Here is a 72089-nt window from a genome sequence, read left to right as displayed (position 1 = left end):
TGTTTGCTTGACTTTTATCCAGACTTGTTCGACCCGACAGCTCAGTTGGTTAGCGCGTGACTTCGTGAACGAAGAAGCTTCAAGATCAAGCGGCGCTGGTTCGACGCTCGCAGTGTGCGCTTGAGCAACGCATTGTCAGAACTGCTCTCCATTCAGCGGCACCTAAGGAATGGAATAGTTCCTCTGCAACAACACTTCAACAATCGGAAACTTCACTAGCTGTTAATCTCGGTAACTGGCCCCGTGTCAAAAGCCTCTCAAGTATGCGAAACTATCAGGAATAACCTATCAAGGCTTTGTCAGTCCGACGATATAGATCATAACCAACCAAACCAGTAACATTCATCTGTGCCTTGCAAATACTGTAATGTTTGTATCGTCACATGTGTATAAATGGAGAACCGACTGATCAAATTAACTCCTCGTAATTGTAGCCTTTACTTTGCAGTGCCCCTGCTTTTACATTCTGTCGCCTCAAGCTCTGAACCAAGTAGCCTCATTTTTAAAAGAAAATGAAAATTCTTCGTTGCAAGAGAAAGATGCTACGGGAAACTTTCTTAAATATTTGTACAAGAGGTGAGATCTCTAAATAATATCGAGTCTGCATTGTGCTAAGCTACTGGACAGCTTTAATTTCTCTTCCAGACTGATGAAGTATTACGTTCCAACAATGTAAAAACTCTTCTCCGTTGGAACCAAAGCAGAATTATTCGCATGACATCATAATTATACAATAATTTATAATGTAATAATAATATTATGTTAATATGATATATATTGCAATATTATTATTATCGTCCGCCCCGATAGCTCAGTTGGTTAGCGCGTGACTTCGTGAACAAAGAAGCTTCAAGATCAAGCGGCGCTGGTTCGACTCTCGGTGTGTGCGCTGGAGCAACGCATTCTAAGGACAGCTCTTCATTCAGCGGCACCTAATGAATGGAATAATTTTCGGCAACGACACTTTAATAGTCGGAAACTTCACTCTGTCAATCTCGGTAATCGGCCCTGTGTCAAAACTACCAGGAATAACCTATCAAGGCTTTGTCAGTGCGAGGATAAAGATTCAAAACCAACCATTATATTAATAATGTTATAATTTATCATGCTGTTAAGGTTTTCTGCTTGGGTCAGTTACCCCAGTTTTTAGGATACTGATGACATTGTAGTACCATTGTAACTTGTCAAACGTAGTGCTATTCTGAATTTCAGACTACCAATCTTCACTTACAAGATCTCTGGCAGATTCGATGTTGGCGGCCTTCGTTCGTATGCCACTTGTCTGGAATATTTTGAAAAGAAAGTCCATTGATGTTTGCTGAGTGCTGATCGGTTTTACAACCATTTTAGATATATCCTCGCCACGTTAATTGATGCTGGTTTCTTTATTTTCAGACTCGCAACAGAACGATCGAAGTTCTGATTAATTTGCCAGACCGTAGTCTACTGTAGTCTTGATGCGTAGTAACTGTAGTTACAACCAGAGGCTCTATCCATCTTTACAATTCAGGGGGGGGGTGATTTTTGGACAGTGGGCTAAAATCGTCATAGTCATTTCAACAACAACTTTCAACTCGTCTTAGTCATTCCAACCACTCCAATGAGTGGGGGGGTGATCACTCCCCCCCCCCCTTGGATAGAGCCCATGGTTACAACCAATCCACTGCAAAGTTATATCAACTGCGGGGTTCCACCTGAAGATGGCGGCTCTAGGCTATTTTGTGCTAATATGTTCTGTTGTAAAGCAGTTTTAGATTTATATTTTCTAGTTTGATATAATTTATACGTGCAATTATTATTTTTATATACAACAGCACTGCCAATAAAATAGTAGTTTGTAAACACAAAAATGTTTCGTTTTTTTTTATTGTTCACATCAATCGTCCTACTGTAGAATGGCTTTGAAATTATCTTAGGCTGTTGGTTTATTTGTAGAAGCTCGCATGTTGCACAATACAGATATAAGTTGAATCTCAGCTCGCAGGCATTGTCGTTCCATCAATGTTCATATGGACTTTATGATATTGTCATCTACCACTGCCTCACCTCATCTTGCACTATGTGAAAAAGAGTTGATTTATAAAAGTTGAAGATTGCGAGTAGAATGTTGCTCAATGCTCATTATGATTAGGGTGTCCCACTTTTAGGTGACTTTTCAGGAAAATTAGATTCGGGTCAAATTCTGAATGGATTTTCGTCACTGATTTCAATAATGACGTTATTTTTTCATTATGACGTCATCTTGATTGCCAGCTAGCGGATTTTTGCTATTTTGGCCTTATTACAAATATGGTAAGAGCTAGAGATTTGGAACCTGTGGCAAAATGACCGGAAGGGACGATTTCCTATTTGTTGTCAATACAATATACAGTAAAACGCTAACTGCAACAGAAAAGGAATTATTTTGAAAAAACATGTTTTTGCTCATTTTTGGACAAAAAAATGAGAAACACGGCAATTTTGCTACAGTGATGCTTTTATTTCGATTGTTAAGTTGCTCCACCTTGTTTAGCAATTAAGTACAGTGGTAGTAGTAGTGGTACACACTCTTGAATGTCTCTTCCATGTAAATGAGATTTATTTTACACACGCAAAAAGCTTTTTGGAAGGCAAAGTGAAAGGCCCTAATGCATACGAAGATGGTGGTTTGATGAACATAATTAAGAAAATATCAAAACTTAAGCCCCAACATCTGAAAATACGACAATATTGTAAAGTTTCATCACAGCTATATAGCCGCAAATCATTTAAAGGGCGGGGAAACCCAAATTAACTTTGCGAGTTTTTTGTTTCAGCGTGATAAAAAAAAAAAATCCAAATTTTGTTGCCCTCGTCTCGCTAGGGCCGTTTTTGTTTGATACCCGTTTGCAAGGTCTCGTTGCGCATCAAGCTGTGATTCTGTTCGCTGTGACGTCACAAGGTACATATAGTTGTGGCCAAAAGTTTAAGACCAGACTTGATTTATGACGATTTTTGCATTACTTCAAAATACTGCATCAGATATAAGATGATGCATAAAGATGATGCAACTGAAACAATATATGATGCAGTATTTTGAAGTAATGCAAAAATCGTCATAAATCAAGTTTGGTCTTAAAGTTTTGGCCACAACTATATGTACCTTGTGACGTCACAGCGAACAGAATCACAGCTTGATGCGCGCGAGACCTCGCAAACGGGTAGCAAACAAAAGCGGCCTTAGCGAGACGAAGGAAACAAAATTTGGATTTTTTTTTTTGCTAAAACGCATGTTGTACACAATGACATCACGCTGAAACAAAAAGCTCGCAAAAAGTGAATTTGGGTTTCCCCGCCCTTTAAAAGCCAAGATCTTATGGTTTTCTGAGCACAAGAAAGAAACTAAAGATTCATCTTTTCGGAGCGACCATATGTGTCTTCATGCTCTGGCAGCTCATTTATTGATGGTTGCTCCAGGAAATTTAAAACCCCTACTTTTTTATCGTCAAGAAAGCGTGTCCTATGCGCGTTGGATAACAACAGCGAGTGGTTACTTAAGATTGCTGATTTTTGGGTATTGTGTTGGGCCTCAGGATATCCCTAAATTTCAACGTATGCAGGGGCGCCGGAACGATTTTTGACTGGGGGGGCAAGATTACGAAAAAAGGGCACTTTTGTTTACTAAAAGGCCAATTTTTTTTCAAGTTTTAAGATAAGATATAGCGATAATGCTAATCTATCAGCTCACTATGTGTTGAGTAATGATAGCATACAAGTATCCGGTATGCAAAGAAGGGCATCATGCTATGTTATAATTAGGGCAACCAAATTTTTGACCTAAAAACTTAAAATTTTGACTTTATAATTTACAAATTTTGACCTAATTTTGACCAATAACTTTCTGCGTTTGCAACCCAAATGCGAAATACAAAGCATGTTAGAAATCAAACCGTAAGGTAAGAATATCTTCTTTTTCTAATAAAATAAAAGAAAAATGTGGAAGACTCAATGACACCACAGCTAACGAACATGTAGGCCTAACGAAAATCACTCGAAAAACTGCAAAAGATAAATATGGAGTGTCTTTAAATATCCCGAAATTACTGAGGGGATTCTGCAGTATTATACTTCAACATCAAGTAATGTTTCACATTATCGCCTTTGAAATTCCTGTCTCTCGTCAAATTTTTTTCTAAAATGGACAAACTTCTCACTACTGATACAGAAGTTGCTTGGGAGTTCCTCAGCAGGCTTCTTCTCAGAGTTCTCTTCTCAGAGTTCCTCAGCAGCAGGCAGGAGTTCCTCAGCGTGGTGAAATATCATCTCGTCCCATTTTCCAATTTGGCAAGGCGAAACAAGACTATTACCACAGAAATTGCAACAAATGGATTATTACGTCAGAATAGCAACATAAATTGCAACAAAAAATCAGTATCTGTGTAGCTTTAATAAAATATCAATAGAGAGAAGAAAAACTACGTTAAAAGAAAATTTTGACCTAACCAAAAAATTTGACTTTTTTTTGACTTAATAACTTTGAAACCTCTCTTCATGTCAGCCTGAAATTTAGTTTCTGGACGTTTTATAAACTTTGAACAAGGCAGAAAAATTTTGACTTTATTGACTTTTGGTTGCCCTAGTTATAATAGGCTTGCCATACGTCCCGGTTTAGCCGGGACAGTCCCGATTTTAAGACCTTGCCCGTTGTCTCGCCCTGTTAACCAATTTGTTCCGGAGTTTTCAATTTGAGATTTGCAAAAAAAAATTCTTGAGCTAGTCATCACAATTCTTTCTCAAGTAGGTCTGCGGAAAATATCAACAAAATGTTTCAGAAGCAAATGATCAACATCGACTTCTTTTTCGATGAGCACGTTTTGGTAAAGAAATAGATGTCTAAGAGTGAGAGGAAAGAATCATGGCAAAATGCAACGACATCTCTTGAACAAAAGTAAACTTTTAACAAAAACATAACCATTCCAAACTTTCAAAACCTTGTCGAGTTTGCATTTTGTTTGCCTGGGACATCAGCAGCAGTTGAACAATTTTTTTCAATTATGAACAATATGTGGTCTGATGACAGAGACCAAATGGTAGAACAGAATGTCAAAGCTCTCCTCACTTGCAAAATTAATGTTGATTTGACATGTAGTGAATTTTATGAAAAGATAAAATCTAACACTGTAGCTTACTTTCGAAAAAGGTACTTAGCACAGAAAAATATTATTAGGCCTGATTCATGTGCTCATAAATATTGTTAAGTTCCCTTGCTTTCGTTGGAGAAATAGGCTTAAATATATTGGTAATTTTCCCATATTAAATAGTTATAGTTGCATTAAATTATTTTGTATTAGGCCTACATTAAGATTATTTGCAGTTTTATATGCGTCCCGGATTCGCATTTCTAAAAAACGACAAGCCTATGTTATAATGATATAACCTACTGTCAAGCCTTAAAGCAGCCTGCGGCCATGGCCGCTAAGTAGTGCTTGAATGACCGCCGGTGCTACCTCCTCAATCGGCCAAGTTTGGCCGCCAGTCTCTTCTAGCCAATTATTTAATTTCGCAATAGAATGATCGTGGATTAACTGTCGAAAATATATAGTGTCAAAGAGTGACGCAAAATTAGATCAGCGCGTCATAATCGCCACTGTTGCATTGTGCGGGAATATTTGTTATTGTTGGAATATATCCATCTGCAATCAGCCGATCAACAGCGCTGTAAGTTTTGTTTGTAATTCCCGATGTATATTTGAATAAAGTCTTAATCGAAAGTGCTAATTTACATCGGCTGGCAATATTGTCGTTTTTATGTCGAATCGATGTTGTCGGACATTGAATCGTTGTTAAAAAGGAAAACTAGGTTAGTTGACATCCGAGGGGAAAACATTTTATCATCCTATTTTGCAAAAATTATACTTCTTTTAGTAATGTCCTTCACATCATTGAAATACTTATTTTATTACCTTGCCGTCATCGTCAACACATGTCGAACGTTGCTTCTCGTTGCTAAAAAGAATTCTAGATGAGTGGCGAACTTCTTTAAAATCAGTCACATTGGAGACACTCGTGCGAGTGTCGTTAGATGGTCCCGCAGTACTGGATTACAATCCCGATGAAGCAGTTATTGCGTGGTGCAACGATTCTATTGTAGGACGTCGCCCAGGCCCAGACTTCAACAACGCTAAGTGATGATTTTAGCATTGTTGCAAGTTTAATTCTATTTACTTGTGCTATCGTTATTTTGTATTTTGGCCTCCAAGCACGCAGATTTGGCCGGCGAAAAGGAGCTCCCGGTAGGCCACGATGGCTGCCGAAAAAACAACGAATTTTAAGGCGAAAAGCAGAAATTGTTATATTGCAGAATGTGCAGTAGCTTACCAGGCCTGGAAAAAATGTGGAATCCGGGAATGACATTCCCGGGAAATTTGTCGGTTCGCGGGAAATTTTTACCGTAAGAATCACGTTACTAACGTCTTTCATTCACCGTCAACCGTCATCGTAATTTGCTGACACATTGCAGTTCCGACACTGATTCGTATCACTGCGTAGTGCGTATTTACGATTTCCAAATTGTACCTCAGAGCTGAACAAGTTCTTAGCAAAATTGCACAAATATATTGCAGTAGTCCGCCCGAAAGCGTCGTAAAAAGCACGGGAAGTGTAACTGAAAAAATTCGAAATGTTTGCGGAGGTACAAAAACATCCACAAATAAAAAATAAAGACATTAGCAAATGAGCTGCTCATTCACTGGAATGGGCCTCACATAAGCAAGTGTAATAGCATCGTGAAACAAGCTGTTAACCTACATTTCAAAGGAAAACTATGGCATTTTAGTACTAATGACGTTCGCTCGAAAATGTACAAAGTGTCTGCTGTGGTAGATAGACCAAACAACAAGGAATCGTCACCATTTTTTATGTCCTGGTAATGTATTTGTAGTAATTTCGCATGGGCAAAACTTGCTTGCGGTTTCTTTGATTTACACAAACAGCTGTTTTAGCGTCGTAATTTTTGATTTCGTTGTCAAATTAATTAATGCGTTTCGTTATTCTTCGTGTAACCGACTGGTTGTTTTGTAGGTTACAGAAGTAATTTTCCCAACGTCTTGCAGGCCTCGAAATATCCGGCGGTCATGGCGGACATGACCTCCGGAATGACCTCGAATGTCTGCCGAAGCCGACTCATTGGTCGGTCATAAATGACCGACCAATGAGTCAAAATTCTTGACAAAAATAGAGCTAATGCAGCAAATATATATTTTAAATTTAAATTGTTACAATTGTTTGTTTAACCCGAACAAATACGGAGCTGAAACAATAATAGTAGGCTACAGGCAATTGCTTTAAAGATCACATTAGAGTGGCGTGGTTAACGAGCTGATGGCAAAAGTAGCCATTTTTACATCATTTCAACGCCTTGCAATGTTGCCTTGAAATAAAGTTGTCTGAACTTTTCAGCAGGATATGTATTCTAATTTTAACAATGAGGATTATTGCGTTACATTGATCGTTTGTTAAAAAGAAACGTCACAGAAAAGCAAGTCTCAGCTGGGTTCCGCACGTGCTAAGGCGAATGTGGCGACCTTATTTACGCTGATACTGATAGAAATAGAATTTCTGCACAGAAGGGAGGGTGTTAGACACATTTGTCTGCTGTAGAAAATCTTCTTCTACAAACACGACTACACAATACTGTAGTGTGATTTTGTGCAAAATCTACATGCAAAAATTATGTCCGGTTGAGATATTAAATGTCCGCTGAAAGGGCCAGTCCAGTAGGAACTGCTTGACCGTCGGAAAAAAATACAAATTTTGAGGCCTGTCTTGTGTTCTCACTCAGCGAAACTTGTTGTGCATTCAGCCGTCTGGCCGTTTTTTGTGCTATATGCCTATATCGCTTAATAATTAGTTATGCTATTCATGCACATTGCACATACTATCAACCCGTTCGAGCATGAAGCATATTGTCAACTTGTCAAGTACGTAACAAGCGGCTCGTGATGTCGTATTGTTTCATGACATTCACACGGTGGTCGGTGAGTCAGTGGATCTAATTTGTAAGCATGCGACGTCTAATTTATTAAGCTATTGTTGGCCAATGTATTTCGATCAAAGCGGGCACATCAGGCACAAACAGTGTGCCATGCCTGCTTACGAATACGATACCAAGATTCTTTATTGGAACTATGAAGCTACAGATGGCCGTCTATATTTTTTGCGTGAGGCTTTTCGCCGGAAAACTGTAAACGGTGTAATATGACGTCATTGTCGTGATTGTAAGCCGCGGGAAATTTTTTCACTAAAAAACAGATTCCCGGGAAGGTAAACATTTTTTCCAGCCCTGGTAGCTTACATGACTTTAAAACGGCACCATTGCACCCCCTGCCCCCCCATCTGCAGAAAAATTGAGGGCAGGGGGGGCATTCGCCCCCCCTGCCCCCCCGCTTCCGGCGCCCCTGAACGTATGGTTTCTTTTATTGTTTGTGGAAGTTATCCACGCTGAAGCCCCGCCTTTTGCTGCTGATGCGGCAAGACAGAAAAGTTGATATCGAGCAGACGCTTTTGAAGCGTGACAATTTAAGTGATTTTTTTCACCGAAGAAAGTAAGATGGCTCCACGCATTTAGGGATTGTAGATCATAGGGATGCGAAACTTCATCCGCTTTTGGCTTATCCGCAACACTAGAAGGGTTACGTTTTTTTCTAATTTACAAAATATTTTACTTTTTATGGGTTAAATAAGAAGAGTTAAGTTGGTTTTAAAGTAATTTAAGGTTTTTAGTTGAAAGCAAGCCTGCAGTAAAGCGTAAAAAAATGTCAAATTGGCAATTGACCCTTTTAATGTTGAAGGAACAACGGAGTTGCGCGTCCCGTAATGTATCGTCCCTACACGCATTGCATGTTTTTCATCTTCATCAGTGTTTTTGCGTATGATCAACAACAACAATCGAGGAACAGAGCGCTTTATTGGCGGACTGAAACGCGTTGTGAACGGCTTGATTCGAGATGACCAAAATGATTTGGCCAAAACAGACTTGCTTATTTGTGCTGCTTTGCACAGTATGGTGTGATAAATAATCCCATTGAACTGTGTTGCGTTGTTGAATGGTGATTTTGTTTGATAGATTTTTGAACGAAATGATCAAGGGTTTAAAGTTAGCTAGTATTAGTAATTGCAATATGCATGTAAAAGTCAATGCTGAGGTATATAATCAATTGTAAATACAATATGCTAGACTAACTATCACTGTACTTAATTGTTAAACAAGGTGGCGCAGCACAGCAACTTAACAACCGAAATAAAAGCGTCACAGTAGCAAAATTGCCGTGTTTCTCATATTTTTGTCCAAAATGAGCAAAAACATGTTTTTTTCAAAATAACTTCTTTTCTGTTGCAGTTAGCGTTTCATATTGTATTGACAACAAATAGGAAATCGTCCCTTCCAGTCATTTTGCCACAAGTTCCAACTCTCTTGTTTGCAAAAACTTTTAGGCTTATTAGGTTCTGACGATAGCTCCTGAAAAGAGTCAGACGAAAACCTGCAGCTTCGAGCTACCATGAGCAACATTCGACTATGTGTATGCTTCAAACCAAACGTGAAGCGATCATTGAAGTAGTTGCGGTTGTTGGAGATAATACATCAAGGTTTGTGGACCACGAGGTTGGGATTTGACGTAAATAAGGCTTCACGAAAACTTAAATGTGTTTATACGGAATATGATAGAACTCCGAGTCAAATGCTTAAGTGACGGATCTCATCATTCAAGAGAATATAGGAATATACAAAATAGGTTGAGGGCAACACAACAAACTAATTAGGCTATACTTTCTCCGAGTTAGTAGGGGGAGACCGGGGCGTGTTGTAACAATTTTGACATATTATCTAATGGTTTGTTTAACTTTCCAATGAATGAAATAAAACTTTCGACATACAAAAATACAATCTTTTAGCAATAAGTTGCCGCAGGTTCTATAAAAATATCTTGTCCACAGCTAAAGCTATGACCTTTCAAAAAAGATGAAAAATGTGTTACAACTCGCCCCGTGCATGGGTCGGTTGTAACACTTGAAGGGGCGAATTGTAACAAATGAAAACAGCCGCATAAACACATTGGAAATGCATTTTTATTGTTATACTTCAACGAAATGTCAAACTCAAATGTAAATGTAATAGAAAGTATTAGCCTACGATGACGGTAGACCAATTGGGCTACTAGGCTATAAGGCTGTAGGTCTCAGAGCGGGTGTAACCAGGAGGTGCAAAAGGACAGGATTACTACTATTAACCCTTACGAGGTTGGGCTCTCTGGAGTCTTGCTCAGTTTGGGGGGGGGCTGTCGATTCTTCTTATGCTTTAGGAGTGATATCTCTGTTATTTTTTAAGGTACGGCTTCAAACTTTGGGATTCACTTTGTAAAATTATTCACGCTGAGCATATCCGAAAATTAAACCTATGTGAATTTTAGAACTGCTCATAGACGTTGAAATGTTGAGGTGACTTATGACTTTTGGATTATTTTGCGATTAAAGCAATTGTAGCGTGAGTTTACACATTATTTTTTGGTAGAGTAATGAAGAACATGCATTGCCATGTTGTGATTAAATTTTTTTTACATAATCTCAATTTGAATCTATATTTTTCATGCAAAATAATAACTTTTCCCACGCTCAAAATAAAGCTCGCTTCTTGACTAAAAGAACAATGCTTCATCAATTACATGCAGTAATGAGATTTCTGAACGCGTGTCACACCAATTTGGATTATGATCTTGTGACCTCGGTTCCAAGAACAGCAACTCCTACGCTTTATTAACAAATGTAGACCAGCTGAAGAAGCAGGGTGGCGTTTATCAAATACTATTATGTAATCCACAAAACGAATGGAAGATCATGCACCAAAAATGCGGTTTAAATGCAATGTATTGTAGTTGCAACAGCGTCTCTCAGTGTAAGTTCAATGTGAACTCGGCTACATACAAGGCTAGTACTAGGAGTAAGATTACCCGATAAAGTCGATGATGCTTTACATAAACAGAAGTCAGAAAGAAATTCAAAATAAAACAGTTACGGTTCATTAATTAACAGAACGTCACAACGCTTTTCATCAAAAGGAAAATCTGTAATGCCTCGGGTCATTTTCTTGTGGATTCAATAAGCTCTCTAAGATTCATATGCCACACACTAAAATCCAAACAATATTTAGATTTATTCAAAGTAGTATTTATTATGCGTCAAATCATTGTGAACCTGGAGAAATACTTTACAAAGAATTAGCTGCCTTTTTTTTTTGCCTAATGGGCGTTTATGCGATAAAAATGTCAGTTTGGCAGCAAAATATTGATAAGTATTTTGATTTGGTTACAGCAATACCGGACTGCAGCAATTGGCACAAGGCTCTTGCAGCAACGTTTTTCAACTTGATTAATGGTAAAGCAACCTGTGTTCTGTCAGGTTATGTACACACAAATTCAGAAATATTTAAGAATATACAATGAGGCACATTGAAATTACAAGTGGCTGCACATTTACAGTTCGATAATACGAGAAATTGAATACAACGCTAATACAATCATTTCGACGTGGATTCAACATTGCAAGACGATGTAAACATGCGCGGGTTTGCAATTAGATTACTTCTCTTTTGTCCTTGTTTGTATAAAATTCATAAAATCAGTCGTTGTATCCGTGCTAAAATTCAGCTATGCTCAAACCGCATTATATTGATATTTTCTAAATAGAAAATGGATTTATAAAATATGAATACAATACTGTTTCAGCATATAAAAATGCTGAATTTTACATCGAGTATTACGATTAGTTTTATGACCCACTTTTTATACAAAAAAGGATAGATGATTTTGATAAGCAATCTAATTGCAAAACCGCACATGTTTACAAGTATTCAACGTCTTGATATGTTGAATCAACGTAAAAATAGCTATCTGTCTAATAAAAGGAAAAAAGGAAAATCTCTCATTGAGCTCCGCGTTTTATTTAGGCTGTGGTTGAAGCCAAAGTTTATAAAACCGCAATCATTCAAATAGTTTATTCTGCGCAAAAGCAAACTTGACATACTCGTATGGAATGTGCAGGGCATAAAGGCTTTTCACAGCATTGACATTGGCCACGGTTTTTTGGTAGTTTATTTTTTGTGGCTTTGGCACCTTCTCAATAAGCAAACGCAGTAGTTGTCCACCGTGGGGACTTCGCTTTGCACGTGAATGAACCAACCCATCCTTTGGTCGATGATATCGGTGCCACCCTTTGTGAAGTCGTAAAGCTTATACAAGCCTGGCTTCTTTTTGCCGTCATCCTTGGTAATACCCAATAGAGGTTGCATGGTCGTCAACATCAACACATTCCGCATGCCAGAGTTCTTCGTTTTTACTACATAAGAATGTAGGCTGAGATCAGCCTCACTCGTCTGCCAATAAATTTCGTACGAAGATTTCTCCCTACCACTCACTTGCTTCACTTCCAGGGGTATTCCTCTACGTATAGCGTTGAGGGTTCCAGCTGACGTTATACCCCTGTCAAGCAACCACTGCGCGAGTGGTATGGAGGTGTAAAAGCGGTCATACAAAATATTCTGACCTTGAAGGTCACCGTGTTGTTCCAGGCTCATCACCATTCCTTTTACCAGTTCTTCTGTTCCACAAACGTAAAAATTAAATGGCTCTTCCTTCGGTTTACCTGAATAGACCGATGCCGCAAATGTGTATGGGAATCTGCTGGCGTTTACCGACTTGAACAGAAGGCCATATTTCGCAGGCTTGTTTGGATTATATTGCTTGAAGGCAATTTGTGTCCTCATGGGGTATAGCGTTTTGTCCAACGACAAGTAGTCACCTGGAATGACATGTTTGCCGCAGTTTTCGTTAAACATTTCGAAAACGACTCGAAATGCGGCCAACCGGTCATTCTTCCAACGATGCGGCCTAGTATTTTGGTCGTCGAACGAAATGTTCGAAAATAAAAATTTAAAGCGGTTCTTGCTCATTGTTGCACTAAACACGGGATGTCCTTGCAGTTGATTGAACAATACATCCGTGGAATGACCAGCCTGTCCTAAAAGCCCCCGAAAATACTCCAATTCAACAAAGGCCAGCATCTCCTCGTTGTTGGTTGGGCCAAAATAGCAGTACCTGCTGTCATCTAAAATTCTCTCTGGCAATTGAGAAATGAGTGTGGCAATTTTTCTATTTGTTTCTTGAACAATAATGTTCAAAATGTTTAAAGAAAAAAATAGTTCCCATGCTTGCCGAGGGGTCTTGGCTTCTTTGGCTTCTCCTCTAACACCAATCGGGCCAGATATAATGTTAGCCCGGCCCCTTCTCCCATTGTGCACCGGTCTCGCATTAGACCAAGTAATGCTGACGCCGCCCTCTTGTCTGTTCTTTGGCTTTTCTACAAAAGTTGTATAAGACTTCAGTGTGTCAGGAAAACTCAACAGCATCGTAGTTGTTCATGTCGAGATAGGAATCTATGCTGTTCACCAGTCTTTTCGATGTTATAATCCGTCCTGATGGCGCAAACTCCGGTTGAACATCGCCCATGGAAGGTAACTGGTCGTCAATCTCGATCGGAATCGCTGTTGCGGAAGTTGACGGAGAAGAATCCGCTTCTTCATCTGAATCGGAGTGCCATAAATCCTCCAAATCATCCACCTGGCTTTCGTCGTCAGAATCCAGTAAAACATGTTGCAATATTTCTTCAGCACTGAATCCTTGCCTTGCCATGTTTTATTTAAAAGTGAAAAGGACGTAATTTTTTTAATAATGGCGTTGAAATACTAAAGAAAATGTATAATGAAACAAATTGTTAGTCCCATAGAAACTAGTTAGAAAAAAACTGTTACACAGAATTATAAAAATCGAGAATAAATCAAAACTTTGCAATATAATAAATTGTCAGACCGTTGTTAAAAATTGTGAAGTGCACTTTACATATTTACTGATGATGAAACTATATGAATGCTATGGTTATCTATGGTGATTCAGATTAGCTTTTTGAGCAATGCTTCACGTTTATGATAAACTACACGTAGAAGGGAAATCCAACAGGCGTTTGCACAATATCGTCGTTTAGCGACGTAGATTCGACGAAAGCGGCGTAATAATTAGTAGGCCTACCTGGTATCAATATTGGCTGTTTCTGCAATGTTGCGTTATGACCATGAACGCCACGTGGCTTGAAAAACAACATTATAACGCTGAATGAAACCATGTGCATGAAACTGATAATCTATCTAATAAAATTATCTCTGATGTAAATTCAACGATTGGGCAATGGTATGTCTCAACAAAATTACCAAATATTCCATCATTTTGACGGCTAGAATGCATTGTTGAACCTAAACCGAAAAATATAGATGCGCTGTTCATTCATAATTTTTGATATTTGTTTATATGTTTAGTGAAAATAAGCTGTCATTCTTGTTATTATATTGAAAACGAAAAGAGCAGTTTGCAAAACGTCTATATTACCATGAATGCGGTTTCATCTATTTTGATTGTCCCTTGCTGTAGGCCTACTCAGGCAAGTTGTAATTATCACTTCACATGAGACAACTTGACAAGTAAATACACAAGTTTTCACAATTTATGACGAGTTATAGCACATGGAAATGTTACGCTACAATTGCTTTGCGAGGTACTGCATCGCGGTTTAGTTTATCAGTGACAGTGAACCTGGTACAAGAAGCCTCGAATATATTGATTCAACTAAGCTGCATCACGTATAAACGTGGTGAAACGATCGTCCTTTTCACAAAAGCGTGATGTTCTGGTTTATCCTACACAAATGAGAAGCGTATTGCATTTCAAATCTTTACATGTCGACTTGGAAATAAATGTTTACAAGTATATGTGAGAAGCTTTGGGAACATCGACGCCTTTTCTGCTTTTGATAGTGTGTCGGACAAAAGGAAAGATTTGAAACCAAAATCATAATATGTTACAGAGCAGCTTCTATAGTAGGCAATAACGTTGTAGCCTATGCTTTGTTTGATTGAAAGGACATAATTGTCTGCGAAAAACTATTCTCGCTCTAGATGCATTGGCACCAAGTCTTATGTTTAATTTTACGCAATTTCAACCGCAAGCGACGGTAACTCATCGTATCAAAGTTGAAGCTTTTCTTGTATCGACGTCGCTTATAAGCCGTGGTGAGAACAAAAGGTCCACGCATACTGTCAATTTCCTTCACGCTGTGAAGCAGTTAGGATTAACGAGACATGGGCCAAATTAATTACTTTCATCCAGCTGGTGGGAAAATTTTGAACAATAGAATATGAAATATTTCAGAGGATGTGCTGAGAAATGCCTTATATCTCTCAATTTATAACCTTTATTCGCTCAAAATTTCAGCTCAATAGAGGTGAATGAAAGTTAGGAAAAGTCAAGAAATCTCATAGTCGCAGCCTCAGTGGTTTTAGAGATACAACTGTTGATGCAAAAAAGTTGAATTGACAGCCCCCCCCCAACCTTCAAACAGTTAAACAAATTTCGATTACTGTTAAGTTCAATTAGCCTACAGCTGAAACTGCAGGCTTGGATGGGCATGAATCATTAAACTAGCCTAAACGAAATTGGTGGTTTTTAGTACGGTAGGCTACTGACAACAACTTGAGCAACTCGAAGGTAAACCAAAAAAGCAGCAAAAATAATATCTTCTTTATGCACATGAGACAACATCGCAAGGTACGGTTACCATAGTTATCCAGCAAATTAGTTTTCATTATCCGAGTCGCAGTTATGACATAAATACGAATAATTCATGTCGGGGGTGCACGCTTTGTAGGCCCACAAGTGACATACGACAAATTGAATCCAAAACTCGTTTGAAATGTTCCACACACACCAAACAGTAATTTCCTTCGTCGTCCGAAGAATCAGTTAGCGTGGTTCGCTTTTTCTTGGGGTGTTTAGATTTATTTTGTTTTCTTTTTGTCGACTTTCTGGGCAGCATTAGCCTATTTTTCTTTTAGCTTTAGCAGGCTTCTGTCTCTCCGCTTCTTCCATTGCTTTCTTCACTGGCGTATCCGTTAAAATTTTTGCTTGCATCTATTTTCGTTTGGATCCAACTATTTTTCTTGGTGGTGCTTTTGGTAATGGACGAAGTTCTTCAGGATTAAAGTTAGAATTAGGCTGGCATGAAACATTTATAAATTTAATACATTATAGGCCTACTGTTTCGCTCGGGGTCAGATGTAACACATTTCAAATGTTACAACCAACCCCAGTCAATTTTTTACAACCGACCCAGGCCCATGGCAGCCAATAATTACCTTCGTTCACCACTTGCCCAGTCAACTGACTAGTTCATAAAGTATGCACCAATAAACTATAATTAATGCTTAATCAGATTGTATGCTTTTCAAATTTCTAAGTTAAATGGTTAAACAACACTAACAAAAAACTAAACAAGTAAAAAAAGTTACTTTCTTAACTGAAATATATGTTTTTGTCCACAACTTCGTTTGTACTTCAGGAAGCCTGCTCAAACTTTCAATGGCGAAAATGAACAGAAGGGCGCATGCGCTATGTTAATCACGTGATTCCAGTTCGTCTGTGGGTGGCACATTTTAGAGCAGTGGTCCCAACCTTTTTTGGTGTCGGGGCCGAATTTCAAACTTCAGAGTACGTATGGAGCCGCATGAAAACACTCAAGTAATTATAACAAAAATTTTAAAGCATGAAAGCATGCATCAACGAATAGCAACATCAACAAGAAAAATAACACAAATCAATTTAATGTCCAACTTGGCATTGGCTTTGAGCTTTAACAAGTTTGTCAAAGCTAGGCGCAATTGCAGAGAATGCAGTAGCTGCTTGCAGTGCAGGATTAAGGTGGATGCTATTGATGCTGCAGCATTAGGCCCATTCCTGAAATAGGCCCAGACAAAAACAGACGTGAATTTTCCGGACGCTGAACAGTTTTCCTTTGCTTAATTAACCCACAAATAATTCTTATTATGAAATTTGTAGTCCGACTTTTGCACGCCTAGGCACAGTGTTACGCCTAGGCACGTAAGATAAAGCAAGATTTTGGCATAGACTACTTATTTAAGATGAAAAATTATAACACTTTTCGAGCTGTTTCAGGGCCCTTCATTACTTCAGCCGCAGATAAGATGCACGGCTTTATTAACTCTTCCCCAATCGTGTATGCTTTTTTTGGTTTTAACTATTCGTAGAGAAACTAGATAGGATTCATGAAGAAAGGATTTTTCGGTAGTCGTCATCTTTTCATTTGCTTTTTTTAATCGTTCATATCAGAGAATATTCGTCCAAAATATTCAAGTGGCTTGCCTTCAAGATTGTTGTGCTTTGAATGAAAGTGACGAACAACTTTAGAAGGTTTCATAACGTCATTTGGCAGAATTTGGGAGCACACCAAACATTAGGGCCGTGACGATTGTTCACTACCCGGAACTATTGTAAAACCAAGCTCCAAGTATTTTTATTGTATTGCCTGACAAATTCCCCTTTTCGTTTCTTACTTCCCTCTGTGACACTCAACTTATCTGCATATGCCCTTTTCGTAGTTTACATTTGCACCTACTGATACTTGGTTCATTTCCATTTTGAGAATTATTTGTTTCAGAAGTCTTAGTTTTTTCCTTCTTGTTAAAATACACTTGTTGGTTCGTTGATTCCATATTAATCCTTCTGTAGTTTAACAGGACAAGCTATTGCAGCATCTGAAAAGTGAAGAATGACCTTGTATTACAAAACTTTTTGAAAGCTAGACGCAGTTTATGACGAAACAATCATAAACGGCACAAAATCTAGGTCATCGGAAGGTTAACATTTGGATTTCTTTCGGAGCTAACGTCATTGAGCATAAAGCAGATCGAGAATAAAGCGCAAAATCTCATTTCCTCGTATCCAGATGACTTGGAAGACACGCTGGTGGCTGAGCTCATACAGTTTGCTGCATTTATGCGCACCCAGAAACCGGTGAGTGTGAACGAGTCAGCAGAGCTTACCATGTACAAGCTTTTGTCGTCGTTGAACCTTTCTCAAACATTTCCAAACGTCGAGATTACTTTGCGCATCTATCTGTGCTTGATGGTGTCTAATGCCTCCGGCGAGCGGAGCTTCTCAAAACTGGGAATAGTCAAAGGAGAGCTGCGGTCCTCGATGAGGGAGGAAAGGCTAAACATGCTGGCGCTTATGAGCATTGAACATGAGGTGCTGAGCAGCCTTGACTGCACTGACATGATCGAAGATTTCGCGCTTGCTAAGGCTCGAAAAACAGTAGTATAAGTAAGCAGCACTAGCGCAGCATTGACAATATGCCAACGTTAAGTTGATCTGGATTAGCCTTTTCTTCATTAACTCCGCTTTTCAGGCAATATTGGTATTGAATTGTGTTGGTGTTACATAGCCTGATGTTACTCTCGAGTTTTTACGATAACACGTCGTTATTATTGTTCATGTTCATTAAAATTTGGCTGACTGCGTCGAAAGCAATAAAGGCTCTTTGGTCGGTCTGATTACGCGTGTACGGTGGAGTCAGAGTGTCGAATGCATATGTACCAATGCCTAGAAAAAATAGGCCTGTTTTTGCGCTGCAGCATCAGGCCCAGTTTCGTCTTAATCCGGCCCTGGCTGCTTGAGGTGGTCATCGGTCAACCGATTGCGATATTTATTTTTGATTCTGATCATTTTGCGGAAAAGTGCTTCACATACGTAAGTTGATCCAAATACAGAGGAGTTTTTCTGGGCATTGGTTTTCAAGTTGGGATACTTTCCCTCTGAAACTCGACTCCAAAATTCAAGTAGCAAGTCCAATTGTAAATTATCAGGAGCAGTGGCCACGTTAACTGCAATAGGATTTGATTTATAATTTCACATTGCCTGTCGTACCCCCTGCTTTAGTGCTCCGTACCCCCAAAGGGTACACGTACCCCTGGTGTAAGATGTAAAATGAAAAGTTCACTGACAGTGCAACCTCTACGACACAACGACAATGCAGTTTGTAAACAATTTTGACTCCGTAAACAATTTTGACAAGTCAAAAAATAATCGCCTTAATTATTATAAATAGATCTTTTATATTTTTTTGTGGAATTTTCAGGGGTCAATGAGAGCCGCAAGAAGGCTAGCTTGGAGCCGCATGCGGCTCTAAGAGCCGCGGTTGGGAATTACTGTTTTAGAGTGTTACAACCGACCCGTGTTACTTTACGCCCCGGTCTCCCCTACAGTCCGAGCCTACTACTGTAAAAGTGGGTTATGTGCTACTTTTTTTAGGTTATGGTTATGTGCTAGAAACTACCACAATGATATCAGTTCTTTAGACAACCTTCTCCTTTGGCTGCTGCGCCTGGATGTAACAACGTGATCTGCGGCGGCCTCAAACGCAAGAAGAACAACCTTCTCCATGACGCTAAAAATAACCTCGTAGGAAATCACCTTGACCAGTCAGTGCAAACTTCCGGTTAATAATCCGTTCAATCGTAGCCGAACATCAATCACTACAAATTATTGCGTGGAAGGTTTATTGCAAAGCTCACAAACAAAAATCGTAGTCCTCCACTTTGCCATTGGATAAAACATACAAAATAACATAAATAATATGCATTTGTTGAATAAATAAACGAGTAGATGGCCATCAATGACGGGTTTGTTGCAAGGACAGGCGATCACGTGGAACGTCAAAAGAGGTGCTGATCCCACGTATTGGGAGTCACAGGGCTGTTCAATTATCGTGGTGTCAGGACCGTTGTGTATGTTCAAGGCCAACGTTACACAAGCCGGAGTGATGAAAACCACGTCCCTCGGTATTTGAACAGTCTTTTGTATGCTGGAGATGAAAATCCCATGTAGGCCTAGTACCGGTACTGTAGTTGTCAAAGCCTGTGGAAACACCAGAGTCTAGAAAACAAAAATATCAATGTATGTGAAAGTCTTGTTGTATCACAATTATTGTAGTATCATGTCTACAATCAGTGCCAGTAGTAGGCTAGAGTAGCTCATGAAGGGTCAACTTCCTAGCATAAACGCGAACACGATTTGAAATAATTTGCCTCTGGTTTAAAAGTCCCATTTGTCTATGCAATGTATTGAATAAACTATACATTTGTTGGACATGCACGTCACGGTTGTAAACTCGCAACAGTGTTACAACATTCCCTTTAAACCTTGATAGAAAATGTCCTGCCTTGCAAAAAATCTTCCTTCGAGGTCACAGTGCAAACTCAAAGAACTTGTTGTGCAGAAATCAGCCAAATCCACCACCCAATTGCTTCACTATCTTTTCTTATGGCCCGCATTTAAAATAAAGCTGCCTGCTTCCGTGCTTCGCCATCCATGCAAGTCCTTGACACCTCGGACACCGGTGGAACGTAGCGTGGAATCAGTCAGTGTCCGAATCCGTCTCAGATGATTCCGAAAGATGTAAATCTTTGTAGATTTGACTTGAAAAATCTAAGCAACAATATAAAGCCAGGCTTTATAAGAGATTGTACAAACAGTTAATAAAGTAATACAGTTAATAGTACAAAGTTTAATATTAGATATCAACTTAAACGCAAAATATTGAAATACAGAACATAAATATATACTGTAGTACTATGGAACGCCAAACAAGTCATGATGTTTTTCGGTGGAAAAAAGTATCAACTGGAAAAAACACGTCTTACAACTGCAAAGTATAATAATACATGCAAGCGCAATAGTTCATTGGGATTGTTGCCCAACGCTTGTTAGTCTAAAGTCCAAACCAAATTTCGGCACAAGACATTTTGCCACACAGAAAAAAGTCCGCTCCATCAGCTCAGTTGTTAAGCGCCCTACTCAAGATCACGCGGCGCTGGTTCGGCTCTCGAGGTGTGCGCTTGACCAACGCATTTCAGGACTGCTCTCCATTCAGCGGCATCTAATGGATGGACTAATTGGGTCTGCTACTATTCGGCGAGTCCGATTCGGCTAATCCGATTCGGCGAGTTCCCTATTCGGCAAGAGCCTTTTTCGGCGAGTGCCCTATTCGGCGAGTTTTTGAAATTTTACATTTGAAAGGGAATTATCGGGTACCGTAGCCTAATTATAATTGCCGTTTTTACATCGTTAAACGTTGAAATCGTGCAGAAAGGAATAAAAATAAAATGTTTGAACTATTAAATTAAAATTCGTTATGTCAGTTCAGTTGAGTTGTTTTTATTTCTGACCATCATATGAAAAACAATACACGTCAACATAGCAAAGGTAGAAGCGACAAAACGCGAACGTTAAAACGTGCTTGAATTCGTCATGTCAGTTCAGTTGTTTTTATTTTTGATCATGATATCAAAAACAATTCACGTCAACATAGCAAAGGTGTAGAAAAAGGTAGAAGTGACAAAACGCGAACGTTAAAACGTGCTTGTGACCGAAGTAAGTTATTGAGTTGAAACAAATTTGGCACGGTTGCAACACCTTCAAAAAAATTTAAGAAATTAGGAGAAAATAAAAAAAAGAAAATGTTACAAAAAAAATCATGTTTAATGTCTATAAGTTAGTACTTTTGAATAGAAATGATTAGTTTGGATCAACAAATGTGTGGCCTACAGCTTGGATTGAAAGGAAATTATCGGGTACCGTAGCCTAGTTATCCCGACCAGCAGAAATTGCCGTTTTTACATCGTTTTAACGTCGCTAAACGTTGAAATCGTGTAGAAAAGAGAACTTTGGTGACTACGATACGTTGAAACTGGGAAACATTCACAGAAGCCCTTCGATTTGTTCCAAGAACCCATTTAGCCTAACAGTTCATTTGTACATTGATTCAACGTCTGAATACATTATGTATCTTAAAAATGCATAATCTTAAAAATGCAACGTATCGAAGGGCTTCTGTGAATGTTTCTCAGTTTCAACGCAGGCCTTAAAACTCGTGTTTTTTTCCGGCAGCCATCGTGGCCTACCGAGAGCTCCTTCACAGCGGCCAAATCTGCGTGCTTGGAGGCCAAAATACAATAACGATAGCACAAGTAAATAGCATTAAACTTGCAACAATGTTAAAATGATCACTTAGCGTTGTTGAAGTCTGAGCGACGTCCTGCAATAGAATCGTTGTACCACGCATTAAATGCTTTATCGGGATTGTAATCCGGTATTGCGGGACCATCTAACGACCCTAAATTGTTTTAACTGCTCGCAGCTCAGTAAATTGTTTCAACTGCATACCGCCTTTCATAATACCTGACCATTTATTCCGTTATGATGTCACGATTGAAGGTGTGAAGTCACTAACCCACAGCGTTCTCAACTGTGAAGACACGTGTTTTACCCACGGATGTCAACTAACCTAGTTCTCCTTTTTAACAACGATTCAATGTCCGACAACATTGAATCGATATAAAAACGACAATATTGCCAGCTGATGTAAATTAGCACTTCGGATTAACACTTCGTTAAAATAAACATCGGGAATTGCAAACAAGACTTACAGCGCTGGTGATTGCAGCTGGATATATTCAATACAACAGTAGTGACTATGATGCGCTGACCTAATTCTGCGTCACTCTTTGATACTACATATTTTCGACATTTAATCCACGATCATTCTATTGCGAAATTAAATAATTGGCTAGAAGAAACCGGCGGCCAAACTTGGCCGACGGAGGAGGTAGCACAGGCAGTCATTCAAGCACTACTTAGCGGCCATGGCCGCGATGGCCGCCGGCTGCTTTAAGGCTTGCGGTTATAGGCGAATTCTTCGTAAACAATTCTTCGTAAAGCAATTCTTCGTAAGCAATTCTTCGTAAAACAATTGTTCGTAAACAGTTGTTGGTGAAATGAAATCCGTAAAAGAATTTTTCGTAAAGCATTTCTTCGTATACATCAAATCTCCATTGCATGCACGAATAAATGCTTTGGGAAGAATTGTTTTACAAAGAATTAAGTTTACGAAGAATTGTTTTACGAAAAATTGCTTACGAAGAATTGCTTTACGAAGAACTGTTTACGAAGAAAACGTCGGACACCAAGGCTTGCAACGTATCCTAGTCATCAAAGTTCTCTTTTCTACACGATTTCAACGTTTAGCGACGTTAAAACGATAAGCCACACATTTGGTTAGCCTTTTCATTCTGTTACTACAATGTAAAAATGAACTGTTAGACTTACTGGGTTCTTGGAACAAATTTTTGCTAGTAGGGATAACTAGGCTACGGTACCCGATAATTTCCTTTCAATCCAAGCTGTAGGCCACACATTTGTTGATCCAAACTAATCATTTTAACTATTCAAAAGTACTAACTTATAGACATTAAACATGATTTTTTTTTGTATATAACATTTTCTTTTTTTATTTTTCCTTTATTTCTTAATTTTTTTTGAAGGTGTTGCAACCGTGCCAAATTTCTTTCAACACAATAACTTACTTCGGTCACAAGTACGTTTTAACGTTCGCGTTTTGTCGCTTCTACCTTAAAAACAACTGAACGGACATGACGAATTGAAGCACGTTTTAACATTCGCGTTTTGTTGCTTCTACCCCTTTTCTCGACCTTTGCTATGTTGTGTATTGTTTTTGATATGATGGTCAGAAATAAAAACAACTGAACTGAACTGACATGACGAATTTTAATTTAATAGTACAAACATTTTATTTTTATTCCTTTCTACACGTTCAGCGACGTTAAAACGATGTGAAAACAGTTAGGCTACGGTACCCGATAATTCCCTTTCAAAAATAAAATTTCAAAAACTCGCCGAAAAAGGCTCTCGCCGAATAGGGAACTCGCCGAATCGGATTAGCCGAATCGGATTAGCCGAATCGGATTAGCCGAATCGGATTAGCCGAATCAGACTCGCCGAAACGGGCCATCCTGGGACTAATTCCCCTACAACAATCGAAAACTTCACTCTGACAATGACGCTAACCGGCCTGGCGTCAAAAGCCTCTACAAGTATGTGAAACTACCAGGAATATCCAATCAAGGCTTTGTCAGTCCGAGGATAAAGATTCAAAACCAACCAAATGTGCCCACTGCCCATATCTATTTTTTTATTTATGCAGTATAATGTCTGAAGTTACATAGTTAAATTAGTTGGTATTTCACACCAAATTCCATAACCACAACATGAAACGTCTTAAAAGTCGGTTGAAGCGCAACCCCATGACAGCTGCTGCTCTTTGTTTTTGCCCCAATCGTCGCTGTGCTCATGTAAAAATTGTGTTGGCTGCAACAGATGGGGGAAGGGTATTGTATTGTGGTCACATACTGTGGAATACGGTTCGACTCCAGGCTTAAGCTGGTTGGTAATAAAACACCACTCACCTCTACCCAGGGTGTAATGAATCTTATCCTCTCGTTCCGCGAAGCTTGGATTAAAGAATGGGACTAACCTTTACTGTTGAATCAACTGCACCACAACCTAGATAAAAAAATCAGTCGGTTTTCTGTCTGGGGAAACGTACCTGTATGTTGGACGGGAGAATTGTTTGTCGATACGTTGCTCGAAGATTCGTCATCTGAACTGGAGAAGTCTGAAGCGCTGGAATCATCACCCGAGCTGCTCAAGTTGCCTAAGAGTGAAGGAGCAAAAAGTGAGAGAAGTGATTCTGATGCAACAATTACGGTGATTGTGCATCACAATTCATTACCGCACTGTTTTGGTGCTTAGTTGGAAAGCGAAAGCTGAAGAGTTACATCGATGTCATGTACCACACGCCAATCCTGCAATCAGTAGCGTTGACATGGGATACTTTTAGACCCGAGGTGATTTTATGGCCCGTAAGGTAATCTTTCCAAGGGCCTCGGGAATTTGAAGAAACCACCGTGTGTTGATTGGATGTCGTGCGTTTTTCTCAGCAGTGTCTTGATTAATGAGCCCAAGGTCGAGGATCTTGTTAGGACTTGGCCCAAATTATCCTCTCAACGGCCCTGGCTGCAACTAACACGGCTGAGCGACAACGCTCGTTCACATATCACTCCTTCCCATGAACTGACACGACGCTACTACTGTGACATCATAAAAGATTTTACGGGAAACAAATGCCTTTGTAATTTGAACCTGTCGTCACCACTCAATAACGCTATCTACTTACTTGAATCGCGGGGTTTCTCGGGGGAATATGCCTCGGCAACTTCTGGTGGCTTCGTTGTGGGAAACTTCATGGGTTGACTAAGTGGTTCACTTCTCTCATCCTGTTTAAACACAGTGAATTAGTGGTGAGGAAATCGATAACTCTGTTTGGAACAAGTTTCACAGCCACAAACCAATATGGTTGATTACGTGATTGCTATAATACCACCCAGAGCACCGTCTCTTCACGGAGGTACTGGAATTAACCACAGGAGGTACTTTGAAATACTACAGTAGATGTATAAACATATACATAGGCGTCGAAATAGGGTGGGCCGGGTGGGCAGCGCCCACCCTGCCGTGAAACGAGGGTGGGCAAAATATGTTTCGCCCACCCTGTTTTCATGACACTTATGAAGAGTTCGTTACAATTATTTCCGTTTTTGAAATATTTCCGTTTTTGTTAAATGCTGGAATGCTGGATTATCCAACCAACTGCAGCGCAACTTCTTGTTTTACGCTATGTTTCTCGCTACATATCCGACCGAACAAAGCAATTCCGCAACAACGCTGCATTGAAAAAAAAGACGGTACTCACTTCATTGTTGTTGCTACGGCAACTGCCACACGCTGGCAATTCCTAGTGAGAGAAAGCCACGTTTAATCTTTTCTCCGAATGGTCTCACTTTCGTTACGTCACAATCAAACTTCAGTTCCGGGTTAGCGTAAGGCAGAGGTCGCCAACCTTTTTTGTATGCGGGCCACTTTGGCACTTAGGAGAGCTGTGGCGGGCCGCACTAATAAAATTTTAGGTAGGTTGACTCTTATGCTAGAAAAGAACGCATTTCGTACCCAGTATCCAGCGTTACTTGTTGTTAATATTTATCTTAAAATACCGCAGCAAAAAAATTAGTCAAACAACGCTACTGCCAGGCCAAACTCCGTTAACAACACGTTTGACTTCTTTAACATTACCTAATAAACGAGGCCACTTGTTTTGCGCACTTATAGCGAGGCGAGCGGTTTCATCGAATATTCATTGCCAAGCAAAGAGTGGTGTTTTCACTTCGCTTCACAAAAGATATCTTGCAATTAACAGTTTCAGTAAACAAGAAAATATTTGACACATCGCAATACAGGCAACAATAGTGACCTGCAAACATATCAGCGAAAAATAGGCTCCAATAACAGGGAGAAAAAAATCAGGCACCATGAAACAAACGCTTGTGAAAATCACCGAAAAAACGTTTCTATCATAACTCATGAACGGTGGTTCCCTCTAAAAAAGTAATGAGTTGGTTTTTCATCCTTTTTGTGAAAGTCTATAAAACCGTCTTTCTTCGATTATTAGACAAATGTCACCTGCGGTGCTTATAAGCATGGCAAGAATTGTTGATTAACAACATTTTGCAGTACTAAGCTAAATATTTCCATAATACCAGAAAAAGTCTTTAAATTTATATATAATTTTATTCCAATTTATTATAAATTGAGTTGGCACACCGACCTATTTTGCCAACAAAAACTTGCATAAAGGAACACTGCTCGTGAAACCCAATAACGGTGAAACGAACACCTGGTGTTTACAGAACATTTACAAACTTAAAATAAGCAACCCTATGCTCACAGACAATTTTGAAATTCGAAAACAGACGTTATAATCAACCACTGGAACAGTGTGGCTGAACATCGCATTGGAGTAACTTTAAACGACCCCTACCTAGAACTACAATCTGATTGGTTGGTCGGTGGAATCGTATGCAGAGCGAAAATATGCTTCCCGGAAGTGTCTGCTACTATTCGGTGAGTCCGATTCGGTGAGTTCCTAACCTCTAACCCCAAACCCCTAAAACGGCAATGATAATTAGGCTACGGTACCCGATAATTTTAAAAAAAAAATTGAAAAAATCCCCCGTTAAGGGATCGGACTCACCGAATCGGACTCAACGAAACGGGCCATTCCGTTCCCGGAAAGTATTTTTTGCCTTCATGCTGTTTAACTGAATAACTCCTCAAGAAAAGTATTTATGGTTATACTTGTGCACTGATACCTTCCGCGGGCCGCACATAACAGCGTGGCGTAAGGGAATATGACATCATAATGAACATGACAATAAAATAACCGATACAAGACGTACTGAAACAATCGCTTTTTACAAATCTTTCCTCACAAACTTGTTGCTGGGTATAAATTGGGGCACCGCGCGACAATTGTGATTTTATTATTGAAAAGTTAAACATAATGCAAAGTCAAAGGCGCAAGAAAGAAACATCAAACCTATTAAAGCTTAATTGCTGCAGCGACGCTAAACGCAGTCTTTGTGAGAAAGATTAACCATTGCGAATTTGCGAACATACACATTCAATGAAATCTGTTTGAAAACTCTCGCCCACCCAGAATTCCTCTCTTCTAAGAAAAAATCGACGCCTATGAACATATATATTCAAAAGATTCGTAAAACAAGAAAAAGGAGGACACATTGTAGCAATAGCAAACAAAGTGCTCAATGCAGCAAGCAGAGCTGAAACAATTACAGAAAAACTAAAGTGTGTAAGCCATGCGCATAACAAACTAATAATGCAATACATTATAATAATTAATTAATAATGCGCTTATAAGATTTGGCTAGTTTAGTGTTTCTATCTCCTTTCTAAGAACAACAAATCTTTTACTAGCCAAATAAGAGTTGTGCTATAATTACTGCAATAGGGTCCGGCTTCCGGGGTTCTTGAGACGATGGTTTCATTGGTTTGTTGTTGTTCAACTTCTTTCCAGTTTGTTTCTTCTGTAACTTCATTGGTGGACCTGACGGCAACACTGGTGGTTGTGCTGTGATGTTCCCAGCCAACCTAAAGTTTAATGTAGAGCAGCAACAATTGACACATACAGTCATACATATTTCAGGGATAAATTGTTGCAATTGCAAATAAAGTGCTCAATGCAGCAAACAGAGATGAAACAATTACAGAAAAACTAACATGGTTAAGTCATGCGCTACCTAAGGTTTCATGATGGTTACAATCATCAGGCGCAATATCAGACTTACTTCAAATAGAATAACGAAATAAATAAAATTCTATTTGAATAAGTGTTGTGACTGATGATTGTAAGCAGCATGACCCTTGGGTAGCAAATAACAATCCATGTTAGTTTTTCTGCAATACCTGTAGCTGCATAGTGTGACTTAAGACTAGCTTGTCAAACTTATGTTTTGGTACATGTGCAATAAAGCTAAATTTCACAAAGTTTTAAAATAGCTACAAACACAAACGTATTCCTGGAACGTTTTATAACAAGCAAAAAAAAACATTTTGTTTCTATCCAAGGTGACATATGCACAATACTGTATGCCCAATTTTTTTTTACACTTGGTCTTTTTTTTTCTCTTGAGTAAATCAAAATTAATCGAACTGAGTTGCCTATCATTGTTTGAACTGCTTGACTAAATTTTTGTTCAGCTTCTTTTAAACCTTTTTCTAAAATTAACAAAATTTTATAGTATGATATTTTAAAAACTACCGGTATATTATATATAATAGCAATATGGAAAAATTCAGTACATTATTCTGTTCAGAGGAAAAAATATCAACTACAAAGGTAAAATAGATGGTCAAGGTCTCAAGGATGATTCTATCTTGTATGTGGTAAGAAAATAATGGGTGGATAGTGTTGACATGCACCGCAGTCCACAACAAGATGATAATGACAGAATTGACAGAATGTCTAAATAAATAAAACTTTTTATGAAAACAAACTTACCTAGTTTTTTTAACTTGTATTTGTGAAGTAATCCTTTCCAATGTAAAACTATCAGTAGTTGGGTCGTAAATTAAAAGGCACTCTTTTTGTGCAGGCTTTTTTGACCCTTTAAATACTGTGCTTGCATTTTTCGATCCTTGTAGATGGGGCAAAGTAATAGTAACATTTGTTTCGCCAACATCGTTTGTCTCCCCAACATCAACTTCACCTTGTTGAGTCAGATCAACTGATGCAGGTTTGAAATCATCTGTAAAATTGCCAACAAAGTGAGGATAAATAGCATGATACGTTCTACTGGTGTAAACTAAGCTGAACTACCACAAAAATACTAAAAAATTTAAGCAAGTACCAACGCCAAATGTACGGTACCGGTACTAGGTAATACCACATCAATACAGCAATCCTGAAATGACATTATCATGTTGAAAACTAAATGCATAACAAAACTTTAGAAGCAATGTCTTTTAACTTGCTGCACTGTGCCACTGCTACCAAAAAATATCATGACAAACAAAATGAAACAACTTTTACTAACAATATTTGAAATCATACATATTCACAGTGATTACAATATTGTAGATAACTTTGCTAATAGACCAATAAACACACAACAAATTAATACAGAAAAATACTTCTTAAGCTCAAGACATACATCTGACTGTGTGAAAAGCAGTTTCTTTCCTCTTGCGAAAAGTTGAGCCAAGCTCAATGTTGTGAACTTTTCCTTCTTTCATAAAAGGTAATGATGAATCCATTTTAGAACAATATTTTCAGCACAATTTATCCTATAGGCTACTATTGGTGATTTACTTAAACTCTGAAAATGTGAAAACACTTATGTCTGCAATTTATTTAAGAAATATTTCACCACATGACAGATTTGCATTTTGTGAAAGTAGTTTGCAAAATGAATTCATGAAATGATTAATTGAATCTTCATGCTCGGACTGGGAAAGCTTCTTACAGAGCTTAGGCCTAATCCTTACAGTTTTGCATACTTGTAGGCTAGAGGCTTTGAATCACTGACTCAGGCTCGGTCACTGAGATTGACAGAGTGAAGTTTCCGATTGTTGAAGTCATATTGTGGGGGAATTATTACATCCATTAGATGCTTCTGAATGGAGACTGAGCAGTCTTTAATGTGAATACTCAATGGCATACGAGAAATGAACTAGCGCCGCTTGATCTTGAAGCTTCTTAGTTCCAGAAGTCATGCGCAGCGTTGCCAGATGCTGAAAGCTGCTTGGCACCAAAAAGTAACTAAAGTTTCACCAGATTGCATTCAATTTCACCAGATATTTAAAATACCCTAAATAAAGCAATTTCGCCTAAAAATACAAATAGTTTTTGACTTTTTGAGACATAAGACTAAAGTGAAACGAATATGCAAAACATATGTTTTGTCACACATCGCATACACGGATTATAACTGTAGCAGTCATAAATATCAGTATAAACTTCAGAAGTTCTTAACCGAAAAAGTTGTTGTTTTTACTTTAAAAGCGGAAACTTTTCCGGCCAGGGTTAAAATGCACTCCAAGATGCAATAACATCCCGATGAAAAAATTTGAAAGACTTTTGCATATCCTGCACAGGGTCAGGATATCCATGAAAATGAAACAAGTGGCCACTGTATGCTTGTGTAGCCTATGTAAGGTCACTGATGTTGATAAACTTCTAGTTTTTGGGCAAAAAACAACCTCCTTCACTAATTTTAAATATAAAACTTGTCTTTTTGGCCAGTTTTTTAGTAAAAAGAACTCTCCAAAAAGCATTGTCTCGCCACTGCCTGCAACCATGCCAGTGGCAAAAGCTACACGATTGCTGGTACAGTGCTGCTGTCAGATTCAAAAGATTGATTGAAGAGCGCAAATTGGTCACTCTGAACTTGCAACACACTCACTCTGAACTAAACACAGCCATCAAGCATGCGCAAACCTCTTGCAAAACGTTTTCTGCACGAGCAGACATTTTTTGCTAAAAAGTTTAAAAAATTTTGGAAAAACTTGAGTGGGAAATATTTCACCAGATTTCACCAAAACGTTGTTTGGTTCCAAGGTCAAAATGCGTGGTACCAAAGACCTCTAAATTTCACCAGAATTTTTTTATTTGGTATCCTATTTCCCCATCTGGCAACGCTGCGCTAACCAACTGAGCTATCTAGCCATATTCAGTAGCCACCCCTTAATAAGACCACCGTCATTCTGGCAGAATAATTTTTCCGCTTTCCGCTTAAAAAAGTTATCCGTGAATAAGTGCGAGGCATGAAATGCGATCCAGACATACATTCGAAAAATCTTAAATAAAACTATAATCCACAACACGTGCCACTTAAATTTTACATGCATCGGATTCAGTATTAAATTACCTTTCCAGGGATGTGCACCAATAGGATGGCATTTGGAAGGAACTCCCAGCAGAACGCTTCAAAGATGGAGGATATATTTACGATAAACATTAAAATAATAAGATTTTGCAGAATTGACACCTCTTCAAACATCTTCGAATAAAACTATAGCCTAATCCGCAATACGTGCCACTTAAATTTTACATGCATCGGATTCAGTATTAAATTACCTTTAATCGGATGTGCACCAATAGGATGGCATTTGGAAGGAACTCCCAGCAGAACGCTTCAAAGATGGAGGATATATTTACGATAAACATTAAAATAATAAGATTTTTGCAGAATTGACACCTCTTCAAACATCTCCGAATAAAATTATAATCCGCAATACGTGCCACTTAAATTTTACATGCATCGGATTCAGTATGAAATTACCTTTCCAGGGATGTGCACCAATAGGATGGCATTTGGAAGGAACTCCTAGCAGAACGCTTCAAAGATGGGGGATATATTTACGATAAACATTAAAATAATAAGATTTTTGCAGAATTGACACCTCTTCAAACATCTTCAAATAAAACTATAATCCGCAATACGTGCAACTTAAATTTTACATGCATCAGATTCAGTATTAAATTACCTTTATAGGGATGTGCACCAATAGGATGACATTTGGAAGGAACTCCCAGCAGAACGCTTCAAAGATGGAGGATATATTTACGATAAACATTAAAATAATAAGATTTTTGCAGAATTGACACCTCTTCAAACATCTCCGAATAAAACTATAATCCGCAATACGTGCCACTTAAGTTTTACATGCATCGGATTCAATATTAAATTACCTTTCCAGGGATGTGCACCAATAGGATGGCATTTGGAAGGAACTCCCAGCAGAACGCTTCAAAGATGGAGGATATATTTACGATAAACATTAAAATAATAAGATTTTTGCAGAATCGGCACCTCTTCAAACATCTCCGAATAAAACTATAATACGCAATACGTGCCACTTAAATTTTACATGCATCGGATTCAGTATTAAATTACCTTTATAGGGATGTGCACCAATAGGATGGCATTTGGAAGGAACTCCCAGCAGAACGCTTCAAAGATGGAGGATATATTTACGATAAACATTAAAATAATAAGATTTTTGCAGAATTGACACCTCTTCAGACATCTTCGAATAAAACTATAATCCGCAATACGTGCCACTTAAATTTTACATGCATCGGATTCAGTATTAAATTACCTTTATAGGGATGTGCACCAATAGGATGGCATTTGGAAGGAACTCCCAGCAGAACGCTTCAAAGATGGAGGATATATTTACGATAAACATTAAAATAATAAGATTTTTGCAGAATTGACACCTCTTCAAACATCTTCGAATAAAATTATAATCCGCAATACGTGCCACTTAAATTTTACATGCATCGGATTCAGTATTAAATTACCTTTAATCGGATGTGCACCAATAGGATGGCATTTGGAAGGAACTCCCAGCAGAACGCTTCAAAGATGGAGGATATATTTACGATAAACATTAAAATAATAAGATTTTTGCAGAATTGACACCTCTTCAAACATCTTCAAATAAAACTATAATACGCAATACGTGCCACTTAAGTTTTACATGCATCGGATTCAATATTAAATTACCTTTCCAGGGATGTGCACCAATAGGATGGCATTTGGAAGGAACTCCCAGCAGAACGCTTCAAAGATGGAGGATATATTTACGATAAACATTAAAATAATAAGATTTTTGCAGAATCGGCACCTCTTCAAACATCTCCGAATAAAACTATAATCCGCAATACGTGCCACTTAAATTTTACATGCATCGGATTCAGTATTAAATTACCTTTATAGGGATGTGCACCAATAGGATGGCATTTGGGAGGAACTCCCAACAGAACGCTTTAAAGATGGAGGATATATTTTCGATAAACAATAAAATAATAAAATTTTTGAAGAATTGACACCTCTTCAAACATCTTCGAAAAAAACTATAATCCGCAATACGTGCCACTTAAATTTTACATGCATCGGATTCAGTATGAAATTACCTTTCCAGGGATGTGCACCAATAGGATGGCATTTGGAAGGAACTCCCAGCAGAACGCTTTAAAGATGGAGGAAATATTTACGATAAACAATAAAATAATAAGATTTTTGCAGAATTGACACCTCTTCAAACATCTTCGAATAAAACTATAATCCGCAATATAATCCGCAATACGCATCTTTGAAGCGTTCTGCTGGGAGTTCCTTCTAAATGCCATCCTATTGGTGCCCATCCCTATAAAGGTAATTTAATACTGAATCCGATGCATGTAAAGTTTAAGTGGCACGTATTGCGGATTATAGTTTTATTTGAAGATGTTTGAAGAGGTGTCAATTCTGCAAAAATCTTATTATTTTAATGTTTATCGTAAATATATCCTCCATCTTTGAAGCGTTCTGCTGGGAGTTCCTTCCAAATGCCATCCTATTGGTGCACATGCGATTAAAGGTAATTTAATACTGAATCCGATGCATGTAAAATTTAAGTGGCACGTATTGCGGATTATAATTTTATTCGAAGATGTTTGAAGAGGTGTCAATTCTGCAAAAATCTTATTATTTTAATGTTTATCGTAAATATATCCTCCATCTTTGAAGCGTTCTGCTGGGAGTTCCTTCCAAATGCCATCCTATTAGTGCACATCCCTATAAAGGTAATTTAATACTGAATCCGATGCATGTAAAATTTAAGTGGCACGTGTTGCGGATTATAGTTTTATTCGAAGATGTTTGAAGAGGTGTCAATTCTTCAAAAATCTTATTATTTTAATGTTTATCGTAAATATATCCTCCATCTTTGAAGCGTTCTGCTGGGAGTTCCTTCCAAATGCCATCCTATTGGTGCACATCCGATTAAAGGTAATTTAATACTGAATCCGATGCATGTAAAATTTAAGTGGCACGTGTTGCGGATTATAATTTTATTCGGAGATGTTTGAAGAGGTGTCAATTCTGCAAAAATCTTATTATTTTAATGTTTATCGTAAATATATCCTCCATCTTTGAAGCGTTCTGCTGGGAGTTCCTTCCAAATGCCATCCTATTGGTGCACATCCCTGGAAAGGTAATTTAATACTGAATCCGATGCATGTAAAATTTAAGTGGCACGTATTGCGGATTATAGTTTCATTCGGAGATGTTTGAAGAGGTGTCGATTCTGCAAAAATCTTATTATTTTAATGTTTATCGAAAATATATCCTCCATCTTTGAAGCGTTCTGCTAGGAGTTCCTTCCAAATGCCATCCTATTGGTGCACATCCCTGGAAAGGTAATTTAATACTGAATCCGATGCATGTAAAATTTAGGAGGCACGTATTGCGGATTATAATTTTATTCGAAGATGTTTGAAGAGTTGTCGATTCTGCAAAAATCTTATTATTTTAATTTTTATCGTAAATATATCCTCCATCTTTAAAGCGTTCTGCTGGGAGTTCCTTCCAAATGCCATCCTATTGGTGCACATCCCTGGAAAGGTAATTTAATACTGAATCCGATGCATGTAAAATTTAAGTGGCACGTATTGCGGATTATAGTTTTATTCGAAGATGTTTGAAGAGGTGTCAATTCTGCAAAAATCTTATTATTTTAATGTTTATCGTAAATATATCCTCCATCTTTGAAGCGTTCTGCTGGGAGTTCCTTTCAAATGCCATCCTATTGGTGCACATCCCTATAAAGGTAATTTAATACTGAATCCGATGCATGTAAAATTTAAGTGGCACGTATTGCGGATTATAGTTTTATTCGAAGATGTCTGAAGAGGTGTCAATTCTGCAAAAATCTTATTATTTTAATGTTTATCGTAAATATATCCTCCATCTTTGAAGCGTTCTGCTGGGAGTTCCTCCCAAATGCCATCCTATTGGTGCACATCCGATTAAAGGTAATTTAATACTGAATCCGATGCATGTAAAATTTAAGTGGCACGTATTGCGGATTATAGTTTTATTTGAAGATGTCTGAAGAGGTGTCAATTCTGCAAAATCTTTTTATTTTAATGTTTATCGTAAATATATCCTCCATCTTTGAAGCGTTCTGCTGGGAGTTCCTTCCAAATGCCATCCAATTGGTGCACATCCCTGGAAAGGTAATTTAATACTGAATCCGATGCATGTAAAATTTAAGTGGCACGTATTGCGGATTATAGTTTCATTCGGAGATGTTTGAAGAGGTGTCGATTCTGCAAAAGTCTTATTATTTTAATGTTTATCGAAAATATATCCTCCATCGTTGAAGCGTTCTGCTGGGAGTTCCTTCCAAATGTCATCCTATTGGTGCACATCCCTATAAAAGTAATTTAATACTGAATCCGATGCATGTAAAATTTAAGTGGCACGTGTTGCGGATTATAGTTTTATTTGAAGATGTTTGAAGAGGTGTCAATTCTGCAAAAATCTTATTATTTTAATGTTTATCGTAAATATATCCTCCATCTTTGAAGCATTCTGCTGGGAGTTCCTTCCAAATGCCATCCTATTGGTGCACATCCGATTAAAGGTAATTTAATACTGAATCCGATGCATGTAAAATTTAAGTGGCACGTATTGCGGATTATAGTTTCATTCGGAGATGTTTGAAGAGGTGTCAATTCTGCAAAAATCTTATTATTTTAATGTTTATCGTAAATATATCCTCCATCTTTGAAGCGTTCTGCTGGGAGTTCCTTCCAAATGCCATCCTATTGGTGCACATCCCTATAAAGGTAATTTAATACTGAATCCGATGCATGTAAAATTTAAGTGGCACGTATTGCGGATTATAGTTTTATTCGAAGATGTCTGAAGAGGTGTCAATTCTGCAAAAATCTTATTATTTTAATGTTTATCGTAAATATATCCTCCATCTTTGAAGCGTTCTGCTGGGAGTTCCTTCTAAATGCCATCCTATTGGTGCACTTCCCTGGAAAGGTAATTTAATACTGAATCCGATGCATGTAAAATTTAAGTGGCACGTGTTGTGGATTATAGTTTTATTTAAGATTTTTCGAATGTATGTCTGGTCGCATTTTATGCCTCGCACTTATTCACGGATAACTTTTTTAAGCGGAAAGCGGAAAAATTATTCTGCCAGAATGACTGTGGTTTAATAAGGGTATCCAGTCAATTGGTCGACAGACATTTGGTCGACAGGACGTTTGGTCGTCAGACATTTGGTCGACAGGACATTTGGTCGACAGGACATTTGGTCGACAGACATTTGGTCGACAGACATTTGGTCGACAGACATTTGGTCGACAAGACGTTTGGTCGACAGACATTTGGTCAACAGGACATTTGGTCGACAAGACATTTGGTCGACAAGACATTTGGTCGACAGAACGATTCATTTTAGGGTTAACTAACCCTAACTCTAACCCAAATGTCTTGTAAAAATACGCCTACGAAAACAAGAAAGCGTAATATGATGCAGTTCAAAGTTTATTTTTATTTATTTATTATAAATAAAAAGTATAGAACTAATTGCAAATTTTGCGACTTTTTCAGAACTACTGTAATTACCCTCAGCCTTGGGTGTGACGGTGCGATTCTACGCAAACTACGTTAACAATTGATAGGCCTAATAGCAACGCAGTCACTAACTTATTACAATTCTCAGGCCAGCGATTGAGTAGTTAAAAGTAAAAGTTAACAATACCAACTATATACCTTTCCCCAGGTTGCTTATATAGTAATTATTTTTTGCAACATCATTGATCAAAAACTTCATTTTTTTTTCAAGTAGGCTACACAAAAAGTGATCTTGAAAGTGATCTTGATCTTCAAGATCACGATCTTGATCTTCAAGATCACATAGTTTGGTGATCTTCAAGATCACATAGTTTGGTGATCTTCAAGATCACCTATTCTTGGTGATCTTAATCTTCAAGATCGGTGATCTTGCCCATCTCTGAACATAGCGATAACTCAATGATATTTCAACATAAGAAAATGTTCGGTATTGAGTTGTGGCTAAAAATCGCATTTTCGCTTTTTTCCTATTGCAATAAATTCCATTAAATTTCGAAATTTACACCAATAACTGTGGAATTAAAACTGTCAAAGTATTTAATGACCTCACAATTGCTTCTAAACAATATCTTTCAATGATATTTCAACATAATAAAATGTTCTGTATTGAGTTGTTGTTATAAATCGAATTTCCGCCTTTTTCCTGTTTAGGAATCCAAGATCGTATTTCCGCGTTTTCTACATCGGTGTTAAAGCGCTACTTCTGCGGACAATACGCCATTTCACGCCCGGCTTATTTCCGCGGTTCCGCATTTCCGCCTTTTAGTGTTGCCCGTTTTAATTTGTAGTCAAATCAGAATTACACATTCAAATTACACAATGTCTACAATGTTTTACATTCTCTGGGAGGAAGTTTCTGTCAATCAAACACTTTAGCTGTTGCAGAGATAACAATTGTTGGTTAAATATACTTAACACAATTTGTTTCATCGCAAAAATTTATTGACGAGTTTTCGGTAATACACGTGATACGAACAAGCATGGGCTCGTGCATACCTAAAATCCATATCATAGTAGAAGATACCGTATATTAAAAGTCTTGGCATTACATAAAAAGTAAATTCATCTCTCCAGTAGCAATAAAAGATATACAAAGTCATATAAAGAGTCAAAAGCAGGGATTCCTAAACAAACCGGGATGCGAAACTAAAAGATTATCCGCTTAGGACCGTAACAACAGTAGTGCTATTATCAATCTTCATGTCGCGGAGTGCACGCGTGGCGGTGACATGTGATTTTTCCAATAATAAGCAGATGCTAGACAGCAGTTCACGATTCGTTGTTCTTATTCATTGCTGTACTGGAAGATTACAAGAATAAATTAAAAGCCATAGCAGATTAGATAGAACAAGCTAGTTAGTAGCCTACTTGACCAGCAGAAAATCAATACCCTAGCAGGTAGGAGGCCTACTCTGTACAGATAAGACTAGGCCTACTCATTGCAATTTTAGGAACTGTAACTTGGCCAATTTCAGCAACTTGAGACAAAAGTTGACTTTAAACTTGATGAAAGTTTAAGCTTCGGTACGTTTTACCGGGAAAATTCACCTCAGATCCCGTAGAAGGACGTTTTGGATGGTACCGCCAAGCCAATGGAGGTAACTTTTTTATGTTAATAAAGCAGCTTGTCGAAGCGGAGAAGAAAATTCGGACATTGAGTGTTTTGCAACAGCACGGTTTGCTGGCAGCTTCAAGGCTGAATAATGAGGAAGTCATGCCTTCACGGCATGCTAATGGTGGTAAAAAGAGAAGTGCAGACGACCCAGGAGTAAAGTGGTTGACCGAACATTTGTTGATCGTTGCTGTGGATGGACTGAAAGATTTGTCCCAAAATGATGCAAACGTAGCTTTTTATGTTAGTGGCTACATTGCACGCAGCATTACATGCCGACGGAAATGTGAACGCTGCAGAGATCTTCTCATCAAGAGCGAGAATGTCGATGTCCCTCCATTTCCTGATTGTGATTCAGAAGACCACTCTAAATTATTTAAAATGACAGACCGAGGGGGTTTGTCAGTGCCTTCTGAATTCTGTTTTGCAGTAATCACGCTAGCTGTACAATGTTATACTGCTATCATATCGGATGAAGGTTCCAAATCCAAAATGATGTCAGTTTCTAATCAGCGCTCTGCATGTGTATTGTGTAGCAGCAGTGAAAAATGTTGCACACGAGTTTGTCCATTATTATGCTATGCTGCGCCAGAACTGCGTAGGAGATCATTGTAATTTTGAACTAATTTTGGAAATAGTTTTTAACTGTTTTGCCAAAAACGAACTGAAACGGCTCAACACACCAAAACATGAAACACCAGCAATAATGGCTAGAAAGCTTCGAAAAGTTACGAATGCCAGCTCCAACAAAACTGCTGCTTAAACCTCTAGGTTTTCGTATTCGATTTATTATGTGTTTTTAATATTCTAAGAAGTTTTTCACCTTTATTTGACTTTTGAATTATTGTTTTTGTAATAGTTTTTGGTGTAAAAAAATTGTAATCAACCAATATTGCTTCCAGTCTATGTAGGCCTAATACCAATACTAGTGTTTCTAGAATGTTTGAAACAGAAACTGCTGTAAGTTCTGTATGAGATATATGCTCAAAAACAGCTGCAGCGCTGTTTCGCGTTAGCCCTACTGTTGTTAAGCGGACAAACGGAGTTTCGCATCTGGTCAAAAGTCATGTAAATTTCACTCTGTGTGGAGCTACATGTGCTTGAGAGGTTAACTGTTATTTCTTTATTCACTTGTTGATTTATGCATATCAGTTTGTATCTTCTGTGGATCCTTCTCTTGTATCATGGGCCAATCCTATAGATGTTTGCTGGTAGGCTACACCCCTTAATTTTTTAAAGTTTAAAACTTTCTCCGGATTTGAAAACTTTATCCGGGAGCTTATTGTCACAATCAATGTGCAAGGCCTCGCGATGGACTGCTTTGTGTCTTCAACGAGCGTGTTGTTTTGATTGTAAAATTCTGGTGCGATGTGTTATTATCGGTTATGACCTGAAGTAACCTTGGATTGCGAATCTTTGTTATGTAACGTAGTTCTGGACCATTCTGTAAGATGCGAACCTCGTACATTCTGTTGTTTTCTCAATCACCAAATATCGTTTGTCATGATGTCACAAGGATGTTTACCAATGGATCTTTGATTGCGAAATCGTTATTTTGTAAGAGTCTTCTACCCTACGTGACATTCTTTAGACTTCTTTAAGCTTCTGCTTCTTGACATTTATTGCAACTTGACAGAACAATGTGACATTACGCACAGACCAATAGAGTACGCGGACGCGAAAGCTTTTTTTGCCCTGTCATTAGTAGTCCTACTTAGTCAAAATAGTATTTGAGTAAAACCAAAGCAATTCTTTCTTCTACACCTGGTTTTGAGCATAATGGTCACAAGGTGAATACACATTAGACTTATATCAACGTTCATTAAACGTTTATTTTCGTAACTTCAACGTAAAATTTAATATGTAGGCTACAATGAAATCCATGTACAGTATAGCTTGCAGTAAAGCTTGATTTATGTTTCAGAAGTGTACGCTATACAAACCTAACAGCTAATCGTCATATTTCCCATCAATTCAATGTCACTAAACGTTAAATCAACGTAAGAAGATCTTAAAAAGATCAGTTTCTTAACAACATTAAACCCAACAAAGCAAGATTCATGCTTGATAAACTACCAAACCTGACAAGTGACAATATGGTAAACAAAAACTAAGACGTTTTATACACCAAAAACAAAAGGCATGAATAACTTGATACTGGTATAGGTAAATCATGCCAGCACTAAGCATAGTACAGGACAATAACTGTGACTAAACAAATGGATATCATAGCATAGATCCTAAGTCAATGATGTCATGCAGTATTGCAACCAGATCTACACAGTGGAAACACAGCATTTATGGTAGCTCTATGGTGCTTCACAAAGCAACACAAAAGTATATTAAACGCATAATAATAGCAACCTGGACGTTGTAAATTGGTAAAACATAAAAGGTTCGTCGGAGGTTAATACATACCCACCCGGCGCGCATACTGGCCCTCCTTTTGCGATAAATGTTTTACCACGTAAAAACGGTTCATGCAAGAAGCTGATATCTTCTGACTTTTTTTTGAAGTTTATCGGGGAACATTTAGACAAAAAAATGTTCAAAAAATACCGGGTAGGGGTAAGACACGACAAAAGCAAAGTATGTAGAAACATCAGAGGTTGAACCTCTTGTCAATAAACAGCATACGTAGACCAGCAGTAGACAACTTACTGCAAGAAATCGAAAGCTTATAACTTTCAAAACAGGCGCTACAGCCAAAAATTCTTCCAACACACAAAAATAAAACAGAAAACAACAAAAGGCATTACAAAGATTCTTTTCTAACAGAACCTTTTCCAGTCAATTTGCGAATTTTACGGTTACTTGACAGTGTGGCAGGCGCATCTTTGCAAGATTGCTTGGATTTAAAGATGCCTTTTTCAGCGTGTGAGCAATCTTTAATGTTTTGTGCTCTTCTATAGAATACAATCTTTTTACGTGATCAAACAGTGGTGTGCAGATTTCTCCAAGAATGTTCTCATGACCAGCAGTAGGAATATGCATGCGATTTTTGTTGACAAAATTGTTGAATATGTTTTTGAAATTGTGGGTAAAATCAAAAAGTAGAAAGAGGCGTTCGTCCGACTTTGTTGGGTGGACAATACTGTGTGAAAGTTTGCCTCCACACAAGTCCATCAACATCTTCCTAAAACAAATGAATTGCAATTAGTGCTCCACAACCACTGTTTCTTACCAGTCAAGGTATACACCATGTGACGACGGATGCATCCAACCATTGATGGTTAGATGTTACATTACATGTATCTTTAAAATGTGCACCCTCCTACCATTTTCCATTTAGTAACGGTACTTTATCAACAGCACTAGTAAATTGTGACAGTCAAATACAACCCATGACAGATTGTTCAAACAAATAATATAGAATAGCAGCAAAGCACAACTATTACGGTTATATTGGTACAATGGTACTATAGGCTACTATACGGTACATAACAATTGAGGAAGTTGTAGAAAAGATAAAACTGCCGCAACAATTTAGCATCCGCAAAAACCATACAATAGAAATCTTAATTTTTTTTCCTTGTTCAAAAAATCAAACAATTATGGCACATATTTAATGTCAAATTTAAAAAAAAAATCTAAATCAAAGATGGAATTACCCGTTCAAAAGTTCATACCATAGAGGATATTTGATAATATTTTAATGTTGTCCACTGGTCTAGTCTACTTCACATGCATTGTAGTTCAACCAACAAAGTTAATGTACCTATCATATAATTAACTATTATATATATACAGTAGGCCTAATTAATTTACATACCTATTACAAACATGATTGTCAACAGATACAGCTATCACGACCAAAATGTCATGCAGTGCCACGAACACCATTATCTTGTTGAACCAGAAGCGCTGCAACTTAGTGTCCAATTTGTTGACAGGTATCAAGCAGATGACATCCTTATATTTTCCACATGTTGACTGCGCCATAAATGTGAGAACCGTCTTTGCAGGAGTCCCATCTTCCGTAAGTCCAACAAAGGCTCCATTAATGTACTCTATTCTTTGCGCTGTATAAACCTCATCTATCATCAAAGTGACAATTCGCTCTTCGTTCCGTAGGGAAGCAGTGCGTTGCTTTATGTACTGCACATCAATTTGTCCACCATTCACAGTGTTTGAAACAGAGAGCTGTTGAAGTCGTCTTATAGAAGGCAAAATAAAAAACTTCTTTAATATCTTGTACAAAGAAGTGCTCGTCAGCTGCCACAAGTAAGACACAGTTATTAAGTTGCTGGAGTAACGGCGTCCTTGTTTTGCAACTAGAAGCAGGTTAAGCTGTTCACATATAAACAGAATTAGTGATGCATCTGAATGGCCATCATCTCCGCAGTCAGGCAGTGTCTCCGCTGATAGATAGTTTTGTAATGCAGATACAGCAATGCTGACAAAATTTATACGATTGCTGGTATTTTTAGAATCTTGTTCATCCATAATAGATTTACAGAAAGCTAGAATATTCGCCAATTCAGAGATAGTTTTCAATGATTGAGACTGCAGCAAATGCTTATACAAATGTGGTGGCACTATACAGCCAAAGAAACAAATGCAGTAACTTTCAAGCTCTCAGTCACTATAACAGATCCAAGCAGCTGGGGGCACTTGCAAAATCCTCAGCATATTTTACATAATGAAAGACAACTGTGGTTTCTTTAAAAACAGTTACAAATCCAGAAGGTAGATGAAGATGCGCATCTTTCAGTTTGGCTGTAAGTGATGCAAAGTTATCAAAAACGTCTTGCTGAAGCAAGCGCTGATTTTGCTGCTGGATTCTTTCATTTTCCACATATCGCCTTGCTGACGCAGTACTAGCAAAAGTAGCACGGGCTGAAGAAGATTGTTTCGAAAGGTATCCTGGCAATTCTGGAAATACTTTTGGAACAGCAGTGGATTTTATGCGTAGCGTAAGCGCTTTAACTCTTGCGTGTCTCTGGCAAGACGTCTATTCTTGCGAATATCTGAAGAAACCTGTATAAAATCCTCTTCGTGAAAATGTTTTGCACACACTTTATGTGTATCTGACACAATCCAATCCTTACGAGGAATAGCTTTAACCCAACTTTCTCGTAATGCTGCATCTTTGGTAAATCCAAATAATGTTGTTTTAGTGGTATCAACTTTCATAGTAGAGAAGTAACCAGCCTTGCAACCAGGCACACAACATTTGAACCCCATAGTCTCAGAAGGGAGGTATTGTTTTCAAAGTAGAATATGAAATTTTACTTGCAGTAAAGTATTAGCCTGAAAGAAATAAAATGTACATACTACTAATTATTATATGTAAAATTGTTCATATGTGTCTTTCAGACCCTGAAAGTCACATAGAAAAACTTAATCCTATCAGTTGTGTCGGAGCACCTAATCTAAACTGGATGCCACCAATGAGTAAAATGACATCCAATTAGTAAAATACTGAAATGGGTGCTTATTGGCCAAAATGTGCCGCTTAATCACAATTGTGGGCCGTTGCTTTCGCAATGTTGGCCGATAAAATTATTTGGCCCGGTTTTTCTTTTAAGTGCAGGGCCAGTTTGAAGTTCCAGTCCGCCCTTGCCACTAGGTTACCATACCAGTTTATATGCTTCTATGTGTATCGTAGCATTATCGCTGGCAATTTATTTCTCTTTCATTTCAATGCTTATATCAACCACTTTGCCACCGCAAGCGCTGATCGACGCGGCGCGTTTTCAGTACGGTAAGCACGACGCAACTTTTTGTTGCTTAACGTTGGAACTGCGTTATTGGTCGACTGGTCGTATACAGCTTGTATGATTTGGTGAATTCCCTGAAGCTTCTGTTATCTATTTCAGAAATAGTTTGGCTTCAATAAATCATCCTTATGATTCTGTTTTCTCAGCGAAAAGCAGGTCTGCTTACAAGCAGTTTCGAGAAAAGTCTGTTCAAACTGGCTATTCACATTCAATGAGCCTTTTCACATTGATTCAAGGCCTGGACACGTTGAATCCATGTAAAAAATGCTGATTACTCCACACCGGCTAGATTACCTAGCGGAAATCGTTTCACATGAGTTCACATGCTTTTGAGGAGTCTCAAAATTGAAGAAAGCTTGTTTGTTCACAACTGGTTTTAAACAAGTCATTTTACGTTGATTGAAGGCATGAATACGTTGAATCTATGTAAAAGAGGCTGATTTACTTGAAGAACAATATCTGCCATTTGAAGTAGTTTTATATCGGTTTACAAGACCTTGGTACAGCCCAAAAGCCGGCAAAGATTTTCGCAAAAAAAACGCCGCTGCGTAGGTTAGCGAAAACGCCGACGCGCAGTGGTTAATAAGAATCTCTGCATATTTAAAAAAAATGTTTCAAAGTAATTCTTTACTTCAACATGTGACATTTTTCCTGGCATATAACTCGGGCATGCCTACCCTAGCTATAGGCCAGGCCCACAGTCAAACTTTCCGTTCAGTAGACAGGAGGGCTACTTCAAATCACATTGTTACCATCGTATTAGCCAAAAAATTCACCAGAATGCACCTGCTGCACCCCCTGAAACAAGTCAACCTTAAAAATAACTGAAACTCTTTATACAATAAATACTGCCTGACCAGGCTACTCCAGGTAAAACATTAAGACACAGAAAACCTATCCGAAGACCATGCTAGCTGCCATGCTTCTATAGCAAAACCAACTGAATTGAATGTCTTTTGTTCACGTTATGGCACAATACAGTTTCGGGAGAGAGTTTGCGTTCTTGTAGCCTACCAAAGACAGGCAAGACACAACAATACAACAGGGTTGAGCATTATCACTATATTATAACAATATATTTTACAGTTTGATTGTTAAAACTATTTGTAAATATGTAAAATATATTGCAATAATGCTCAACCCTGCTGTATTGTTGTGTCTTGCCTGTCTTTATTTCACAATGTTATCTAAACTTTTTACGTTGCAAAATACCGTAGCCTATCCTACTTGTTTAGCGATTTAAAACAAAGGTCTTTTGAAGACTTATTTAAAACTCGCTTTCCAAGCCTTAAGCCTGTCTAAATCAAACAGGCCAACTAATGACAAAAACCAACCAATATTCATTCCAAAGCAAAAACATAGCTAACGCTGCGTAAAGAACCTTGCGAAAGACTTGCTTTTCTTGCGATTGCGCGCTAGATAAAGACGAGCGATGGAACGAGACTACTAATGTCACTTCTCTCTTACGATAGAAAAAGCTTTCTCGTCCGCGTACTCTATTGGTCTGTGACATTACGTAACCTTCTCGATGTTACTAGACCGAAACAACCTTCTATAAATAGTGGTGTAATTTGCGTAATGATTATTATGGGAGTTGTATTATGATGAGTTGATTATTATGATGAGTTGGTTATGAGAGATCATTGCTGGAATAGTAGCAGTTGGTAATAGAAGCAAAGATTATTGTTGATCAAGAGTTGAAGTATTGAATACGAGTAAAGCAAAGTTGATGCTAATATAATTTCTGATTGAAATTAGAATCGTATGAGAAGCTGTGAGTGGATTACGACTTGATCAATAAACGCAAGCATTGGAATCTTTTGCTGTTTACTGTTACTTTGATTAATTGTTGGAAGTGGTGAACCATTCGTTGGAGTCCTTCAAGCGTTTTTATATATCATTTCACCAGTAGAACTATCCGTGAATTTAATTGACTGCTTTTCGGTTATAACCCATTAAACTACGTCATTGAACCTTTCCAAGTCTTTTTCCTGGTAAGAGATAGAAAGAAATCGTGACACTTATTTAAAATTTATGTTTTTGTGTTCAAAATTGAAAAAATATCATGCAAATTTAGGATCCGTATCCAAACCGCATCATGTTTCCACCAAAAAAATAAATCTAATTGCGATTTGGATCCGGTGAAAACACAGTAGGCTAACGATAGCTCAGTTGGTTTGCTTGTGACTTCTGAAGCGAAGAAGCTTCGAGATCAAGCGGCGCTAGTTCGACTCTCGAAGTGTGCGCTTTGAGCAACGCACGTTAAGGACTGCTTTCCATTCAGCGGCACCTAATGAATGGAATAACTCTCCGGCAACAAGACTTCAACAATTAGAAACTCCACTCTGTCAATCTTGCTGACCGGGCAGCGAATTTTTTTTCCACGAACTTTCTGTCTCATTTACATATTTTTCTAAGTGTATAGCTACAGGGTTAGAAGCAACGACTAGTTGTCATTACTCGATAGCGTTATTCGTTGCTTTCTGAATATCGAATGCTATTACCTATTCCATTTAAAAACCCATATCCCTATTACCCATATCGAATGCGCGTTATTCACTGCTTTTTTATGCAAGCAACGAAATCATTATTCGTTTTTCACTGATCGATGTTTGGGAGAACTGCTGAGTCATTTTTTGTTGTTCACTTACTTCGTCGTCAAAACGAATTTACGAGATTTAGTTTTTGGATTACTATCCGACCTAGTCCCCATCCGGTTTTCGAACTTTAAAGGATTAAGGAAAATTTTGCCCCAACACAGTTCAGAAAAGCCATGCCTGTGAGAGTCGTCAACGGTGTTGCCAACCTTGCGGTTTTCCCGCAAGTTTGGGCTTGTTTTTTCGAGTTTGCGTGTATTGTTTGTGAGTTTGCGGGTTGTTTGTTTTTTATTTTTAGTAATTGCTTTTTTTAAGTATCGATAGCGAAAAGTCATTGCTTTTTTGGGCACTATCGAATACCGTAGTGAAATAGTCATTGCTTTTTGACTAACGACTTCCAAACCTGTGTAGCCAACTAGCCATTACTAGTTACAGCCATGGGCGCCGATCCCTATAGGACAGTGGGAAATGTCCCCACCATCTTTTTACATGACCCCACCATCTTTTTAGATGTCCCGCCATCTTTATACATTATTTTTTATAACGTAAAGGTTTCTGGGAAATTCAAGCATCTGTACCTGAATCAGTATTCTGAAGAGTCTTTGCCTCAGGCTGCATCAAAACTGAAAACGATTTGTCCAACAAGATGGCTCACAAGTCACAAGTGCAGCTGCAGTAAAAGCAGTGCTTGATAATTATAAATCAGTATTGGAAGCCTTGGAAGTAGCCGTGAGTCAATTTGATTCAAATATAGCAACAATTGCTAGTTGGCTTTTGAAATCTTTTTCTCGTGGGTCGAGTGTGCTTGGGTAATTAGCGGCATTGTCTGCATTCAAGCCTTGCAAGGTTGCACGGTGACTGTAGCTGGCATGCTTGAAGGTGCTGAACGTTGTAGTGCTGAACTCCGCTATCTACGCAGTGATGAAGAATTTCATCGGGTCTTTGTAAATGCTGAGAGGCTGATGGAGGATTGCAATCTTGAGTCGTTGAAACTGTTACGTCCCCAGAAGATCCTAAATCGTCTTCAACATGGACATGGCAATGGACAACCTCCTCAACTTCAAACACCAGACATGAAATATCGGTAAGAGTATTTTGCAGTTACTGACAGCGCGCATCAAAATCTTACTGACTATATCAAGTCAGCCGATCTTGACTACAAAATTCTATAAGAATCCCTCTTTAGTGGAAAGCTACAATTACATGTGATAGAGTGGTAGACGATTATTCTGAGTTCTCTGACACAGAGTCCCTTACACAAGAACAATGCTTCTTTCGAAAGCAGTACAATGGCAAGTCGGTGGAAGATTTTCGAATGATATTTAAGAAGATGCCATCGGCTGTTTGTCAAATGTTTCCGCAAGTGGAACTTTTTGTACGACTTCTGCTCATTTCATCTGCCAGCTCGTGTTCAGCTGAACGGTCATTTTCAACTTTGCAACGTGTCAAAACGTGGTTACGATCTACCATGACACAGAAACGGCTAAATCATGCAATGGTCTGCCATGTGCTGTGCACAACACAGTTTTAAATTCGACCAACCTCCATGACCTTTCCGAGGACTTCGTTTTTAATTTTCCGGAGATTCGTTGCCGAGTTTGGACGTCTGCCGTCCAATGCTGACACTGACAATTAAAATATATATACATTGCATTAGACTTGTATCTACCGTACTGTATTTGTTTGTCAGAACAAACCCCGATCTTTCTAGTTCGCTTTGTTCGTCGCCCCTTCCTACCTTTCCTAGTAAATGTCCCCACCAATTTTACAGAGCGATCGGCGCCCATGGTTACAGCGCACGGTAACTGTTTTTACCGATTCATTTTTTCGCGCAGTTTTCAAAGTCAGCAGCCATTTCAGCCATTTTTCGCCCTCCAGGTGCAAATGAAACATTAAACTTGAAAAAAAAAACGAAGCCTGGAGACACATCTAGTCAAGTCAAGTTTAAAAAAGTTGAGAAAAAAAAATTGTATCTGGTCACTCTAAAAGTAAGATTTTCCAAATTGATTAAGAATTAATCCTAACCCTACTTTTTTTGAAAAGCTTTTGTGCACCGCAAAAATTAATTTAAAGAAAAAAAATGGACTTCGATGGCCGTCGACGTTGTTCTCACGAACATTAGGCATAAGATGAAACCACTGAACTAAACATGCCAACGAAAAATTGTTTGCATTCACACGGTAAGCCAGGGGTTCCCAACCTGATGGCCATGCGCCTTTTTCAAGTGGGCCACGAAAAAAATTGAAAAATAAAAATTTTTAAATTTATCATCAGAAGTACATTTGCTGTTGCCTTTTCCATCAACATATCGTTGTGAATGTGGGTTTTCAACAATGTTACTTCTGAAGACAAAGCAGCGCTGTGTCTTGGATATTCAATATGACATAAAAAATAAAGAGACTGTGGTGGCAGTGCCTAGTTGGAAAATCAAGTAACGACAACTGGCAACATTGCCAGTGTTCGCTTCAACGTCTGCTGAAATGCTTAGTATTGCTGTTGCAGCTGAGAAAAATTGTTAATCCCCCATAAGGTCTAGGAAAAAAAACCTCAAATTAGTGATGTATAATTGATTGATTGAATCCTTGGACTGGGAAAGTTTTTTGCAGAGCTTAATCCTGGCATTTTCGCATACTTGTAGAGGCTTTGAATCACTGACTCAGGCCCGGTCACCAAGATTGACAGAGTGAAGTTTTTGATTGTTGAAGTCTTGTTGCTGGGGAACTATTCCATTCATTAGATGCCTCTGAATGAAGAGCAGTCCTTAACGTGCGTTGCTCAAACGCACACCCCGAGAGTCGAACCAGCGCCGCTTGAGCTTGAAGCTTCTTTGTTCCAGAAGTGACGAGCTAACCAACTGAGCTATCGGGGCGGATAATAGGTACTTCTTACTTTGCACTCATATGATCACAGAATAATTAGATAAGTGAGGAAAGTGCAAACGAAGCTTACAATTGTATATTGAAGTGTACCAGTCAGAAACAAAGGCATTGTAACTGCTTGATTAACGTTAGTGGGTGCAACCTAGTTCGTACCTTGAACCATTCGTACAGTCAGCTCGTACCCTGAAAAGATCGAGAAAAAAAATTAAAAAACCCGAAGTCGCTGATCGCAGTTTAATAGCACAAAGCCGAAGTCGCTGATCGAAGTTTCCCCAAACAATTTGAAACAAACTAGAGGTTAGGATTAGCGGAAACTGCGGTTAGCGGAGACGCTTGCCAGATGTTTCATCCCTGAGATCTTTCGTCCCGACGTTTCGGCCCTAGGCTAGCGAGATCTTTCGTCCCTGAGATCTTTCGTCCCGACGTTTCGGCCCTACAAGACATCGGCTACTTTGGTGGAAAGTGCAAGATTGAGAGTGGCAAAACACCGCGACCGAAAACAAGTTTTGTTCGAAGTCGGCAAGGACCGAAACATCTTGGGCAGTGACTCGTAATGGTTTTGTTTCTGGCTTCCTTTTCCTGTCAAGCTGTTGCGGGCAATTTCAAGCGTAATCTACCTTGGAATTAACTTTAATAAGCGGGTGTGCCTGTTAACCGTGGGCTTGTGTAACGCCATAATCATAAAGCTGCTTTTCTTCTATGCAAGACGATCCTGCCCAGTGTCCTATAGGCTACAATTGTTGTATGAAAAACGATCGTGTTATTTTATTATTTCATACTCATTCCAGTGCAAGAAAGGTAACCTAGCTTGAAACCACATCAAAGAATTTTGCATGACCCACTGTAGGTTAAAGGTTTCTTTTTTGAGTCACTAATATTCTTCTGTAAGAAACATAGCCTAGTGGATGTTGCCAGGGAGGTCCTAATAGGTAAAGTAAGCCTATGTGACAAAATGGGGGATGACAAGCCAGTTTATTAGCTTGAGCAAAAAGTGACGCCTAGATGGTAAGAATCCAATAGCTGGGTTAGTAAAGTTGACAACCATGCAGACTCTTGTAGCGTAAAGCGTGTGTATTGATTTACAATAAACACAAGCATGGGCTACTTGGCACTTGGGTGACACACATGCAAATTGCAAAATAAACTAGACTACGATACATTTAAAAAAATAGCTAGCTAGGTCTAAGTCAAAAATATTTATTTCCGAAAGCTTTAAGTTTATATCCTACAGTGATTCACAGATGTATTTAAATGCAATGCTTATTAATAAATTTTTAAATGCATCCTTTTATTAGTCTGTTTCATAATAATCGTTTGGCACTGGTTTGCAGATCTACATTTGTCTACTGTTCAACAATAAATGCTCGTAACCTAGGCTACTACAAAAAGTGCTCAATGCCAAGCAAAAGGCCAAGCAGAGCGAATTACATCAAATACAATTACTATTTGGGTAGAGAGGTAACTCTTTTAAACCATAAACAGACATAACTAAGCAACAACACTACATTTAACATTATAAAAATAAAAAACAACAAGCGAACGTTTTCGGCTAGTCATATAGCCCTTTTCAAGCCTATAAGAAAAATACATTATTGAAAGAAATGCTAAAGAATCATATAGTATCACAGCAATGTGCTGTGATACAAAGTTGCTGTGATACTATATGATTCTTTATTGTGATACTAAAGAATCATATAGTATCACAGCAATGTGCTGTGATACAAAGTTGCTGTGATACTATATGATTCTTTAGCATTTCTTTCAATAATGTATTTTTCTTACAGGCTTGAAAAGGGCTATAATTATGACTAGCCGAAAACGTTCGCTTGTTGTTTTTTGTTTTTATAATGTTAAATGTAGTGTTGTTGCTTAGTTATGTCTGTTTACAATTACTATTCTCTAAAGAAAAACAAAGAATTTGTTTCCCATCAAATAGACGATAAATGGAGTCTGATTAACAACATCAGGCTCAGAAAATTGAGATACTTCGGACATATTGCAAGAAGCAATGCGTTAAAAAATGCAATATTTACTGGGATGGTGCAAGGCAAACGAACAAAAGGACGACAAAAAATGAAATATTTTGACAATATCAAGCAAATTACGGGGAAAAAAAGCATGCCGGAAGTAGCCTACTAATAAAAACAAAAGACAGAACAAAATGGAGGCAGTTCGTATGGAAGATCACAGCTGATCTAACATGATCAATCTGTTTGAAGAGATTGTCTAAAAACCTCCACAAACTGTTTCACCTTTATGTGGGATCACTGAAGGTCATGAAAAATATGCAAAAATAATAAATCGGTAATATACGGTTGGTCACAGCGGTAAACCATAATCTCTTCGTGGGAAAATTTTAACATAAAGTTCCCGAATCCGTTCGTCTGTATATAATGACCGAAGAAACACACACTTGAACTTCTTTTCAAACAGTGTATTTCTGTAAAATTAGCCCGCGGCTATCGAAATGACTGGTGCAACGCCTTACACCTCAAAACTGTCACTACGATACAGATTACTTGGATAAAAGACGGAGAGTTTGTCCAGCTAGCAAGCACCAAATAAACCAGTTAAATGTGCGACCGACTTCCAACACACGACTTCAAGAATGAATCAGAAAAATTTGTGATAACTCAAAGGCACGCCAGCAGTTCGTGACGCAGCATTTCATGTCCAAACAGGCCTCAAACTGAAACAGGTTTAAACCAGTCTGACACGAGTCTTACGGACGATGGTGCAATTTTGGCTCATGTTTTAGGAATTTCTATGACGTAATATTCAGTAGACCCGAACGGTTTCTACATGACGTTTGACCAGGCGAACAACCGTCTGTAACATAGCGGCCCCTAGTTATGACAGTCTGACATGGCATAACTAAAAAAGAATTGACGACAATTGTGAGCCAATGAATAAAAACACATGATACACAAATTGTTTGAATCACTCATGTTTAAGTTAATACGCAAATACAAAGGGCATGCAAAGAATGAACAGCAATAAGAATAAACACGACGATACATGAAATTGGTACCATAGGTAGTAGGTACACGCAAAAAATGACGCTATATACCATGGTTGCGATAATAACCGACTGTTCTGGGCTCAGACAAGTGTCGGCCACCGCAGACAAAACCAGGCTCAAACCCTAACACTTAGGTGTTCTTTACGGGGGCGAGGCACGAAATATCCCTCAACACATAGTCTACTTTCACTTTCCCCGTACTCTCATCATAGTTGCAGACGGCAACTTTAGCTCGACGAACCACAGGCTTCCCTTTCCTAATTTGTGGAACTACCTCATGCACCCTCCCAAGTTGATACTTCCCACGTTTACCAATGTCCTGGAGAGAACCTACCACTACAAGTTGACCAGGCTCCAAATTCTCGGCCATTTTTAGCCATTTTTTCCGGCCCTGAAGACCTGGCAAGTAAAAATCGATCCATTTACTCCAAAACTGATGAGAAAGTGACAAATTGAACCGATAATCCCTTCTTAGTTGGTCACGATCATGTGGTTGCCCAACAGCACAGTATGGGTCTAAGTATGGGGTCAAAAGTGAGGCAGGGGTGATGACAGTAAAATCCCTAGGGTCGTCACTCAAAGGTACCAAAGGGCGTTCGTTCACGATCCGAACGGCACTGCCTGTGTACGTAAGCAGTTCAATAAAACTGGGCTTACGTATTGAAGAGTCCAAAATGTGAAAAAATGCGATTTTAAATTGTTTAACCATTGCCTCCCAGGCGCCACCTTGCGCCGGAGCATACGGAGGTATAAATTCCCAGTTTATCTCTCTCTGTCTCAGGGCGTTGTGAAATTCAGCTGATCCTATCAACTCGGGTAACTTCTTAGATGCTGCCTGAAAGGTACTTCCATTGTCGGAATAGATAGCATTAACCTGCCCACGTAAATCTGTAAACCTTGTAAAGGCAAGTAAAAAATCACTCAACGACAATGACGTAACCAGCTCAACATGAATAGCGCGAGATGCCATACATGTGAATAAGAGTCCCCAAGCTTTTTTGTGACTCCTACCTTCAACAAAGGTCAATGGTCCAAGATAGTCCAAGCCGCAATCAAAAAAGGGTTTCCTATGGGCAGTTGTGCGAGACAAAGGTAAATCAGACATGAGCTGCCTTATAGGCCGAGCTTTCTCAATCGCACATACACCACAATCATTAAGATACCTCTTCACGGAAGCATTACCATTAGCGATCCAAAACTTCTGTCGCGTAGACAACAAAGTGTGCTGTACTCCACAGTGCGCATTTCCATTATGATGCGACAGTACAACAAGCCTAGTGAAGGGGTGCTTCGAAGGCAAAACAATCGGATGCTTTGCTTCAAGAGAGATCTCGGGAGAATTACTTAAGCGCCCTTCAATGCGGATTACACCAGCGTCATCTACACAAGGTCTGTACTTTTTAAGTGAACGTAATTCTTTCAACCGTTCCTTCTCACGTTGCGAAGCGCCAACACTACCTCGCTTTATCACTTCCTCAAGGGCATCCGGCGATCGTTTGGTCATTAAATGTACCACATCGCCATACACGCTCTTCTGAACAAACTTCACAGCCAACTCTGAAGCACTGTTAAGATAAGATGCATCCAGTTTTGGCTTCACAAAGCTACGCTTTCTCGTTTTACAGCACAAAAATTCAACAAAAGCAACCAAATAAGCGATTCTCTTTTTCATAACATACAAAGAAGGTGCGGCCTCGATCAATCTGTGAAGACCACCCTGTCCAACGTCAAGCGACTCCTCTTCGTCACGAAGATATAGGCTATGGACAGGTACTGGAGTGGCATTTTCTACAGATGGAATTTCCTCACACTGGTAGAGAAGACTAGAACCATTTAACCACAACTCTCGAAATTCTTTCTTTGTAATAAGATTTGGCCTTGTGCCAACATCAGCTGGGTTCATATCGGTAGGGCAAAAACGCCAATCCTGGGCTCCAGACAACAATAAAATATGCTCAACTCGACGCGTAATAAACTTATTCAAACGTAAATCAGGGTTTTTAACCCACTGCAACACAGTACGAGAATCACACCAAAAATGCTTAAGGCAGTCGGGCATCTTCAATGCCTCGTAGGCCTGCTTCACGAGTCTTGCTGTATTCAAAGCGGCAACAAGCTCTTTCCTAGCTATCGGCCAAGAAAACTGATTTTTTACAACAATGGTAGATTTACCCAGAACGAAAGACACACTCGGAACTCCGTTAACCAGTCTACGTAAGTAAACAACAGAAAAGAAAGCTTGATTCGAAGCATCACTAAACCCATGCAATTGATATGAAACAATATCATCCGGACTGCACACACCAGAGTTTGCAAAATACCATCTCGGTAACGAAAAATCCTTAAGCAGGTCCAAAGAGCGAAGCCACGACTCCCACTCTTTAACAAAGCTATCAGGGACCTCGGTGTCCCAATCAAACTTGTCTATCGCTAATTGCTGAAGTATAAGGCGTGCTTTTAGAAAAAATGGCGCTCCAAAGCCTAGCGGATCAAAATTTTGTCCAAGCTGACTGAGCATACTTCGGCGCGTGTGTTTAGCTAAGGGCTTTAAGGAACATGCGATACGCATCTCGTCAGACTCGGTTTGCCACACACAACCCAATGTCTTCGCTGATGGCAAAGTCATATTTTCAGTCTGAAAGTCAATGTCACGAATCAAAGGTGAAAGCATCTCATTATCCAAATTTGACAAGACAATCATAGCCTCCTTGTTAGCACTCCACTTACCAAGTTTAAACCCACGGCTATCAAACAAAGCAATTGATTCATGAGTGATTTGCTGAGCTTCCTCTAAGCTATCAGCCGAAAATATAAAATCATCCATGTACATATTATTTGCAATATTGCAGAGAGTCAATTCACCAGCACTGCTGGGATTCTGCTCGATCATTTTCTTTATAGCCAAGCAAGCGATATACGGGCTACTCTTTATTCCCCAAGGGTGTACACAAAAACGAAATGGTACCATCCTACCATTTTCAAGGTCATCATCTTCAAACCACAATATACGAAACAAATCCCTTTGCGACTCAGGTAACTTTATTTGAAAGAAGCATTTAGTCACATCAGCCATGAGACCAAATCTACCAAGCCGAAATCTAGCCAAGACATCTACCAGAGGGTTTAACAAGTCAAGACCCGAAAACATTACATCATTAACACAAGTTCCTCGAAATTCAGACTTGCCATCGTAAACAATGCGCTTTTTTAATTGTGACGTAACAAAGTATGGTAAATACCATTCAAATCCCTTGACATTTCCTGCTTCACCAGTACGCTCAATATAGCCATTTGATTTAAGATCTTTCATGGTGTCAGTAAGGAAATCACAAAGTTCAGGTTGTTTTAAAGCTTTCTTTCTTAAAGCAGCAGCTCTATCTGACGCCAACACAAAATTGTTAGGTAGATCAATATCTTCCTTCAACGGAACAAGTATCTCAAATCGACCATCTTTCAACTCAATATTCGGTTCGACAAGTTCTCTAGCCAAATTATCATTGCGAGACAATTCACAGGTTTCATTTTGCAACGTCAAATCCTGAATGACTTTATTCAGGTCTGCTATTTCCATATCACGAGACTCAATTTTACGCTGAAAGCCAGAGATGACATCCGACTCTGAAGACGTCTGCACTCTGCACACTTTAGCAACGCTTTCATCTAAGGGTGACTTACCACCACAAGCCAACCAACCGAGAGGAGTGAGCAAAGCATGTGGTTCACTACGATTTTCACCAACACGCTCTTTTTTTGCACACATCAAATAAGCGTTGTCGTTGCCAATCAGTACATCTACAGTACTACAATCATTCAAATGAAACATATTCACGTCATGAAAATGACGGAAACCATTTAAATCTTGTTTATGCGGTAAAGTTTTAACATCATCAGCCCAAGCTGGGTTAACCACCGAGGTTATATCACAAAACAGTTCATCTGTCTCTAACGACTGGATGTTGAGTTTGACAAGGTCAGCACAAGTAGCTTTCTGACCAGCCAGGGTATCCATTTTAAACGACGCTTTATCGTACGGTTTAAGACCAAGTTCACACACCAAATCACTCGAAACAAACGTCAACTGCGAACCAGGATCATGCTGACAATACACCAACTTCGATTTGCCAGTCATTGGATTCAAAACACGAGCAGCAGTAACGCGGTTAAAGGCTGCTTTAACATTTCCAATCTTAACATTACGCACAGGAACTCTGGCACCAGCATCATCTTTCCCAACCGAATCCAGAGAATCACGTGACGTCACATAAAAATCATGCAGAAGAAAATAGTGTTTCCTATCGTTGTTAGGCCCACACTTACGACAGTTATTTGCATGAACGCAATCCCTAACCATATGCTGGCGCAAACAATTCAAGCATTTGCCAGCTTTCACAATGACATCTCTCCGATCTTTAGGTGTCAAGCGCAAAAATTCTTTACAATTAGACAAAAAATGATATTCAACTTGACCACGTGACGAACAACAAATGCATGCCGGTAGGTTTTTACGTCTGGCTTCACCACCGCGCGGTGCGCCAACAACAGTCGAGTACTGCGAACTCCCTGACATCACATCATCATGGGGTTTTACGGACGTCTGCCTAACCGGACATGAAGGCAATTTTCCTTTGCCAAACTTTTTAAATTGCTGCGACTCACCAGAATCGCCCATTAGCATAATGCTAAAATCAGTCGACTTACGCGTTTCAAACAAACTCTGAAAAGTAGGCTGCTCTAGTAAAGTAAACAAACTCTAGTAAAGTAATTCAAACAAACTCTGAAAAGTAGGCTCATCAGTGCCACCATACTGATCACCTAAAAAGTCAAGATAACGCTGCTTAGCGTCAAACGGGAGTCGCTTAGCCAAATCCAAAACAAAACGTCCTTCTAATTTATCACGCTGACCATAAGCTTGCGCGTAAAGCAAACACTGCGATAATTCATCTTTAAACTCTTTCAGATCACTGGAAGAGGTCGAAGTCAATTTGCTACCATAGCGATACTTTCTAATTTCCGGTTCTGCAAAAAGACCTCCACGAACCCCAAAACGCTGGGACAAGCGAGCTAACGACATTTCTATCCTGTCTTCCTCTGACAAGCCAGGGGTGTCAGAAACCAAATTAGCAATCGTTTGTGCAGCTGTTCTAACACAAGCTGCTTGTAACAAAGTCAAACAAGTCCCCTTAAAGGGCGAAGCTGCCATTAAGGCCGTAACACGATTTTTAAAGAAGATAAATGGCATATTATTACCATCGTAACCAATCAAGGCCGCCTTATCGAAAAACGTCCTACTATTTTGGTATTCAAAAAAGCAATCCTGCTGTTGAGAACTCGATTTAGCGGGAGAAGACAAGCTATATCCCTTAAGGGGCTGAGTGGGCTCAGTCACGTGCACAGCCCGATCACGATCCTCACACACGTTAAAATCAGGAGACGCGATACGCCTCTCACAACCACCCAAATTACGTGTAGCTGGGCGATCCACAACTAGCGGCGCAGAAAACTTTGAAGGGGGCAAAGCATTACTGCTAATGGCGGCCCCGTGACCTGTACGCTCTGGGGGAGGAGTTCGGTTGTAATTCGCAGACCTTGGCTCTACAGCATTCGGAAGACCCTTAGCCGCGGCCCCGAGACCTCCTGAAACAGCTGGAAAACGTGTGGATTGCCCTGGTCCACTCACAGGTTGAACGGGCGTTTGGAAAAGGTTATGTAAATTAAACTGCGATTGATGTTCATTTCTGGAATGCCTAGAAGAGCTCTTCTTAGAGCTACGCCGGGAGCCCGCCTCTGATCGATATTCAGCTAAAATTACCTCTTTACGTTGTTCAGCCCTCAACTGAGCGTCTTTGAGTGCGAACTCAGCAGCTCTCGCGGCTGCCTCAGCTCGAATGGCCTCAGCTCTCGCGGCAGCCTCAGTTCGTATGGCCTCAGCTCTCGCTTCGGCCTCAGCTCTCGCGGCAGCCTCAGTTCGTATGGCCTCAGCTCTCGCGGCAGCCTCAGCAGCTCTCGCTTCGGCCTCAGCTCTCGCGGCAGCCTCAGCTCTCGCGGCAGCCTCAGCTCGAATGGCCTCAGCTTGTATCTGGAGCTCCTCTCGTCTTAGCTGCAGGTTAATTTGTGCCACTATCCGAGACGAAGTCCTAGACATCCCAGTGCTTACATTTGAGGCGCTATCCTCAGGATGTATGTCAGCATCCAACATATCAGAGAACTCACTTTCTTTTTGTTCAAAGTTATTTTTTAGCGAGTTAAATTCGGGATCTACCCTATCACGAAGTTCTGCCAAGATTGCAGAGTTAAAGATTTTAGTCAAAAGAGCATGGAAATGCCGTAATTCCTCTTCTAAAGTAGATAACTTAGATCTAAAAATTAACAGTTCCTGCTTATCACTCAAAGAACCTAGGGCTACAGAAAGTTTCCCAATTTGAGTCAAAATATCCCGTCTAAGATGCCGGGCCTCTCGAACTGACTTAGCCTCATCGTTAATGGGTCCCTCCCCAGAATGGCCTGCCCGACCGCAAAGAACATCATCAGGCTTAAACTCAGTCGAGTCTACGGCGGTCGAGTCCTTGTCGCCACCGAGTGTAGACATATTAAATGTTGGGGCTAAATTAACAATTAAAAAAATGAAGTTACACAAACACACAAAATTATTAGGCTACAGTAGTTATAAAAAACTTAACTGCAAAGACCGTAAAAATACAAAAAAGAATTTAAATGCACGATACCGTAGCTGTACGAGTATGAAGTCCTAAAGTCCACAAAACTTGCTTGGATTCTTCCACTTGAATCTACAAGCACAGATGGATTGTCTTTTAATCTTCTTTCTTGCCAATGAATGTCAAAGTTATTTTTCTTCTGTACCAAACTGAGAAGAAATGTCTTTACTTTTCTTTGCTTCTGTAAGAGTGTAGACTACCAACCAACAAATCTTCTTTTATTATTTCTTGTACTTCTAAGTAGTTCTTCTGCACTAGCTGACAACAAACACGTCGTTTATTTTTATGCCTTCAAGTGCTTCTTGGCCTACCAGCTAACAAATTCGTTTTTTATTTTTCTTGCTTTAATTTCTTCTTGACCTACCAACTGACAAGAACTCGTCTTTTATTTTTTATGGTCACAGCGGTAAACCATAATCTCTTCGTGGGAAAATTTTAACATATAGTTCCCGAATCCGTTCGTCTGTATATAATGACCGAAGAAACACACACTTGAACTTCTTTTCAAACAGTGTATTTCTGTAAAATTAGCCCGCGGCTATCGAAATGACTGGTGCAACGCCTTACACCTCAAAACTGTCACTACGATACAGATTACTTGGATAAAAGACGGAGAGTTTGTCCAGCTAGCAAGCACCAAATAAACCAGTTAAATGTGCGACCGACTTCCAACACACGACTTCAAGAATGAATCAGAAAAATTTGTGATAACTCAAAGGCACGCCAGCAGTTCGTGACGCAGCATTTCATGTCCAAACAGGCCTCAAACTGAAACAGGTTTAAACCAGTCTGACACGAGTCTTACGGACGATGGTGCAATTTTGGCTCATGTTTTAGGAATTTCTATGACGTAATATTCAGTAGACCCGAACGGTTTCTACATGACGTTTGACCAGGCGAACAACCGTCTGTAACAACGGTAGCCTACTTGAAAAGGTATTAAACATTACAACCTTTAATCTGCCTGCAAAAAAAACTCAGTTATTGAAGGACCACAACCAGCGTTTTTCGCACAAGACGCCTATAAAAAACGTGAACTGATGTTAAAAATAACAACGTTTATGACGTCATACCAGGGATATCTAAAGAAGGGGATGCGAAGGCTCACAGCGATTGCCTTAATCTTATGACACTACCAGGGCGGTAGTTTGCAGCGCGTGAAACATGCGGTTCTTTTTACAATTGCAGAAAGTTTTGTAGTGCAGCTGGTACAGTCAGCTACAGGTGACAGTTGGTAAATGTTACATAGAGCATATTTAAACAATACTTGTTTGGAAAGACAGTTGAAACGTCACCAAAAAGCCGTTTTTCTTAACAAAGCCGTTTTTGTAGACTAAATGTAAAGCAAGTGTACGGGTAGTTGAATTAACAAGCAACCATGAGCATGCAGTGAGTATCCACGCCTGATGCTAATAGCGCAATGCAAGTTATCATAACAAGAGTCATTAAACTACTACCGGTGACAATTGTCATTTTACGGTAAACGGAGATTATTTACGATAAACAAAAGCCCTTCTATTGTCAGACGTATTAAAAGCCTTCATATCCCCTTCTCTAGATATCCCTGCGTCATACATAAGCAAAATGCGATGCACGCTGACGTAACCTGTAGAAATAAAAATAAATTTATTTTCAAAATGAATGAATGAAAACGTCCCATTTCAATTATGTTATTTTAAACTATTTGAGTTTAAATTTATTGCGGTGACGACATTTACTCACCAATTCAGAACGACTGTTCAAAGACAAGGGTGTGGATCATAAAATATCATGGTCCTATCAATATCATATCATGGTCCACAGTTATTCTCGTCCTAATAGTGGGGGTGGTCGTAACATTTGTGGTCTTTGTTTTGCTGAGGAGCTTGCTATTCTGAAGGCCGATTGTAACTACCTTCGGAACAATCGTTCTGAATTGGTGAGTAAATGTCGTCACCGCAATAAATTTAAACTCAAATACTTTAAAATAACATAATTGAAATGGGACGTTTTCATTCATTCATTCATTTTGAACATACCGGTACTGTAAATTTATTTTCATTTCTACAGGTTACGTCAGCGTGCATCGCATTTTGCTTATGTATGACGTCATAAACGTTGTTATTTAACATCAGTTCACGTTTTTTATAGGAGTCATGTGCGAAAACGCTGGTTGTGGACTTGTGGTCCTTCAACAACTCTGAGTTTTTTTGCATACAGTTTTAAGGTTATAATGTTAAATACCTTTTCAAGTAGGCTACCGTATCTTACCGATTTATTATTTTTGCATATTTTTCATGATCTTCTGATGATCCCAAATAAGGGTAAAGCAGTTTGTCTATTGTTCAATAGATAAGATGGGCTATTCAACCACCGGGCTGACTAGTTTTGCACAGGCGTTTAACAGTTTGTTCGCACTTCTTTCGCCATTTTCATACTGACGCCAATAACGAAATGCCCTCTTATGGAGTGCAACATATTTCTTTCTTTGGCGACGCTTCAAGCATCCCATATCAAGGAGCTGGACATTTATTGGAATGTCGCCAGCTTCTTCACGAAGTAGAGTTACTAACAAATAAAATGGAGTGTTTGGACGGGCCTTCTTGTTTATTTTGTGATGCCATCCTTCAACGTCGTTGTTTGTACGAAAGGGAAGGCCGTAAACGCTCCAATTTTCTTTTTTCCTCACACAATTTTCCATCCAAGTTGATTGCACATAGTTTGTTAGTTCAGACAGGGAAGCAGAGGCATTTGCTTCTTGCTCCAGAGCTTCGAAGATCCGTCCAATATGAAGGGAAGGAAGATAGCATAACGCCATTAGCTTTTTGATAAAATTTCTTCCCAGTCAGCAAAGGTTCGTGGGGCCCACTTGGGCTGCATATGGGTTACTCACATTGTATTGCGTGGGCCCCAGTACCTATGTGTCCACGGTTTGCAGAAATGTCCCAAGTGGGCAGCCCACCTACGTCTAATGGGTGGGCAGCCTACCATGAAACCATTACTATAATGTAAACCGCCGTCGCATTGTATCGTATATATTCAATTTTTATGATTATTGCACTTTAATATAGCATAATGGACCTGTGCGAACGTATATTTTATAATTTTTCATCATGGTGGGTAGCCCACTTCATGCCCACAGAAAGCCCAGAAAGTTTATTTCAAGAAATGAAAATAAATTCCCAGATACATAACATTATTAAGATAAATTCAATAAAAGATGTCGGGAATCGGTTGTAAAGAAAAAAATATGAAGTAGGCCGCGCACTTGGGGCCTAATCGGAAACATCAGATAAACTCACCTTAAGCCCACAAGCCCACGAATGCCCATGGAAATCCCACGTGGGCTCCACGAACCCTTGCTGACTGGGTTATGTCGACATTATTGCGATAGGATGCCGATAATCCCAAAGATTGCACGTGTCTGTAAATGGCTTCCAGGGTAAAATGAAACGAACAACCTCTAATTTCAACAGCAGGGAAAACGTTTGTGATCGCCTTCCACACAGCCGCTTCGAAATCCAAGATCACGCGTGTAACTGCAGGCGGTGTGACGAAGCCGGTCTCAAGCACGGTCTAGCACAGTTATTGAGTTGAAAGAAATTTGGCACGGTCGCAACACCTTCAGAAAATTTTAAGATATAAAAAGAAAATAAAAAAAGAAAATGTTACAAAACAAAAACAACATATATTTAGGCTATAGCTTTATTAGCCCACATAGCTTTAGCTGATATATTTAAGATTTGTATGGACAGTTGCTATGAAGATCGGCCAAGATCGGCCATTATCAAGAGTGCTGATGGTCGAAAGAGGAACACGTCTTGATGCGTTTAGCTCATAGCAAATAAGAGCAAGGCAGGCAAAGAAAACCCCACAAAGAAATCCTATCACGGGCAAAGCCATTTCAAGCGCAACGCACCATAGGCCTTGCACGACTCACAAAATAGATAGGTTATAACTTGACGACATGAAAACAATGACAAAAACAAATAAAACAAACTAGCAAAAACAACATCATCATCTTGCGGAAATTCAATTATACCCAGGAAAGTTATATCTTGAAGATATCAAGCGTGCTTTGATAAAACTTGCGTTGATAAAGCGATAATTTTAGACCCCAGTCAGCTAAACTCGTCACCTCCACACTGATCCAACGTTAGCAAACGTTGAATTAATGCAAAAACGACAGGCATCGCCAGCTGGGATGTAGTAGTGCCATGTCACAGTAACAGGGCCGGATTTAGCTGATGGGGGGCCCGGGGCACTTTTAGATCGGGGAGCCCCCATGCAAAAACGATCTCTACGTATACAGTAGCATCAGTCCAGTACTGCACAGCATTTTGCAGAAACTTTGAAGGCCAAAAGGAAAAAAAATAACACAAAATCACATTTTAACCACATAGGGGGCCCTTCAAGAGTCGGGGGGCCCGGGGCAACTGCCCCCTCTGCCCCCCCCTAAATCCGGGCCTGCACAGTAGGCTAATATGATAAATTTATAGGTTACCGTAACCGTATGTTTTACACGTTAAACCATAACAAAAGTGAAAAGAAAAAAAAATTCAATTTAGCATGTTAGAAAAATAGATAAACAATCAGACAATAGCATGACGATCCAGTCCAAGATATTGATATAAAACAACTGGTTGTATCTCAATGTGGGTCGGTGAAGCAAATTAGTAGCTAACTTATAGCCTATGTCTATCCCTCAGCTCATCCACCCGTCTATGAAGCTACATTCAAAAATATTTTTTTCTTCAAGTAATCCTCCCCATTATAATCTGGCCTACTTGTTCCTCGACTGCTTAAAAAATAAGAGGCCAGAGTTGAAAAGCCCATCTTGATTGATGATTAACTCAGACACATAACTTAGCTTGTAAATGGCTTGTCACACATTTAAGAAAACTAAACATGCACATGACCGAATACATATATTAGCCTATGTTTTGCATATATTCATTTTCAAAACTTACGTTTAACTTATTTGTTGTGAGTGACCTCAAAAAGAAATCTACGTCCATGTAGCTTAGTAATTTTGGGTGTTCGAATTCTTGTTTTGATGATAGGAAAAAAAATTGTAAAATAAATATTTTGAAATACCGTAACAATTGTCTTTTTTTCCTAAACACACCATTGGCACATTTATTCTATACAAAGTCGTTTTGAAAGAATTACACAGTAGGTTACCGCGGTACCTACAAATGATTGCACTAACGAGCTTCTCCACGGGGAGCGATCGTACTCGCTGCTTGATTGTTCTGGCCAACTTCAGGATCAATGGAAAGACAAATAGACATGATGTAGCCTACTGTGGCTGTACTTAGCTTACTTTTTCTTACTTTTTCAAACAATGTTCTATAGGCTACAATACGTTTGTGAATAACCAAAAAAAAAAAAACGACATGAGTTTCTTTTTCTAGTCTAAATCAATGAATATATGACATGATAATTAGGCTAGCCTATAGCTTTTTTAATCACAATTGTATTCAGATAGGCCTACTATTAGTTCGTTTCCACTATCTGACAGTTGAAATTAAAGGTCATGTCTTCATCTTCCTCTGACGAATATAATCAAATGCTGTTAGGTTGAATTCTTGAGTGACTGTTGTTACGGCCAATCTCTGTACAAATCAAACGTCATATAAAACCGTTCAAGTCTACTGAATATTACGTCATGGAAATTCCTAAAGCATGTGCCAAAATTGCACCATCGTTCATAAGACCTGTTTGGGCCTGTTTAAACAGGAAATATTACATCAGCTTAAACACCTGTTGGAATGACTTCATAATTGTCTTTCATTTATTGCGTCACAGTTACTTTCTACGTGAATTTGAGATATTGATATCTATTCTGGTCATTCGTAAAATGATTGTTTGAAAGTTGGCCGCACTTTTAACTGTTGGCTTAGTGCTTGCTAGCTGGACAAAGGTTCCGTCTTTTAACCAATTAATCTGTATTGTAGTGACAGTTTTTTTAGAGGTGTAGGCGTTACACCTATTTTCGATAGCCTCGGGCTAATTTTACTGGAATACACTGTTTGAATAGACGTTTCGAAAGTGTGTTTATTTTTGGGTCATTGCATGCAGACGAACGGATTTGGGAATCTTACGTTACAATTTTCCCACGAAGAGATTATGGTTTACCGCTGTGACCATAAAAAATAAAAGACGTTGTTGTCAGTTGGAACTTAGAAGCACAAAGAATAATAAAGAAGATCTTGTTGGTTGGTAGGCTACTGAAGAACTTTAAGCTAAAAAGTAAAGACATATCTTCTCAGTTTGGTACTGAAGAAAAATAACTTTGACAATCATTGGCAAGAAAGAAGATTAAAGGCAATCCATCTGTGCTTGAAGATTCAAGTGGAAGAATCCAAGCAAGTTTTGTGGACTTTTGGACTTCATACTCGTGCAGCTACGGTATCGTGCATTTAAATTCTTTTTTGTATTTTTTACGGTCTTTACAGTTAAGTTTTTTATAACTACTGTAATTTTGTGTGTTTGTGTAACTTAATTTTTTAATTGTTAAATTTAGCCCTAACGTTTAATATGTCTACACTCGGTGGTGACAGGGACTCGACCGCCGTCGACTCGACTGAGTTTAAGCCTGATGATGTTCTTTGCGGTCGGGCAGGCCATTCTGGGGAGGGACCCATTAACGATGAGGCTAAGTCAGTTCGAGAGGCCCGGCATCTTAGACGGGATATTTTGACTCAAATTGGGAAACTTTCTGTAGCCCTAGGTTCTTTGAGTGATAAGCAGGAACTGTTAATTTTTAGATCTAAGTTATCTACTTTAGAAGAGGAATTACGGCATTTCCATGCTCTTTTGAGTAAAATTGTTAACTCTGCAATCTTGGCAGAACTTCGTGATAGGGTAGATCCCGAATTTAACTCGTTAAAAAATAACTTCGAACAAAAAGAAAGTGAGTTCTCAGATAGGTTGGATGCTGACATACATCCTGAGGATAGCGCCTCAAATGTAAGCACTAGGATGTCTGAGAGCTCGTCACGGATAGTTGCACAAATTAACCTACAGTTAAGACGAGAGGAGCTCCAGATCCAAGCTGAGGCCGCAGCAAGAGCTGCTGAGGCCATCGCAAGAGCTGAAGCCATACGAGCTGAGGCTGCCGCGAGAGCTGAGGCCGACGCGAGAGCTGCTGAGGCCGAAGCGAGAGCTGCTGAGGCCGCCGCGAGAGCCGAAGCTAGAGCTGCTGAGTTCGCACTCAAAGACGCTCAGTTGAGGGCCGAACAACGTAAAGAGGTAGTTTTAGCTGAATATCGTTCTGAGTTGGGCTCCCGGCGTAGCTCTAGGAAGGGCTCTTCTAGGCATTCCAGAAGTGAACATCAATCGCAGTTTAATTTACCTAACCTTTTCCAAACGCCCGTTCAACCTGTGAGTGGACCAGGGCAATCCACACGTTTTCCAGCTGTTTCAGGAGGTCTCGGGGCCGCGGCTAAGGGTCTTCCGAAGGCTGTAGAGCCAAGGTCTGCAAATTACAACCGAACTCCTCCCCCAGAGCGTACAGGTCACGGGGCCGCCATTAGCAGTAATGCTTTGCCCCCTTCAAAGTTTTCTGCGCCGCTAGTTGCTGATCGCCCAGCTACACGTAATTTGGGTGGTTGTGAGAGGCGTATCGCGTCTCCTGATTTTAACGTGTTTGAGGATCGTGATCGGGCTGTGCATGTGACTGAGCCCACTCAGCCCCTTAAGGGATATAGCTTGTCTTCTCCCGCTAAATCGAGTTCTCAACAGCAGGATTGCTTTTTTGAATACCAAAATAGTAGGACGTTCTTCGATAAGGCGGCCTTGATTGGTTACGATGGTAATAATATGCCATTTGTCTTCTTTAAAAATCGTGTTATGGCCTTGATGGCAGCTTCGCCCTTTAAGGGAACTCGTTTGACTTTGTTGCAAGCAGCTTGTGTTAGAACAGCTGCACAAACGATTGCTAATTTGGTTTCTGACACTCCTGGCTTGTCAGAGGAAGACAGGATAGAAATGTCGTTAGCTCGCTTGTCCCAACGTTTTGGAGTTCGTGGAGGTCTTTTCGCAGAACCAGAAATTAGAAAGTATCGCTATGGTAGCAAATTGACTTCTATCTCTTCAAGTGATTTGAAAGAGTTTAAAGATGAATTGTCGCAGTGTTTGCTTTACGCGCAAGCTTATGGTCAGCGTGATAAATTAGAAGGACGTTTTGTTTTGGATTTGGCTAAGCGACTCCCGTTTGACGCTAAGCAGCGTTATCTTGACTTTTTAGGTGATCAGTATGGTAGCACTGAGGAACCTACTTTTCAGAGTTTGTTTGATTTTGTAGTACGGGAAGAAACGCGCAAGTCGACTGATTTTAGCATCATGCTAATGGGCGATTCTGGTGAGTCGCAGCATTTTAAAAAGTTTGGCAAAGGAAAATTGCCTTCATGTCCGGTTAGGCAGACGTCGGTAAAACCCCATGATAATGTGATTTCTGGGAGTTCGCAGTACTCGACTGCTGTTGGCGCACCGCGCGGCGGTGTGGCCAGACGTAGTGACATACCGGCATGTTTTTGTTGTTCGTCACGTGGTCAAGTTGAATATCATTTTTTGTCTAATTGTAAAGAATTTTTGCGCTTGACACCTAAAGATCGGAGAGATGTCATTGTGAAAGCTGGCAAATGCTTGAATTGTTTGCGCCAGCATATGGTTAGAGACTGTAATCATGCAAATAACTGTCGTAAGTGTGGACCTACCAACGATAGGAAACACTATTTTCTTCTGCATGATTTTTATGTGACGTCACGTGATTCTCTGGATTCGGTTGGGAAAGATGAGGCTGGTGCCAGAGTTCCTGTGCGTAATGTTAAGATTGGAAATGTTAAAGCAGCCTTTAACCGCGTTACTGCTGCTCGTGTTTTGAATCCAATGACTGGCAAATCGAAGTTGGTGTATTGTCAGCATGATCCTGGTTCGCAGTTGACCTTTGTTTCGAGTGACTTGGTGTGCGAACTTGGTCTTAAACCGTATGATAAAGCGTCATTTAAAATGGATACTCTGGCTGGTCAGAAACCTACTTGTGCTGACCTTGTTAAACTCAACATCCAGTCGTTAGAGACAGATGAACTGTTTTGTGATATAACCTCGGTGGTTAACCCAGCTTGGGCTGACGATGTTAAAACTTTACCCCATAAACAAGATTTAAATGGTTTCCGTCATTTTCATGACGTGAATATGTTTCATTTGAATGATTGTAGTACTGTAGATGTACTGATTGGCAACGACAACGCTTATTTGATGTGTGCAAAAGAAGAGCGTGTTGGTGACAATCGTAGTGAACCGCATGCTTTGCTCACTCCTCTCGGTTGGTTGGCTTGTGGTGGTAAGTCACCCTTAGTTGAAAGCGTTGCTAAAGTGTGCAGAGTGCAGACGTCTTCAGAGTCGGATGTCATCTCTGGCTTTCAGCGTAAAATTGAGTCTCGCGATATGGAAATAGCAGACCTGAATAAAGTCATTCAGGATTTGACTTTGCAAAATGAAACCTGTGAATTGTCTCGCAATGACATTTTGGCTAGAGAACTTGTTGAACCGAATATTGAGTTGAAAGATGGTCGATTTGAGATACCTGTTCCGTTGAAGGAAGTTATTGATTTACCTAACAATTTTGTGTTGGCGTCAGATAGAGCTGCTGATTTAAAGAAGAAGGCTTTAAAACAATCTGAATTTCGAGGAACTTGTGTTAATGATTGTTAGAAACGATTCCCCGCCCATTTAATATTATTGTTGTATCTCTGCTCCATTCTATTTTCATGCTTGAGTGACCCGGCCATGCATTAACAATTTTTGCTAGTTGATCTTTCTTTTTACGTTTTGGCATGGACTGGAGTGGTCATTGTTTTATAAATCTGGAGAACTGGGGATTTGGAGTGACTAGGGAATATGTAAGAATTCGGTAAGCAACTGTTTGTTTCGTTTTATTATTGTCGTTTCCAATACACCATTTCTTCTAATAAGTAAGGCCTGCACTTTATCCAGTCTAGGCAGAAAACGTTTGAGACATCATTTATAAAACATACCTTTGCTTGGTGCAAGGTTATGCCTGTCTAGTTAACTCTAGCTAGTTGTGTAATCTGTTTTGTTATCCTAGGGTAGTCTTTTCAGGTCTGCCAAGGATTCATTTATGGTATGTGCCTTTGTCTAGCTCACTTTAGCTAGTTGTGTAATTTGTTTTGTTATCCTAGGGTAGTCTTGTCAGGTCTGCCAAGGATTCACTATTGGTTTGTGCCTTTGAGCCTGCCATGCTGTAAAGTTTGTTTGAATTTTGTAATTTGTTTGTTATCCTAGGGTAGTCTTTTCAGGTCTGCCTAGGATTCATTTTGTTGGTGTGTGCCTTTGAGCCTGCCATGCTGTAAAGTTTCTTTGAACTTTGTAACTAGTTGTTTGTTATCCTAGGGTAGTCTTTTCAGGTCTGCCAAGGATTCATTTTTTGGTTTGTGCCTTTGAGCCCGCCACGTTGTAAACTTGGTTTAAATTTTGTAAATAGATCTTCACTTTGGGCAGTCTTGTCAGGTCTGCCAAAGATTGAAGCTTCTAAGCCTGTACTCTGTCAGGCCACTGTTCTAGTCAGGTAGAACTGGTTACCGTTAAACCCTGTAATTTTAGTAGGTTGCTTACTGACATTCTCCGTAATATCGTGAAGGTCAATTGTCACCTCACCTAAGGTAAGTACCGTACAGATTTTGTTTTTTGTAGCTTGTATATTGCTGTGTGTTAATTATGGCTCGTAAAAAGCCCAAGCAAACTCCAAGACGGAGTAAGCCAAATGGTTATGCTAGTGGCTCAACAGAGCAGCATGAGGCCGCCTCTAATATTAGTGGTCAACATGACAGTAGCGAAGAGCTGCCAGGTCTTGTTGTGTTAGAACAAGAGCTGGTTGAAATCGAGCTTGGCATAACTTCCATCGACATGGAGCTATGCTCAAGTGATGATTTCCTGAGCTCTTCTGAAGTTTTGGAGGTAAAGAAAAGATGCCTTGAACTTCAAAGGAAGCTCTCCCTTAAACGTTTAGATTTACTCAAATGCAAACCACAGCAATCAGGCTCAATAGAATCTAGGATGAACCGTATGGGGGAAAGCATTTATGGTTTGCTTGAAGCATGCTCTACCCTCATTCGAAGCTGTCGAGAGCAATCCAAGCAAGTGTCACATCAAACATCATCGGTAGTTATGGATGCAGGCAGTGACACAGGCAAAGCTGCTGAGTCTAGCAGTCACGTGACACCCCGTGAGAGTGGTGTAAAGATACCACCTGTAAAAGCAGAACAGGGTATCCTTCAGGGCAGCAGTAGTGCTAGTAATATTCTTAATCCTTACACATCTCCCTTTCGCACTGAAGCTAATAATAGTAGTGAATTTCCCATCGTCGTGCCTCAACCCCAGCTCAGTGCAGGGTTTCAAAATGTTCATGGTCCTCGGTTGTCGCTGGAGAAGTTTGACGGCAATGTGTTAAAGTTCTTTAACTTTAAAAGGCGTTTTGAACGATACATTGAGTCAAACTATCTAAGCTTTGAAGATCGCATCGCCTTTTTGGAGGACAATTGTGTAGGCCAGGCCTTGGAAGTAATTTCTGGCCTGAGTTGCTTGCAAAATAGTGAAAGAGCATATGGAATGGCATGGGATAGATTGAGAAAAAGGTTTGGCAACCCTGGAAAACTCATGGCCAAAGTGAAGGAAGATTTGCTGCAAGGACCCCCTATTTCAGAGTGGGATGCGCCGGGCCTCACAAAGCTTTGCGACAAGATGTATAAGTGTGAAGTCAGTTTCGATGGCTGGGGTAAGTCTCACCTTTTAAACAGTGACGAGGTGCTTCAACGGCTGTTCCTGCGACTTCCTTATAAGTTAAAGGAGCAGTTTGTTCATGTTAATCACTTAGGATCGGACTGTGCCACGTTTGGTGATTTAAGAGTCTTGGTCGAGGATGCAGCCTCTCGAGCCGACAGCCAATATGGCCATCTTATGCAACCAGGCAAAGATGTTAAGAGAGCTCCACAACCATCGCTGGCTCGATCTAATCCGCAAGGTGGCTACAAGCGTGCTTCGGTTTGCACAACCCAAGAGCAGATTTCCCAATCTGCTAACCATAAGCAAGAGTCCTGTTGTTTGTGTGCAGAGTCGCATGCCCTATGGAAGTGTGAGATGTTTAAACAAAAGCCTGTTGCAGAAAGAAGAACCCTGGTGCAAAAGCATAGACTGTGTTTTTGTTGCTTGAGAGCAGGCCACAGAGTGGTTGATTGCAGATTTAAGAAATCTTGTGCAACGTGTGGATCGAGGCATAATTCACTTCTGCATGTAAACCGTGTGGAAGAGGAAAGCCCCTCTGCTCTGAAGAAGGGCATCTCAGCAACAACGTCCGCAACTGTGCCAGCAACATCTGGGACAACAATTTTTAAGGTTTTGCCAGTTAAGGTATGGGCTGGGGACCCCTCCAACTATACCTATACTTATGCTTTTATCGATGAAGGTTCTAGCGTCAGTCTATGCTCCTCAAGCCTCGTATCTCGCTTAGGGGTTGCTGCGACAAAAAGCAATGTGGAGTTGCTGACCACCAATGCTGTCTCCTTTCATGACAAGAAAATTGATTTTTTGGCTGTGCAGGGAATGGAAGAGCAGGCTGTGTTTTCCGTTGCAGATGCTCTGGTGATGGACCAGATTGTGGATGTCAGCCACAGTATCCCCACCGAAGCACTTAGTAGTGCATATAGTCATTTGGAGGACTTAAAGTTCCCTGAACTAAAAGATAGGAAGGTTGAGTTGTTATTGGGTAGCGATCTTCACCAGGCTTATCTTTTGCAGGAAGTTCGGACTGGCGCACCAGGAGAACCATGCGGACTGCACACCCTTCTGGGTTGGACCATATATGGGAAAGATGGTGGC

General features: G+C 39.4%; 4 protein-coding genes across 6 annotated transcripts in view; 2 read left to right on the top strand and 2 right to left on the bottom strand.

The window, feature by feature from the left end:
• The window catches only part of LOC145770119 (mannose-1-phosphate guanylyltransferase catalytic subunit beta-like), a 5307-nt gene extending 3347 nt beyond the window's left edge, over nt 1–1960 (top strand). For both annotated transcript variants that reach the window (XM_082581704.1, XM_082581702.1), the window contains 2 exons: nt 449–576; nt 1213–1960. In XM_082581704.1, coding sequence (XP_082437830.1) covers nt 449–576; nt 1213–1312 — 228 coding nt within the window. In that variant the 3' untranslated portion in view covers nt 1313–1960. The remainder of the gene's footprint in view (nt 1–448; nt 577–1212) is intronic.
• A 17499-nt stretch (nt 1961–19459) lies between these two features.
• Nucleotides 19460–29547, bottom strand: LOC145770612 (uncharacterized). 2 transcript variants are annotated; one of them, XR_014289157.1, is made up of 7 exons: nt 29390–29547; nt 28738–28984; nt 27680–27827; nt 25000–25099; nt 24370–24477; nt 20128–20393; nt 19460–19841 (listed from the first exon to the last, which is right to left on the bottom strand). XR_014289157.1 is itself a non-coding variant. In XM_082582301.1 (6 exons), the coding sequence occupies exons 1-6, from the start codon at nt 29490–29492 to the stop codon at nt 20323–20325; spliced, it is 777 nt and encodes a 258-aa protein (XP_082438427.1). In that variant the 5' UTR covers nt 29493–29547; the 3' UTR covers nt 19460–20322. The 2 variants fall into 2 exon arrangements, 1 of the variants encoding a protein (XP_082438427.1); XM_082582301.1 differs by having other exon boundaries at nt 19460–20393.
• A 32004-nt stretch (nt 29548–61551) lies between these two features.
• Nucleotides 61552–62007, bottom strand: LOC145771221 (uncharacterized). The gene has a single exon (XM_082582955.1). The coding sequence runs from the start codon at nt 62005–62007 to the stop codon at nt 61552–61554; it is 456 nt and encodes a 151-aa protein (XP_082439081.1).
• A 7925-nt stretch (nt 62008–69932) lies between these two features.
• Nucleotides 69933–72089, top strand: part of LOC145771220 (uncharacterized) — a 5598-nt gene continuing 3441 nt past the window's right edge. Inside the window, exon 1 of the mRNA XM_082582954.1 lies at nt 69933–72089. This exon is cut by the window's right edge and continues 1309 nt beyond it. Coding sequence (XP_082439080.1) covers nt 69933–72089 — 2157 coding nt within the window.

This window comes from Aplidium turbinatum, chromosome 5 (assembly GCF_918807975.1).
Source record: "Aplidium turbinatum chromosome 5, kaAplTurb1.1, whole genome shotgun sequence".
Lineage (NCBI taxonomy): Eukaryota > Metazoa > Chordata > Ascidiacea > Aplousobranchia > Polyclinidae > Aplidium > Aplidium turbinatum.
This window is presented reverse-complemented; position numbering and strand designations above follow the sequence as displayed.

What these genes read in the sequence shown, in the direction of transcription:
- LOC145770612 (XM_082582301.1), bottom strand. Translation starts at nt 29,492, where the DNA reads ATGGATTCATCATTACCTTTTATGAAAGAAGGAAAAGTTCACAACATT. An exon ending in ATACAAGTTAAAAAAACTAG is followed by an intron (nt 27,828 to 28,737) that starts GTAAGTTTGTTT and finishes ATTAAACTTTAG; the next exon opens with GTTGGCTGGGAACATCACAG. An exon ending in TTCTCCCGTCCAACATACAG is followed by an intron (nt 20,394 to 24,369) that starts GTACGTTTCCCC and finishes ATTGTTGCTTAG; the next exon opens with ATTTTTCAAGTCAAATCTAC.
- LOC145771221 (XM_082582955.1), bottom strand. Translation starts at nt 62,007, where the DNA reads ATGGCGTTATGCTATCTTCCTTCCCTTCATATTGGACGGATCTTCGAA.